Source organism: Barbus barbus (genome assembly GCF_936440315.1).
Source record: "Barbus barbus genome assembly, chromosome: 45".
Classification (NCBI taxonomy): domain Eukaryota; kingdom Metazoa; phylum Chordata; class Actinopteri; order Cypriniformes; family Cyprinidae; genus Barbus; species Barbus barbus.
The window spans coordinates 2580105-2641954 of NC_136723.1; the positions used below are offsets into that span (position 1 = coordinate 2580105).

General features: G+C 37.6%; 3 protein-coding genes across 7 annotated transcripts in view; 1 reads left to right on the plus strand and 2 right to left on the minus strand.

Annotated features, from left to right (window-relative positions):
* The window catches only part of LOC306863731 (SH2 domain-containing protein 4A-like), a 19225-nt gene extending 15606 nt beyond the window's left edge, over positions 1-3619 (plus strand). For both annotated transcript variants that reach the window (XM_079407250.1, XM_079407251.1), the window contains exon 9: positions 2179-3619. In XM_079407250.1, coding sequence (XP_079263376.1) covers positions 2179-2274 — 96 coding nt within the window. In that variant the 3' untranslated portion in view covers positions 2275-3619. The remainder of the gene's footprint in view (positions 1-2178) is intronic.
* LOC306863730 (neutral amino acid transporter 9-like) lies at positions 2639-20725 on the minus strand. The gene is made up of 15 exons (XM_079407249.1): positions 20587-20725; positions 19002-19115; positions 17441-17570; positions 16336-16454; positions 12864-12927; positions 12688-12781; positions 11969-12139; positions 11792-11848; positions 9975-10169; positions 9739-9846; positions 9186-9292; positions 8363-8476; positions 8116-8264; positions 4469-4558; positions 2639-4234 (listed from the first exon to the last, which is right to left on the minus strand). The coding sequence occupies exons 2-15, from the start codon at positions 19082-19084 to the stop codon at positions 4069-4071; spliced, it is 1647 nt and encodes a 548-aa protein (XP_079263375.1). The 5' UTR covers positions 19085-19115; positions 20587-20725; the 3' UTR covers positions 2639-4068.
* Positions 20726-22821: 2096 nt separating this feature from the next.
* Positions 22822-59568, minus strand: LOC306864158 (ATP-dependent RNA helicase DDX4-like). Of its 4 annotated transcripts, XM_079407908.1 has the most exons (24): positions 59327-59568; positions 58847-58902; positions 58358-58388; positions 45537-45569; positions 42589-42642; positions 41857-41913; positions 39949-39975; positions 39788-39859; positions 39526-39564; positions 39415-39441; positions 39273-39335; positions 39027-39071; positions 38888-38923; positions 38748-38792; positions 35860-36002; positions 32401-32553; positions 32118-32272; positions 31176-31305; positions 30933-31099; positions 26824-26969; positions 25757-25856; positions 25334-25604; positions 23923-24030; positions 22823-23820 (listed from the first exon to the last, which is right to left on the minus strand). In XM_079407908.1, the coding sequence occupies exons 2-24, from the start codon at positions 58871-58873 to the stop codon at positions 23737-23739; spliced, it is 2013 nt and encodes a 670-aa protein (XP_079264034.1). In that variant the 5' UTR covers positions 58874-58902; positions 59327-59568; the 3' UTR covers positions 22823-23736. The 4 variants fall into 4 exon arrangements, with proteins under 4 accessions (XP_079264035.1, XP_079264034.1, XP_079264036.1 ...); XM_079407909.1 differs by lacking the exon at positions 45537-45569 and having other exon boundaries at positions 22822-23820; positions 59327-59424; XM_079407910.1 differs by lacking the exon at positions 38888-38923 and having other exon boundaries at positions 59327-59395.
* Between the last annotated feature and the right edge of the window lie 2282 nt (positions 59569-61850).

Here is a 61850-nt window from a genome sequence, read left to right on the forward strand (position 1 = left end):
GCACAGATTTTTAGGCAGGCTGGTGACACACCATCTGGACCAGGTGCTTTCCTTCTTTTGTTTTTCCTGAAGACCTGGCACACATCGTCTTCGCTGATTTGAATTGTAGGTGTGGGGGAGAGAGGGGTTGCTGGAGGTGTGAATGGTTGTGTGGAGGGGTGTTCTGGGCGGGTGTGGGGTGATCGTTCAAAACGACAAAAGAACTCGTTTAAGTCGTCTGCCAGGTGTTGATTCTCCAGAGTGCTGGGGGGTGGTGTTTTGTAGCTGGTGATGTCCTTTAATCCTAGCCACACTGAAGCCGGATCGCTGGAAGAGAATTTGTTCCTGAGCTTGTCAGAATAATTCCTCTTTGCCACTCTGATCTCCTTTTCCAGTGTGTATTTGGCCTGTTTGTACAAGACTTTATCCCCCTTTCTGTGAGCATCTTCTTTGGCCTGACGGAGCTGTCTGAGTTTGGCAGTGAACCATGGTTTGTCATTGTTGTAGAATAGATGAGTCCTGGTAGGAATGCACATGTCCTCACAGAAACTGATATAAGATGTTACAGTCTCTGTGAGCTCGTCCAGGTCATTTGCCGCAGCTTCAAAAACAGTCCAATCAGTCAGGTCGAAACAGGCTTGTAAATCCCGCTCTGTTTCGTTAGTCCATCTTTTAACAGATCTTAATACAGGCTTCGCAGACTTAAGTTTCTGCCTGTAGGATGGAATAAGATGAACCAAACAGTGATCAGAGAGTCCTAAAGCTGCTCGTGGAACCGAGTGATATGCGTCCTTTATTGTTGTGTAACAGTGATCCAATATATTACTGTCTCTGGTGGGACATGTAACATGCTGTCTGTATTTTGGCAGTTCACGGGAGAGATTTGCTTTATTAAAGTCCCCGAGAATGATTAAAACAGAGTCCGGGTGTTGTTGTTCACTCTCTGTGATCAGATCAGCGAGTTTCTGTAGAGCTGTGCTCACGTGCGCTTGCGGTGGAATGTAAACACTCACGAGAATGAATGAACAGAACTCCCGCGGCGAATAGAACGGCTTGCAGTTAATGAAGAGCGTTTCTAGATCTGAACAGCACATCTTCTTTAACAAAGTTACATCTGTACACCACCTCTCATTGATGTAAAAGCATGTCCCGCCGCCGCGCGATTTCCCCGTTGATTCTGTGTCCCGATCTGCTCTTATCAGCTGGTAATTAGGCAGATGGATCGCGCTGTCCGGTATGTCGCCATTCAACCAGGTTTCCGTGAAACATAGAGCAGCAGAGTTAGAAAAGTCCTTGTTTGTCCGGGAGAGCAGAAGGAGTTCGTCCGTTTTGTTGGGTAGAGAGCGGAGATTCGCCAGATGGATGCTAGGTAACGCCGTTCTAAATCCGCGCTGACGAAGTTTCACGAGCGCGCCGGCTCGCTTTCCCCGTCTGCGCCTCCTGTAGCGTTTGACCAGAGCTATGGCTCCGCCAACTACAATGTCCAGCAAAACGTCCGAAAAATCAAAAACCGGTAGAAGATTTTGTGGTGTGTTCTGCCGAATGTTCAGCAGATCATCCCTGGTAAAGCTGATCTTATTTGAAAAACAAAAAACAGGAAAAACAAACAAAAACAATACAAACACGGAGGAGCAACGCACAATAGCTGCCATCAGCGGCGCCATTTTTTCGGCAGTTTATTAATTAGCAGTTTATTGAGGCAAAAGCCATAGTTACTGGTTTGTTAATTGCGAGAACTGAACCTTAAAATAAAGTGTTTACTGGAATGTTTCTAAAGCAGATAAATACAATTTTTATTGTCTGTCATGACAGAAATCATTAAATGGTCCAGTTAATTAACATTTTCGATTAAGGCAACGTATTGGGGCTACTGCAGATTTATGATATTTACTGCTGCAGAAATAATAGAGATTGTTGTGGTTCACAGTCTGTTGAAGGATGAAGTAGATTAATGTCACCTCATTGTACCCAGTTTTTGAAAATGATGATTATTGCGTTCACACAGGGAAATATTAACTGATTCTATACAGTTTAACAGAGGTTACTCCCATAATTTAGGCAAAGCATCATGGGGCATAGGAAAAAGGTGAATATGTGTAATTATACCAGTCTTCACACAGTATATTGGTTTTAAAGTTGGATTGATGTGTGTCTGTGCTCTACTGCCCCCATGTTTAACTCTATATTGTCTGGCCCCAGGTGGAGCCGCTGAGCTCGTCTGGAGAGGAGGAGTATCTGCGGAGCGCGTGTGGACAGAGAGCGGCCGCAGCTGATTACATAGATCTCTTCACCTGAACGCAACAAACACAAGAGAGGAGAACCTGTGCCTTCACACCGTCATCAGCACTGCAAACACACTGGGCCCGGTTTCATAGACAGGGCTTAAACTAAGCCAGGATTAGGCCATAGTTCAATTAGGATATTAAGTAATTTTTATAAACGTACTGGTGTGCATCGTAAAGGCAAAACAAAGGCACTGATATATTTTAAGATCAGTCAGAGCAAGTGTCTTTCAGTTGAAACAGCTCAGACTTAGATTTTAGTCTAGGACTAGGCTTAAGCCTTGTCTGTGAAACCCAGGGTAACATTCATAACCACATATCTGCCATGACACAATTCTGTTTATAGGCATCGTCACACTTCATAATCACCCTTTTTTAAAAGTATTGAATTTATTAAGTTTAAATCAAACATTAGCCACAATTTTCCATCCCAAAACATGACACTGTTCCTTTGTGTAACAGAACAGATGAAACTCAGAAAAGATGAAGTGAAACTGAAAAGTCTATTTTTATAAGACATTTCAGGAATTGATACAATTATCTTTTTCTTCTGTATACGAACTAGCTGGTCAGTTTAAAACAAACCATCACAGATGGTACCGGAAATTATTATTGATGTACAAAGCAAAAATTCCAAGTGTTTATTCTTTTTAATTACAACATAAGTTTAAAACCATGTAGTTTTGTTCCTCTTTTATAATAAAATGCTTGCCTGTGATATGAAAACGTACTCGTATGATTGACATTTTCCTTAAAAACATTCAGCACTTTTTAAATGAATGGAAACCATTATGAAGGAAACGCCCTCTGTTGACAACACAATATTGGATTTTTATAGGTTTTAACAGAGCTGGGTTCAATTTGCACTTTGCACAATTTGCAAAAAAAACTAAACATCCAATACAGAGAGGTCAGAATTTAATTTCAATTTCATTCAAGACAGAAACTTACGTAAATGTACATTTACAAACACTCCAAAGTGACTTAAGCTTTGGAATCTCACAAAAGTGAGCAAATTTAAGCTTCCCTTATCGATATGCACCTATTTCATAAAGTGACAAACTCACACAGTCAGTACACTCAGATTCAGTTTTCCAGAACATTTAGCTTGAAACAAATCTAGAGACTTTTGTTTCCCTTTATGTATCCATTAATTACCGTATGCAGGTTACATTTCACAACATTTATACAACACTGTCACAGTATGGCCTGGGTTCAGACTGCATTTCTGTTGCACACTGACTATATCTGCATCTGCTTTCTTTAGCAACATCCTAATATTTTGAGAACTTGATTTTGGATGTGAATAATTGAAAAGTTAGTTTATGCAGAATTCACTGGTGTTCAGTACATTAAGTAATAAAAAAAAAAAAAAAAATTGTAAAAACCCTGCTCATTTCATGTAACAAGTGTCTTCACTCTGCATTCAGTAATGTTTCAACTTCAGAGCGAGGAAGCAAATCTTGATGTAAGATGATGATTAGCGATTCTTAAGAAAACTGAAATACATTTAAAAACAATTAAACGATCGAATTCCTGCTGAAATAGCTTTTTAAGCTGTAAAAAGCAATATGATAAAGGCATAGCTTTAATTAAACCCTTTTAAAAATGTAAAAAATAAGACGTTTTGTGCCTTTGAGTGAGTTTTTGTAATGAAATCCGTAGGTACTTGATTAGTATTGTTTGTACTTCCAGTCCTACAACTTCATTCCTGTGAGAAGCACCCAAGGAACCGTTCCCAACTCGCCGAGTTCCTCTTCCATCAGGTAAACGCAGACGACGTGCGGGTCATTTAAGGCACAGCGTGCTACATGAAGAACTGGCCGAACAGATTGGCCACCCCGAGCAGCATGAGGAAGCCGTGGAAGACGGCAGAGGGCCAGCGTAACTCACCTCTGCGCTTCAGCGAGATCATGTGGATCAGAGAGGGAAGCACAAACACCAGAGCCAAGCCACATATGGCCCCCGAATACCTGCGAGGAAACCAACATTTACAAAGCCACTTTATACAATACAGACTGTGTCAAAGCAGCTCCACAGAGATAAACAGGACAAAACTGAATGTGGAAACTCAACTATGGAGACAGTAGTATCATTACTGAAGTCTGGCAGAGAAGAGAGAGTTCAATGCAAATCATTCACAGCACTGCTGGATACACACAGGCTCTGTCCAGACGCCAGGTTCCTGTTTTAAAACAGTCACTTACCTGATGATGGAGCCGATGTTGGGGTAAAACCTGGCCATTAGGACTCCAGCTCCCACAACAAGGATGTTCAGAATAAACACATGAAGGAAACTAGGAATGGAAAGACGAGGCATCAATAATGTCAATACATTTTACACAGACAAACCTGAGATCATCCTTTAAATATACAGGGCACGTCAGTGTTCTGCTCATACTATATGATTTACAAGCACTGTTTCCAACTCCAATGCATAGCAATCTGAGAAATGGTTATATATAATGGTTAGTATAAGCATTTTCATGGGGTTTTGTAATGTTTTGTAAAAACAATACCGATATATCGGCAAAAATCCAATATCGGTCATCCCTAACTGAAATTATGTGCGAATGTGTAATTTGAATACATTTGAAATATTTCACAAATATAAGTACCGTCGTTTGAAGGGTTAACACACCCAATATAAAGATGAATAGTGTACAGAGTCAGACTGAATCTCAAACAGACCTTTCATCAACGCACTTGAGCATTTTAAATGCCACATGATGTTATGAATAACTATGAAAAAGCACCTTCTAAAAAGGACAAGGCCACTTACTCTTACATTAATAATATAATTTTCCTCTTTTGTTCCATAATGTGCAACGCACATATCAAAAATGCATTTTAGTGAAGGACAAAAACATGGGTGCAGTGATCATTTTCTCTCAGCTATTTGTTAAAATGTGCTTTACTATTCAAAAGTGATGACAATAATTCAGTCTCTTGCGTTTCATTTCAACCAAACAGTCAGTCGTTACAGCCAAGAAGACTTAAAGATTCAGTTCTCATTTGTTTCAGTGAATGTGTCAAAGCTATAGAGACCGTGCACATTTTGATAGTTTGTTTTTCAGTTTGAAATGAAGAAGGTCGTTTTTTCATTTGTTAAAAAAAAAAATGAAAATTTGATTTTGGCTCGATTTTCGTTTTTTTGTTTCACGGGTAGAAAATGGATAAACGACTTCAAAATTTGTTTTCCTCTTGTGGGCGGTCGTGACACGCCCCTTTCCGCCGATTGGCCAACCAAATCTGAGCCCGTGACGTCGTCATCAGTTCGTTCAGCAAAATAATAGTCCTCTGCTTAAAAAAATAAACTTACTGGAGGGTATCACTGTCAAATTCAGTAGCAACTGATTTGATTCTATTCAATCTTCATTTACTAGTGAACATTCCAGTCGGAGCAATGGTGCCAGCTGTCCCTTTGTGCCACCAGGTGGAGACTTCACTAATGAGTTTGAATGACTGCATGCATACATCAAACAATGTCTTGCACGATCATTTGGATTCATTTTTGACATTTTGGGTAGTTCTGATGCCATGCGCCAGTTTTGATGACTTTGCAATAATCCTAAATATAGACTAATAATTAATGATCAGGTATAATTACAGACTTGTCACAGGACTCATAAACCACTTTGGATAAAAGCATCTGCTAAATGATTAAATGTAAATGTGTAAAATGTTTTAAAAAATTAATAATGAAAAATGAGTGCACTTTTAAAATATTTGTAGGTAAGATACAAAAGCTCCGACAAGGAGTGGATAAATATAGTAGAAAGATAGAAAAAGAGAAAATTACCTATCAAAAAAAGTCAGTTATAAGATTTCTCTTGCCGACAAAACAGCCCCTAAATGAGGTCATGCGCTTAGCAGTCTATAGAGATGTTGTAGAAGAGATATTTACATTTTGACAGCCTAAAAACAGACTTCGTTCACATGAATGACAGTAAATAATTAACGAAATGGATCGTATCCTAACTGCCGGAGCTTAATCAGATTTGTCACAGTTATTTTTTACTAAAAAAATATCTGGGGGACCCCTTTAATTGTTTTTATTTTTAATCTTCTCATCCATTCTGCGCCGTTTATGGGTAGCGCTGCTTCACCATACAGATTTAACTCTGCGCACAGCTAAATAAAACAGGCTGGGTGCTGATTAACCTTTCTGAAGTTAATATTTCTGTGAAATGCATTAGATTACACAGGAAAGCCCGATCGGAACCTGCCCCATACAGCAGCAGAGGACTATTATTTTATTTTTATTTTTTAAGCAGAGGACTATTATTTTGTTTTTATTTTTTAAGCAGAGGACTATTATTTTGCTGAATGAACGTCACAGGCTCAGATTTGGTTGGCCAATCAGCGGAAAGGGGCGTGTCACGACTGCCCACAAGAGGAAAACTAATTTTGAAGTCGTTTATCCGTTTTCTACCCGTGAACAAATGAAATAAATAGTTTCATTTAACAAATGAAAAAAAATTTTTTTTAAATTTCATTTCAAATTGAAAAACAAACTATCAAAACGTGCACGGACCAGACAGGAGAAGCAAAACACTGAATCCTTTTGAAGCAACTGATAGTCTACTCGCTGAGGACATCTGCTGGTTAAAGCCATGTAAATGCAGTAAGAATACAGCCAACATATTGACATGTTCCGGCAAGTCCTGTCTTTAAAGTGTAATCTATAATCAGTAAATACCATTAAATATAGCATTTTTTGTAAGTGCCACAAACAGACCTGCAACACTTTTACAAGCAGAATTCCACTGAAATGATAAAAACTGACCTTCAAACTGTTTTAATACTGGTTTAAGGTTTCAACTGAGATAAACTCCCTCAACATTAAACTGCTGACATTTGAAAATAACAGTATGAAGTAACTAAGCCTTGTTTGAAAAAAAAAAGAAAAATAAATTTGGTAACAAAGCACTGATTTGAAACAAAAGATTTGCAGGTGTGTCAAATGCGCCTTTCACTTCATTGCTCATTATACACAACCAGGGGTTAAATTGGGCACATAGGCTTACCTTGGTAACTCAGAGGACTTTCCTCGTACATTATCAACATTATAACCTAGGCTACAGTTTTAAACACTTTTTTTAGTTTTGAGAAGTGATGTGACATGTAGCCTATCGCTGAAAGGAACCGAGTGTCTTCAGAAAAGTTTCGATTGCATTTTTAAACTTATCTGATAAAGTAGTGTTCATGAGTTCACTGCTTTGTTTACAGACGTCTCTGGGTAAACCTTTATATTTTGACGTTCCAGGCACAGAATCAAATTGGATTTTCAATGAGCCTGTCTGCTGTTTCCCGCCATCATATAACCCTGTTTTAAATTAATATAATAATTTATACTTCTCACTCATCTCTTTTCTTAAAAAATGGTTTAAAGTCTGAAATGTGAGGTTTATCATTTTAGATATATTTTTTGTTTTTGTGAAAACCTGTATCTGACCTGTAATTAAATCATGTTTTTACAGTCATTTTACAGTTTAATATGTTACCATAGACATTGCCCTACCCTGCTCATATGGTAACATTTTTATTTTGAAATACATTTTTGCAGGCCTAAAAAAAAGGTCTTACATTTGATTTAAAAAATCCTGCAGACAGATGTAGCTTTGCACACTGCCAGCTTCTAGAATGATTTGGATCAGCATTTTAGTGTTCATAACAGAGGGCTTTCTCAACTTGTTATACTTTACAGTTTGTCAATTGATATAATTGTTAATTGTTTGTTAATTGATTTTGTAGGCTTTGCATACATATGTGCACCCCTCAAAAGCCAGAAACCACAGAGCCCCCCACATAACAAATCCCAATTTAACCCCTGTACACAACTATTGCTCACCCTGGATAATGGTCCCCAAAGATCTGCCCCATAAGCTGCACTCGCACCAGGTACCCCAGCAGAGGATACACCGTGGTCATCTGGAACAGAAGACAAGTCCTCGCTACAAACACCAGGACATCGCTGCTGGGGAAGTTATCCAGAAAGTTCTATAACAGAAGAGACCATGTCAATATGAATGAATGCACCTCAAACAGCTTATTTTGAAAATGTTGATATTAGAGCTGCAGGGAATGCTCAGTCTTACTGGTTCGATGCAGTCTTTAGACAGCGGTGGTGATGGGAAAGCAGCAAAGATCAGCACGCCCACATAGAGGTATGTTAACCCCACCAGCAGGTACGCCAACGACAGATCCCGCACCTGCCAACAGTGCCTAGATTTAAACTGCTGATTTTGTCTGGCCAGAGGAGAATAACACTATTTCGACAAACTAATTCCCTGTCTAAATACTGTAAAGCTGATATAAAGCCACCCAGCTTTATATGAAGCCGATGTAAAGCTGCTTTGACACAATTTGCATTGTTAAAAGCGCTATACAAATAATATTGACTTGACACAGACAGACACACAGACAGACAGACAGGCACACACACAGTCAGACAGACACACACACACACACACACACACACACAAACACACAGACAGTCAGACAGACACACACACACACAGTCAGTCAGTCAGACACACACACACAGTCAGACAGACACACACACACACACACACAGTCAGACAGACACACACACACACACACACACACACACAGACAGACAGTCAGTCAGACACACACAGACAGTCAGTCAGACAGACACACACACACACACACACAGACAGTCAGTCAGACACACACACACAGTCAGACAGACACACACAGTCAGTCAGTCAGACAGACACACACAGTCAGTCAGTCAGACAGACACACACACACGATGTGTCTTGACCACGATGACTCATCTCCATTTTCCCTTTGTACAAAGTAAAACACTGTCTTTTGAAACTAATCCCACGAGGACAGAAATGATGTTTTGAGTCAGTAATAATACAGTGATGTGGACAGGCTGAGAACACTCACGTTGTTTTCCTGATGTCTGTTGTTCTTCATAAGCGTGATGATGCAGTTGTGAATGAAAAAAGCAAGCGTGAGAACCCCACTCAGCTGAGGAAACAGCGATCTGAACTCTAAATCAGAGATCATCCACAAGCACACGTTACACAGAGAACAGTAAGTGCTAATTCACAACAAGAGAAACGACGTTTGCAAAATGCCTGATTTTGCACTGGTAATGGCCATTTAATCATTTAAAATGCCATACAATTTATTAAATCAATCATTGGATAATTTTTTTTTTCTTAAAGTCAGTCGCAAACGGGGTGAAAGTTAAAAATAGGTTTTTGAATCTTTTACAACATTTACATTCATCTTTTTTTATTTTATGGATGAACAACACTTCCTCTACACAACACTGTAGATGGGTTACGATGTGGCAGGACATTTAGCTTTGTAAAGTTCACTGCAGTTTGTAAGTTATGTGAAGATAAATCAAGAACCATAACTATCCCTTTAAAATGAGTTTACAGGTGATTTCATGACATTGCATGATTAAAAAGAAAAAAGATTCCCTTACCTGGAACAAAAAAAGTTGATGAATCAAACCAGTGGAACTCCAGGTGAAAGCCCAGTCGAATGGCTTTATATGTGACCAAAAAGATGAGATAAACCACTGACAAGGTGCCTGTGAAAACCAATGAAAGCCTCTTACACAGCAGGACCATGGTAGAAGACACTGATCAAAACAAGCTGCTGTTCATCCCAGTCAAAGCAGAAATATTACCACTCTAGCTGGGAAAATAAAGGCCATACCTAGGAAGGTGAACCTGGCGAAGAAGGAAGCGGAGCGGAAATTGAGCAGCGGCAGCAGCAGAACGATGAGGTAAAACGGGATGGTGTTGGTTTTACTCCACCAGCGATCAAACATCTGTCCTGTGCTGTTCTCACTCACATAGTATTGGAGAGTACGGTTCCCATCTGGATCCAAATTTGGATATGGACATATCACTAGTGAAAGAGACCAGAGAAACACACGCTGTCATACTGAACTGAAATAATGAACACTTTAAAGGGTCGAGCACATGAAATGCAGCTTCAACAGCTAAAATAAAAATAAAAATCAATTGATTCCAATACTGGACTAGTATTACAAACTGACATTTTAGGCAAATCAGTTCAAAAGTTATGAGTATATATTTAACCAAATTTAACTTTTTTTCTTACACTTGAAGTTATTTCAATAAGCAGAAGCATTACCAAGATACAGACTGACCAAGTTTCATTAAAAACAAAAAAATGTAGCATTTTGTGAAAAAAATTCAAACCATTGGATACCACTGGACATGAGACCAGGCTCATGACTTCAGAGCAATTAGTCTTAATAATAATAATAATTATTTAGCCTTACGCAATGCCCATCATACGTGTAATCTTCCATCTTAACATGAAACATTATGTAAGCAAAGAGATCGTCAGCGGTGCCTGTGTCACTCAATACAGTCATGAAATAAATTAAAAGTATAGAGGAGAATCTGCCCATGCATATACATACACACACACACACACGCATATTATATATTAGTGCTGTCAAATGATTAATCGCGATTAATCACATCAAAATAAAAGTTTGTTTGCATAATATACATGTGTGTTCTGTGTATATTTATTATGTATATATAAATACACAGATACAGTATATATTTTAAATAAATGAATATATTTAATATATAAACAACATATTTTTCTGAAATATATACATCCATGAGTGTATTTATATATACATAATAAATATCAAAGTCTTTGATAAATATACACAGTACACACATTATGCAAACAAAAACTTATTTTGGATGCGATTAATCGTTTGACAGCACTAATATATAAATATATGTGTGTGTGTGTGTATATATATATATATATATATATATATATATATATATATACACACACAGTTTTAATTTTATTTTTAATATTATTGTTTTTATTATTAAATTTATTGTGATTAATCTCTAATCTCGTCTACAATATAATGCTATCCAATCAATGCACTCAAACCCAGAGGATATTACACAATTAAGATGATAAAAACAGATATTTTTGAATAATCGAATCTGGCCTGAAAATATTAATTTATTAATTTAACAACCTCAACTTGAACTAACATGTGATGACTGTATTGGGAAGTAAAGTAAGTGCATGAAAGCAATGCTATCATTATTCCTTTTGAATTTGTACTTCATTACGATTTGTCTTCACGCGTAATGTTTTATGAGAAGTATAACCTCATCCAATTTTATTGCTCCTTAACACAATATGTTGTTTGTTTGCTATTCTTGCATTTCTTTAATAAAAAGCTGATTCAACTCTGAAGTATCGTGTATACACATACAGCATGTCTTGAGCGCTTCCATTTAAATCATGACATATCATCATACACAACTGATTGAAACCTGTGCTTGATGTGTTGTGATGAAACATCTGATGGATCATACATCAGTAAATCACAATAACCCTGTGCTGTGGACATTGTCATCTGTTGAGTTATTTTACACTACTATATGAAGCTTTACTTTTCTAATGCAGAAGTGTGAAAAAGCCTACAATATTAATGGATCCTTGTGTCCACTCACCTCTGTCTGTCCCATTCGTGCCAAAACCATCTGATGTGCTGACATTGTGAACATAGTCTGTGGATGTGAAATATACAAGCAGTTACGTATACACAGACATACCCAGAAAACATCAACAGTCCATCATTTAATGGACAGCAGAACAAATGAGGAATGGTGAGGAGAACAAACACTTACTGTAAATGAATTTTCCTGTATTGAACAGGAAGTTGGACATGAGGACCCAGTAGATCACCATAGCACCAATCAGTGACACCAGTGAGAAAACAAGACTCGACCACTTTCCAAATCCCCCAAAGTAATATTTACACACATCAGGAAACTCCCAGTCTGAAGTGTCTACATACGCTGCAAAGACAGAGCTGCGGGTTACACAGGACTCACGTTAAACACCTGCTGCTGTGGTGCAATAGTGGAAATATCATAGAACGCAGGGGTACACAAATCAACATCCCATTCATTTGCTCCATAGAGATTTTTTAGCAATATTGTAGGAACATGCATATAAAAACAGATCTAGCAGCAACTCCTGAGGTTGTCTTCACAAATAAAGAAACAAAAAGATTTCTAACATTTAAGCAAGACCAGCTTATGTGAAAATGAATATAGGAACTGTATTAATCAGGATCTGAACTCTTGCGTATCAAACAAACTTACTAGCCCTGGATTATCCTGTCTGTCACAAAAAGAAGTACCAAAACTGTCATTAGGTGCATAACGCCCCTCGTTGCACATTAAACTGAGAATGGTATAAAGATCTATTTAACCAAATAATGCATGTCTAAAAGCTACACTGAGTCACTGTATCTCTCATAACTTGAGCCTTTTGTATTGGAGCTGTAAAAAAATGTGAATGAATGACGGTTTATTTGAGAGCGGTCATGTGGTTGGCTTACGAATGGACTTTGTGGACTTTAATACTCTGTAGCAGCAGTAGAGCGTCAGCAGGCCCATAAGAACAATAATGATGATGCCCAGAGTGAAACCAGCCTATAAACAGAGCAAAAAATTATTTGTCTTCATAACAGCCTGCAGTGAGGAAAGGAAATTCACAAGAACAACGTAAACTTACTTGTTTTATGCCCCATGGCATACTTAATATAGATGTTCCCATCATGGTGTTCCATATGGCGAAGCTGCACACACACACACACATATATAAATCAAAAGGTGTTTTCAATAACTGCTTGTACATTTCTGGAAATATGACCATGTAAATCTTAACTCCACTAAAACTAATTGAAAAAAAATTACACTCTCTCCATTTAACACGTTTGCAAGTAACTGTGCTGTTTAAGGCAATCATTGATTGGTTTTCTGATTAGTCACATTCTAGCTCTGTATCTTTTTTACACTCTATAGCACTGTAATTCAGAATCAGAATGAGCTTTATTGGCCAGGTACGTTTACACATACGAGGACTTTGTTGTAGTGACAGAAGCTCTACAGTGCAACAGAAAGACAGCAACAGGACAGGACACAGGTAATAATATATAGAATAATATACAAATATACAAACAGGCAATGTACAAAACAGCAAAAACACAATATATAACATAGACAATTGTGTGTGTACAGGTCTGATGTGTGCAAATTTTAAATGAAAAAGTATGTGTGGTGAATAAATAATATATAATAGTGTTATGTGTTCCATGTTTAATGTCAAGTGTTCATGCGATGGATTGCCTGAGGGAAGAAACTGTTCCTGTGTCTGGTCGTTCTGGTGCTCAGAGCTCTGTAGCGTCGACCAGACGGTAACAGTTCAAAGAGGAAGTGTGCTGGATGTGAGGGGTCCAGAGTGATTTTACCAGCCCTTTTGCTCACTCTGGATAAGTACAGTTCTTGGAGAGTGGGGAGGGCTGTACCAATGATTCGCTCAGCAGTCCGGACTACCCTCCGTAGTCTTCTGAGGTCAGATTTGGTAGCTGAGCTGAACCAGACAGTTATTGAAGTGCAGAGGACGGATTCAATGATGGCAGAGTAGAACTGTTTCAGCAGTTCCTGTGGCAGGTTGAACTTCCTCAGCTGGCGAAGGAAGTACAACCTCTGCTGGGCCTTTTTCACAATGGACTCAATGTGATTGTCCTACTTCAGGTCCTGAGAAATTGTGGTGCCCAGGAATCTGAATGACTCCACACAGTGCTGCTCATGATGGTGAGTGGGGGGAGAGCAGGGGGTTTCTCCTGAAGTCCACGATCATCTCCACAGTTGAGCGTGTTCAGCTCCAGGTTGTTAAGACTGCACCAGACAGCCAGCTCCTTAACCTCCTGTCTGTAAGCAGACTCGTCACCGTCCTGGATGAGGCCGATCAGTGTGGTGTCATCTGCAAACTTCAGGAGCTTGACAGAGGGGTCTTTAGATGTGCAGTCGTTGGTGTAGAGGGAGATGAGCAGTGGGGAGAGAACGCAGCCCTGAGGAGCTCCAGTGCTGATGGTGCGGGTGCTGGATGAGAATTTTCCCAGCCTCACTAGCTGCTGCCTGTCTGTCAGGAAGCTGTTGATCCACTGACAAACGGAGGTGGGGACGGAGAGCTGTGTCAGTTTATTCTGAAGGGTGTCTGGGATTTTTGTCCGGGATGATGGTGTTAAAAGCGGAGCTGAGGTCTACAAACAGTATCCTCGCATAAGTCCCTGGTCTGTCCAGATGCTGCAGGATGACGTGCTGTCCTATGTTGACTGCATCATCCACAGACCTGTTTGCTCTGTAGGCAAACTGCAGGGGCTCCAGTAAGGGTCCTTCAGATGAGCCAAAACCAGTCTTTCAAATGATTTCATGGCCACAGAAGTTAGAGCCACAGTTCTGTAGTCATTAAGTCCAGTAATTATGTGTTTCTTTGGGACGGGGATGATGGTGGAGCATTTGAAGCATGAGGGGACTTCACACAGCTCCAGTGATCTGTTGAAGATCTGCGTGAAGATGGGGGCCAGCTGATCAGCACAGATTTTTAGGCAGGCTGGTGACACACCATCTGGACCAGGTGCTTTCCTTCTTTTGGTCTTCCTGAGGACCTGGCGTCATCTTCACTGATCTGAATTGTAGGTGTGGGGGAGACAGGGGTTACTGGAGGTGTGAATGGTTGTGTGGAGAGGAGTTCAGGGCGGGTGTGGGGTGTTTTTTCAAACCTGCAGTAGAACTCATTCAGATCATCTGCCAGTTGTTGATTCTCCAAAGCGCTGGGGGATGGTGTCTTGTAATTGGTGATATCTTTCATACCTTTCCACACTGAAACAGAATCACTAGAAGAGAATTTGTTCCTTAGCTTTCCAGAATAATTCCTCTTTGCCACTCTGATCTCCTTTTCCAGTGTGTATTTGGCCTGTTTATACAAGACTTTATCCGCCTTTCTATAAGCATCTTCTTTGGCCAGACGGAGCTGTCTGAGTTTGGCAGTGAACCATGGTTTGTCATTGTTGTAAGTTTCTAGTAACTCTGTTTCATTAGTCCATCTTTTATCAGTTCTTAATACAGGTTTTGTAGATTTAAGTTTCTGCCTGTAGGTCGGTATGAGATGAACCAAACAGTGATCAGAGAGTCCTAAAGCTGCTTGTGGAACAGAGTGATATGCATCCTTTATCGCTGTGTAACAGTGATCCAATATATTACTGTCTCTGGAGGGACATGTGATGTGCTGTTTGTATTTTGGCAGTTCGCGGGAGAGATTTGCTTTATTAAAGTGCCCGAGAATTATTAAAACAGAGTCCGGGTGTTTTTGTTCTGTGTCTGTGATCAGATCAGCGAGTTTCTATAAAGCTGAGCTCACGAGCGCTTGCGGTGGAATGTAGACACTCACGAGAATGAACGAACAGAACTCCCGCATCGATTAGAACGACTTGGTTAATGAAGAGCATTTCTAGATCTGAACAGCACATCTTCTTTAACACAGTTACTGTACACAACCTCTCATTGATGTAAAAGCACATCCCGCTACCGCGCGATTTCCCCGTTGATTCCGCATCGCGATCTGCTCTGATCAGCTGGAAGTTAGCCAGATGTAGCACGCTGTCCGGTATATCGCCATTCAGCCAGGTTTCCGTGAAACACAGAGCAGCAGAGTTAGAAAAATCCTTGTTTGTCCGGGAGAGCAGAAGGAGTTCGTCCGTTTTGTTGGGTAGAGAGCAGAGATTCGCCAGATGTATGTTTGGCAACGCCGTTCTAAATCCACGCTGACGAAGCTTCACAAGCTTGCCGGCTCGCTTCCCCGTCTGCGCCTCCTGTAGCATTTGACCAGAGCTACGGCTCCGTCAACTACAATGTCCAACAAAACATCTGACTAATCAAAATCCGGTAAAAGATTTTGTGGTGTGTTCTGCCGAATGTTCAGCAGGTCATCCCTGGTAAAACTGATCGTGTTTGAGAAACAAAAAACAGGAAAGAAAAAAAAACAAAAAACAAAAAAACAACAGTACAAACACTGAAGAGCAAAGCACTGTAGCTGCCATCTGCGGCACCATCTTAGATCTAAGATCTAGATTCACAGGTAAACCTGCTCTGTGGCAGGTCTTCATAAAGCAATGCATTAAAAGCCTTTTTGAAGGTTGTCTTACATTGTGACAATGCTGGGGTTTTTGGCAGTACTGTCGCCCCCTTGCACTTTGAACGCTGTTCCCAGTGGACTGTAGATATAGATTTCCTCAGGAGAAGGAATCACATGATCTGGAGGTACCTGATGAAGATAAGGCACATAAACAAATGCATTACATCACAGTGGCTTTCATGTTATACAAGACAAGATTGCAACTTCAGGAGTCCCCAAACAAATGATGCATTGTCCTGAAATACTGGTGGAAAGCAGAATTTGTGGTTGAAGACTTTAGTTAGTCTTAGTCAGATTTTGTGTTAGTCTGTATTTAGAGATGCATCCTCCACAAACCAAATCAGCTAAAACAGAAAAAGGAAATCAAAGCCATGGGCTAATTCAATTATACACAGACACAAAACAACAGACCGCTCACAAATATCTGTGAAATAAAGCAGCATAAAGAGGTTTCACACACATACAAAGAGCCGGATGATCTCACAATCATGAAATTTTGGCTTGAGACTAATTGGAATATAAATATGTGCACGGTTTAAGTCACAGTTTAAGCTAATGGATAAAATATTTAATTCTGTTATTGTTTGCTCACTCTCATGTCATTCCAAAGCTGTGTTTTGTTTCACAGAAAAATGACATTTCTACAAGTTATGAAAGACATGAGAGTGGATTTTTGGGTGAACTATTGCTTTAAGGCTTTGTAAACCTACATTGGACAGGTGTAGAATGAATGTTATGAATGAATGAATCATTTTGAATATTAAAAATTCTGATTCACAATTCTTCATTGTCATGTGTCATTTTAAGGTCTGACTAAAACAAAAAGCCTTAAATACACACAAAGGAAGACCACTGAGTTAGTGGGAGTATTTGACAAAAGTAATATATTTTCCATTCTAAATGTGCGGCCACATTTACCGTTGATCTGTATCATTTGTATATCCACTTAAATTTCTCAGATTTTTCTGTAAATATGCAATTTGAAGCAAATAATCGCAACAGGCCTTATAAACCACCTATAGATATTTAGATGTTTGTCCGCCCAGACACAGTGCAGCAGATCTGAAGCATGCAGTGGTATTTGTAGTGAAATGTAATGAAGAGAGCGGACACACCAGCAGTCGGTCTGAAGAGGCTGTCAGACGGCCGTAGTAATGAACTCTGCTGCTCAGCGCCGCAGCTTCAGCGGACACCCGCTCCTGAGCATCATCGCCCACTATGTTTCTGGGCTCCACATGGAACGGCCTGAAAGACAGAGAAAGCTGATCCAAGACATGTTCTTTACAAGATGTTTGGCAATTTCAAATCAGCACAAGACTAACAAGAACTATTATTGTATACATTAACGGGGTCATCGGATGCCCATTTTTTACAAGTTGATATGATTCTTAAGGGTCTTATTGAAAAGTCTGTAACATAGTTTGGTTAAAATTTCTCAATGGTAGTGTAAAACAACACCGTTTTTACCCTGTCAAAAACAGCTCTGTCTACAGCACGTTGTTTTATTGCATGTCGCTTTAAAAGCAAATGAGCTCTGCTGACCCCGCCCCTCTGAGAGACAGTAAAACTTTAGCCACATTCATTGTGAAACTGGCTAATTAGCACATTAATAGGAAAGGCGATTTGCAAAAATTCATTAAAATTATTCATATTATTAAATCATTCTTCTGTAGGTGAGGCTGGATCATGAATGATTTGCGTGAACAAATGCATTTAGGTAGATCGGGGGCACATTACCTTTAAAAACAAAGCTAATCCACTGCGTCTTCAGCGGCTCAGATGTCCGGAGTAAATTACGACTGCTATATTCATTATTACATCCAACAACAAAACACCTCAAATCGCTTGATCGGAGACATTCTTGTCTTTCCCTGCACCGGAGTCGACACAATGGCGGACTGATGAGAGCCCACTCAGGGCGGGTCTAAGGTAAAACGCTACTGTCAATCAACAATCGTGGGAGGGGCCTGGGTCTGTGTGAGGTCACACAGCCAAGAATCTGAGAACGGCTTGATTTGAGAAAGGGGAAATTATTTAACAAGATTAAAAAAAAAAACACTGTGTGGATCTTTATTATTATAGGGTGGTTGTGTACACACACTGCCTACACACATTTAAATTCAAACAACTTGTAAAAGTGCATGTCACATCCGAGGACCCCTTTAAGTATAGGGATGCTCCAACCCTAATCAAACACACCTACAGCTAATCAAGATCTCCAGCATCACTTGATAGAGGTTGGTGATCTGGACATGAACTCTGCAGGGAGCTAGAGCTCCAAAAACAAGATTGGGCACCGCTGCATGTGTTTTGTAATATTGTGCACATGGAGGTAATGGAGGGTTTTTGTTTTGAAGCACACTGCACACAGCGCTACATCTTAGACAGTACTTGTGAAATACCAGCCTGCGTTAATTCAATCTGGCCAGTGATGCTAATTATTCCTGGAAGGAAACCAGTGACTATGTTGACAAAAACAAATGTTCGAGTAATTGTTAGAGTAAATTTCAAATTCAAAAATTCATTGTATGTGTTGCTCAAAAAATTAAAAATGAAAAGCAATACTTCAAAAGATGAAAACATTCTATGCATCTTTACCATTCCTGACTATATCTGAAATTTCACCCAAAATATTGGTATTAAGATGTTAAACTAAAGCCAGCAGAAAAACAGTACCTTCTTTGCTTGGGGTCCAATGAATCGGTGTAGTACTCCCCAGCTCGCACTGATCCTAATAACGGTTTACTGTCCTCATCCATGATGCTTGTGCCTTGTTTAAACCATCATCACCTGTAAAGACAAACAAATACAGAAGAATACTGCACCGGATCAGAGAAGATATCCTCCTCAAAATCAGCACACTTACAGCAAAACTACTTTTTTAAACTTCTATACACATTTTTCCTGTGGAAAAAATATCTATTTGTAGTAACACTTTATACCCTGCATAAGGATATTAAGACATGATGAGACATGTCACACACAGACTCTAAAGCATCACCAAAAAACAGCACAGAGATGCCTGTCCTGTGAGTAATGTGGGAACGCTTACACTCCAGATCAACACAACTCCCGCCATCAGCTGATACATGCATTAGTTATTGATTGATTGAAGGTATTACAAGGAGAAGGTGATTTATGAGGATATCTCCTCATGCCCCCATTTTTCAAAAGGCTTATAAATCATACAGAGTGAGTTTTTTTGAGAAAGCAAAAATGCATTAAGTTTCCTGTAAGGGGTAGGTTTAGGTGTAGGGCAACAGAAAACACGATTTGTACAGTATAAAAACCATTATGCCTATGGAATGTGCCCACAATTCACAAAAACAAACGTGTGTGTTTCATATCAACTGAATTAGAGCAGCAAAACAATTAACTGCAATTAATTGCATTCAAAGTAAAAAATGTTTACATATTACATGTGTGTGTACTGTGTATATTTATTATGCATTTATAAATGCACACACATACATGTCTATATTAAAGAAAAATGTTTTATACATAATATAGGGTATATACAAGGAATATTGAATTATATAAATATATGTATGGATTTATATATACACAGTACACACACATTTTATTTTGAATGTGATTAATGGTTTTGCAGCCCTAAACTGAATAGATTTTAAATAAATAGCCTATGTTAAATCAGTATCAAATTAATTATTACCATTACAATGATCATCATCTATATCTTTCAGCACGCAGAAGCAAAGCCATTCAGAAACAGAAAATCTAATCAACACTGACTAAGAGGAAAGGAGTTCATGTAGATTAGCTTTCCTGTTGTTTGGACTCTTAACAAACAAAACCTGCTTTGAGAACAGAGCATTAATACTCATTCTTGTACTTCTGAATATATCATATTCAGTGTTTGAAGGCACTTCTGGAAGTCATATGACATCAGGTGTCATTATATGAGCCCTGACAGCACAGCTTCATATGCAGTGTGCCAATAATAACATCTGCTCTCTTAAATCAGACGAGCATCTGCAGTTTATGCAATGCACATGACAACAAACACAGGAGGAATCACTGTAAAGTATTCATTTAGACTTTAACCAATAAACGAAAGAACCAGAACACGTACTTTATGCGATCATTACACTAAATCGACTCAAAAGCCCTCACATCAGCTCTAAGTGTAGAGTTAGTACATTTATGCTTTTACCTGCACAGGTAAGTTAAGTTAGCCATACGCTTCACATTGAGATTTAGATGAAAGCTCGTAAACAGGAAGCTTGAATTATAAACTTACCAAAGCCGACAATCCGCTGAGACAAACAAATGTTTTGAAAAGGAAACTCGGTATTTAAACGGCACATGCTTTTCTAATGTCGCATGGGATTAGTAGTGCAGATTTCACCGCTGCGCAACAGAAGGAACGCGCGGAAGCCGTCAAACAACTACATTACCCAGAAATCCAGAGCAGGTGACGCAATGCACGCTGTTCTGAGAACAGACCCTTATGAACAAATGCGGATGTTTACAAAATTTATTAAAGAGAACAAAATGTTTTATATCGAATTATTTTTATTTTAATGTTGTTGCGTTGTGATTTTAGAGTTCATTTTAATGGAAGACAGAGGTTCTTAAGCAGGGGAGCTCAGCAAACTTATAAGGCTAAGGATAATTTAAATATAAATAAGACAAAACGTTTTGTGTTTTTTAAATGAAAAAGTAATTTCTAAGTTTGGAAAGAAAAATAATCTATAAAATAGTATAATTCCTTGAGTATTACTATACATCTTATGAATATACATTTTGTGGTTATGCCAAGCTCTAACATATTTTATTAGGTATACATAAATATTTAATAAACACGTAAAATATTTTTAAAATCCCTTTAAGTAAAACACAAACTGGAAAAATCACAAATGTTGTGGAAAATGGGGACCTTGAAAGGTTGTGAAGCAATACCCTAGGGCCAGTGTTTGTATTGATATTGGAAATTAAACATATAGTTGTGCTCAAAATTATTCATACCCTTGGTAAATATAATAACAGTCTGCGAAAATAATCTGCATTGTTTATCCATTTGATATTTCATTCAAAAAAGTAAAATAAATATACATATATATATATATATATATATATATATATATATATATATATATATATATATGAGGGAACACAAAGGCCAAATTCCCTAGTCATTGATCACAAAGCCACTTCGCAAACTAGAAAGTGTCTGTAAGAAGAGCTAGAGCAGTGAAAATTCCCGTTTCCACCATCAAAAATGAAGAAGTTCCAATCAACAGAAAATGTTATGAAACCGCCTGGAAGAGGACGTGTGTCTATATCATGTTATAAGCTTATTTTTCTGCCAGAGATCCTGGATATCTTGTTCAGATAGATCATGGATTCTATTAAATACATTAATATTAAAATTACCTTACCTTAAATACTAAATACCCATCTTCCAACAAGACAATGATCCAAAACAAACATCAAAATCAAAACAAAACAAAAATGGGTCACTGAGCAAAATATTACTGCTTATTTTTAAGGCCCTAAATGGTTTAGCTCCTGTGTTCCTAACTAGTCTTCTATCACGCTACAATCCATCTCGCTCCCCAAGGCCGCAAACCTGGACACAACAAAAACTCTTTGTAGCTCCTAGGATAGCAAAGTCCACTAAAGGAGGTAGAGCTTTTTCACATTTGGCTCCCAAACTCCCATCAGACTTCTCGATAACGTTCAGTGTTTAGACGCAAATGATGCTATAAGTTTGATCGCAATATATAATCATTGCTGTTAATAGTGTTCACCGTCTGTTTGATTACGTCATTAACTGCTTGATTTTTACCATGCATTTCTGCCATATGGACATCAACTTGAGATAGTCACCACTGATAAGCTATTACTAAATATAATGTAGAAGCTTTAATTTTCTGTAAAGCTGCTTTGCAACAATTTGCATCATGAAAAGTGCTATACAAATAAAGTTAAATTGAGCACAAAATGAAGCTCCTGCCATGGCGTCCCAGTCCTCTGACCTGAACCCTAGATAACGAGTGAGGTGACCTGAAGAGAAGCATCTGTGCATCTGAAGGGTCTGGAGTGATTCTGTGAATGCTCTCTGACCTCTTCAGATGTTCTTCAAACTTAAGCATATGTGAAGACTCAGAGCGGTAAAACTGGCAAATTGAGGTTGCAAAAAGTATTGAATGATTAATTGTGGCCAATGTGTTTTAGAGGAATAACTTATTTCATTAGATTTCCTCCCCATTTTAAACTTATTCAACAAAATGTTAGATTTTTGTAAGTCTTTTAAATATCAAAATGATTAATACTTCTAACACGATGCTACGGTTAAAGCTTCCGGTGTGAGACACCCCATCTTATTTTTGTCACAGCTCCACTAAAATGCAGAAGTGACCATGTCCAGATTCTGCATTTGTGACTGACCCCAAACACAGATCGTCATTGAAGGAGATACAACAGCAACCTCCTATTCAGTGACGGCATATCACTCAATCGCTTTGTGTTTAAGTTACGAACACCATACAATTTAAAAAGTGAACAAATACAATATAAACTTTACAAAATAAAAAGTGTAGCTATACTCAAACACACAAAGCTTCTTATTTACAGAAAACTGAAAGACCAATACAGGACTCAAATGATTCATTTCTTTTCACAGTTAATGATCAAGAGATGTGGCACGTTTTCCCCCTCCACTCTTCAGCTGTTCCTTGTTCATTTCTACCAGACAAAACATATTTAGGAAAAAAGACTGAAGTTTAGAAGTCAACACTTAAATCAAATTCATTTTTGAGAAATCAAAGTCAACTTCCATCTTTATTTTTAGCCATTTTAACAAGTGGAGAAGAGCTGCTCTGTGGTACAGCAGTCGCAAGAAATATTGAAGTGAAATTTTAGCAAGATTACATTTTTAAAACTAAGTCGTCTGGTACCTTCATCTGTCAAGGTACATTAGCAAAACAAGCTTCTTTACTTGTATACTTTGGCTTTAAGACAAAAAGGTCAAGAAAAACAACCTACAAACGGTCACATTTAACAACAGAACTGATAGATATGGTACAACTGTAGGAAAGACCTTCAGGTGAAGGCTGACAAAACACAATACGCTCTTAGCAAAGTGTTAATGTGACAAAACAAATCCACTCATCCAGTTGTGCTCTTCAGTCAAAACAAGTGATACAAAAAATCTGATTATTAATTCAAACCAAAACGCTAAAAGGTATTATGTCTTGATTAATACTCTGTCCTTCAGATCAAACCTACAGTTTTCAGAATGTGACTTTTTTTTTTATATAAATGCAACAGCTTTACCGTAATGCCATCTTAATCAATCAACATTTTAACAAAAATGCTGGAGAAATTAAACTCACAAAAAAAATTAAAATAAATCTACATAATAGAACGCAAGGCGTAAGAGTAGTTATTCCCATTCCTCATCATCTGCAGCAGCTGCTGGGCTCGAGATGGATGCTTGAGGCGGCTCATCCGTCTTGAAGGACCCTCCCTAAAAACAAAAGCCATTATTAAAGAGACATGCACAAAATCACTACAACTGTAGTTCAAAACTGGGGTTCAGGCAAGTCACATGAGAAGCGATGAGCTGTACCTTCCGAGTGTCTGTAGATGCAAACACTTTTCCACGTGGGTTGAATCCTGTTGTCCCATGAGCACTGAAAGCAATTTCCTCCAGCCATTTGGGAACTTCCTGTTGGGCCTGTGAGATAGAGGTTTATGAAGTTATTGAGATTTGTGTGTACTGTATGCAGTTGATAGCCTGTTTACAACCCAACACAGAATATGAAACATTTATCATTAAAATATTCCATTAGTTTAAGCACATAAACATGGTAAACCAATGTTTTTTGTTGAGCGTCAAGAAAGCACATTTGAGAGTTGACCGTATTTGATGTGCTGCTTTAGCAATGATCAATAATTATGTGGATGAAAGCCTAAATTTAAAGCTGTTGTTCATATAAAGCGACTTCATAAGCACAATAAGGCTGTCAAAATGGCTAAAAAACTCTATTTGAATTTTGTACTTCGATATCTATATTAGAATTTAAAAGGCATAATTTCAGTTAGGGGGAAAAAAGCTTTTGCTACAAGAGGCGCAAGCAGCTAAATATTACTAATGCACGTTTATTCAAAGCAATGAAATAAGACCATCTTTGAATAAAGTGCATAATGTTTAAATTAATGTTTATAAACCATATATAATTAAGTTACTTAAACAATTAGAAACAAAACAGCATCATGTGCCTGTATAGTTTAATACAAAAGGACCCAAAACCAAAGAGTACTTTTCCATTTAAAAACATGCAGAAAAAACACATTAAAGTCAAGACATGTTTTTTTTTTAAGTTGAACTTGCATTAATTTCACAGGACTCTCTTGTGCGAGACGCGAGAGCAACGTTGATAGAGGTCTCTCTAGAACAGGGGTCCTCAAATCTGGACCATTCCTGCAGAGTTTAGCTCTAACCCTAATCAAACCCACCTGAGCATGCTAATCAGAGTCTTCAAGATCATTAGAAAATCACAGGTAGATGAGTTTGATCAGGGTTGGAGCTAAACTCTGCAGCAGATTGGACCTCCAGGGAAAGATTTGAGGAACACTGCTCTAGAAAATGCAATAAATGTGTTCTGTGTGAACAACTTAGTTTCAGTTTTAACGTAAATAACATCTCCGCATTGAGGTTGCCTTTTTCTGCCATATTTTGAATGAATAACGTAGCAGCGGTGGTTTCAACTGGATGGGCTAAGAAAAGCATTAAAATGCTTAAATCGTCATCGCATCTTGTGCAGCCACTGATAAGGCGCCTGATGCACACCTAAAATTCAAATGCAACGTTTTTGCATTCGAATGTGGATTTTTATTTTAAATTCGATGAATATTCTAAATTAGATTTTTTTTTGACAGCCCTAAAAGCACAATATGAACATTCACAACTAAAGATAGATTTCACTCCTGGTGCAAACACTGCTAAGGATCTTGGATGCAATATGAAAAGTACAAACCCCTGACAGAACTTTGACCAGAGAGCGAGCTAATGGAGTGTCAGACTCTGGGTTAAAAAAGGACACGGCCCGACCGATGTTCCCACAGCGTCCGGTTCTTCCGATGCGATGGACGTATTCATCGATGCTGCTGGGCAGGTCGAAATTCACAACATGCTGGACCTGCTCAATGTCCAGGCCTCTGGCAGCGACAGACGTGGCCACCAGCACCGGACACTGGCCTGCGCGAAAATCACTGAGAGCCTTCTCTCGCTCTCGCTGCTCCCGATCACTATTCAGAAAGGACATCAAATTAAATTAAAAACTTTGGTCAGAGAGGATATGTAATAACATGCATCTATAACTGCCTTGTTTTCTTCAACACATATCAGCATGAACACGTTATTGGAGAGAAAACAAATTAGAGGGACAGGAAAAAAATACCCATGGATGCTTGTAGTAGAGATTTTCTCCTGACAGAGAAATGTAGCTATGAAATCAGCACTTCTTTTGGTTTCAACAAAGACCATCGTGCGCTCATTCCCTGTAATTGCAAACAAAGTGCCATGAAACTTAGTTTCTTTTAGGATATGAACATTGAAGTTGTCAACATTAAACTCTTTACAACCCATTTACATTTTGTGTGTATAAAACTGACGCAAAACTGGAGTTCAACAAAAATAAATAACTGAATAAACATGAATGTTTCACATAATTGGTTACTGGAGATAATTGGTCCCCAACTATTGGAAAATCAGTACCAAACTGGATACAAGCAGTACCAAACTATATGTACTGCATTACATACAGTAGTAGCCTAAAGCAGTCCAATTAATTTATACTGTTTCTCAAACAGATTCTCAACCCTACAAAGATACACATTGCAGTGGAAAAATGTCAAAATATAAACCTCTTACTGCTACAATTGATGAAATCTGTTACAAGTGTGTGAACTTTCTTAAAGTTTCAGAACTCAACACTTACCCGTTAGTCTAAACGCAGCTTATACTGAAGACAATCTGCCAAAACAGCAGCTTGTGGAGTGTTCTACACTATGATGTAACAGTGTGGCTAAGCACCGCCTCCGCAGAGAAAGATCAACGCCTGCTTCTACGTCACTGCCTGTTTAGCCCCGCCCACCAATTCTACATCACTGCCTTTTTAGCCCCGCCCACCGATTCATGCACAGTGCAACCACAGATCTATGCAGAAATCAAACAATAAAGATGCTCTGAAGACAAGACGCTGTGCAGTGCCAAGTTGTGGAAAAAACTTTACATTGCTTTCCTTCTGATCCTAACATTAGGAAAGCGTAGATGAAGCTTCATTTTAATAAAGTTCCAGGCCGCATCAGTAAGAGCTCTGCTGTAAAATTAAGTTAACAAAAGACAGATTCGTTCACAAACAGCACAATTTGTTATCAAATTTAGTTATCAAATGGCTTCTGACTTTTAAAAGCAACATGTTTATGCTTCAATAAGTAAACTGCATTTGGATGCTTGTGAATGTACCTGTAGCTCTGAGCACTTCAAGCAGCTGGTCTCTCTTGGAGTACTGGTCCACCTGAACAATAGTTTGCTCCACATCACTGCATGCTCCACCAACCACACCAACAGCAAGGAAAATGTAGTCCACTTTCAAAAAATCTGCAGCCATCCTATCATACAACAAATGAAGCATCACTCTCACTGAATAACATGTGCAAAACATTTTAAAAAATCACCTAGGTGTGTGGAAGACTAGGTGTGCAATTAATCTGGTTTTAGATTTATTTGACCTCAGTCAGACAAGTTTTTAAGGGGGTGTTTACATTAGACTCACTCTAGTAGCTAGATGGAGTGCAATGAAACAACAGAAGCACAGTCTCCAAGCCATTTTTATTGAGATCCAAGAACTGGCTTGCACGCATCTATTCTGATGGGTTTTGTTCTTTTTGAAACTCTTTCCCCCGGTTTCACAGATAAGGCTTAAGCCTAGTCCTAGACTAAAATGTAAGTCTTAACTGTTTCAACCGAAATAAACTTGTACTGACTGATCTTAAAATATATCAATGCCTTCGTTTTGTCTCAAGATGCACACCAGTAATGTTTTTTTGTAAGCATGTTTATAAAAATTACTTAAATGTCCTAATTGAATTATGGCCTAATCCTGATTTAGTCTAAGACCCGTCTATGAAACCGGGCCTTTGAAACTTTGTAACCTTCTACACTAGTTGCAAAAAGCTCGAACATTTAACATTGTGTTCCAAAGAACACAGAGAAAGGTTTGCAGGGCTTGATATTAAGCACTCTCATGCGGTTGTCCTTCGGACAAGTACATTTGTCATTTACTTGTCAGAGTATAAATGTTACTTGCCCAGAGAGACAATTTTATATAAAATATATTTATTGTAGTTATACAAAACACACTTAATTTATTTAGATTTTTCTTTTTAAATAAATTGAAAAAAGTTAGATAATACTATTATATTTTAAAATAAAAAGGAGTATTAATTACAAATACAATTATTTTATATTAAACTTAAAATATAATGCTTTTAAGTTACTTCTCTCCACCTAGTGGCGAATTAATGCAATCGACAAACGTTATTTGAAGCGCCAGTTAACTTTCAAAAGGTCTATTTTGATCGCTACCATAAACATGCGTTTATATCTGAACTATTAACTTATGAATGACTGTAATACAGAAATAATACTGTGTTTGTGAAGCTGTTACCCAAACATGGTAACTCTTGTGTCAGCAGCTGCGTGAACAGATGTGAATGTTCCGGGAAGACTTTTTTTTAAAGGTTTATTAGACACGGGCGAAGCTCTAGTGCAAATATATCAGTATTTATTTAGTATCATTTAGTATCAGTGCACTTTTATATATTAGGACGCTGTTCAGTGAGTGCAGCTAATAAACCGCAGCAGATCTGACTGAATATGAATGTCTAGAATATCAATGCGATCACGTCGACTAAGTTTAGGTTAACTCTACTAAGATTAAGTTAACTCTACTAAGATTAAGTTAACTCTACTCAATATTTTAACTTTCCACATCCACCCCAACCCGTTTACCTTAGTTGTAAGTACTGTGTGTACTGTCCTCTTCTAAGAAATCAGACGGCGGGAGTAAAAAAGGTACGAGACCGAGCGGGATTTTGTTTTGCTGTCTCCTTTTAACCTGTTAACGTTCACCAGAGCGACCTCGCACTGAACGATCTTTGTTTGCATGTGTCATTGTTTTCTAATAGAATAAATGAAACGGGACAAAGTTAATCTTGTCAAACTATATATCATTCTGAGGGTCTAAGCCTCAAGCATCGACGACAGATCGCTGTTTTTCGATGGAAAGCTTATAAGGAATGAGTGGCACAAATTTGCTACATTTGTGTAAGCAGTACACATCCAAACATGCAGAGTAAAAAAGCCGTACGTACCTTTATCATTGTAATAACGAGCCACAAACGCGTCCACTGCTGAAATCCCAGTTTAGTTAGAGAGGTAAGGGTCCACAGAAAAACATCCCAGCGAGCACTTTTAGTCCAGCGAAACAGTAACGTTGTAATAAGGATGAATATTCCTTTGTTTACGTTTCATTTCTTCAGAGAGTTATTGTTCGCGTCCGTTATGGAATAAATTACGCTCAAAAACAGCGTCTTGGTGGTAAAAAAACAAAACGATGTTACAGCATACGGTTTTACAAAAATAATGAGACCGTCTACGGAAAAAAAAGTCTCAGAAAAGCGGAATATAGATTATTTGAATTTGGCGCTCCCTCCTGCGAGCTCTGACGCGGGCTATGACGCTTCTGTCATCTGAGCGGGGCGTAACTTGGCGATCTGCTTTATCCATAAAAAAACTGTTTTTTTTTTTTCTTCTACATTTTTTATATGTGTGTGTGTGTATTGTGTGGGGAATGTGGCCGTGTCTGCATGATTATAATCTGTATGGACGGACATCAGCGTGTTTATTAGCGACTCTATGACGGCTAGCATTGTGATTCATTGATCAGCTATTATTGATTATATGGCCCATCTGTTTGATTATAATCTGAATGGAAGCACATCAGCGTGTGTTTACTGACTCTATGACCATGTCTGGCAATATCACTTCATGTCTGGCAGTGATATTTATCATTGTAATAACGAATAACGAAGAATACTTCAGTATACATACTATATACAAAGCATTTTTTTTCTATTTTTTTTCCTTTTTATTACTCAAATAATTATTTTTGTATTTTTTAGTGCTCAAATAAATCTGTCTATTATTTTATAACTGAAAAACTATGCAGGAACATGTATAATGACTAAAATAGCTTGTATAATTCTGCAATCCATTTGGTGGTTATTTTTCCTCAAACAGGGGGGAGGGGGGGACTATAAATAGTTTCAGAAAATATTGCAGGAATCTCATTTTTCATGGTATCTTCTTCAAATTTGAAATATGAACTCATGAGACCAGTGGCTTTCGATCCATTACTTTTCTGGATTGCTCCAGGACTTATTTCATGTATTTGTATATGAAATAAAAAAAACATTCAGTGTGGAAAAATATTTTTCAAGGCACGTCAGTGCCTATAACTTTTTATCTTTTTGAGCATTATCAACTCTGGATGATAGATAGTAAAGCCCAGAGTCTCTTCTTTCCAAAGATACCTAATTTTTTTTGTGTAAGCACACTTTGTCACAAACTGTTACCATTTTAATTTAGGTAGGTTATTTTCACCTGCGAGGCCACAAATGGCAGTGAAGGTTAACAGGTTAATGATAGGTCTACGCATTTGTCAATCATCCCACTTGCTAGATGGGGAATGAACCCAGCGCTTCTGATTGGTCGAAGTGCTCTTTCTTTGCTGTTGCTTGATTGCTTTGTGCTGCACAAAGGCGTCACCAGGTTTTGCGTAGTTTAAAGTGACAAATCGTGCCTGCGTACTTTGAGGTCAAAATGTGTGCCCGCTACGCAAAAAGCGTACAGGTTGGCAGGTCTGTAAACGGTTGATTCATTCAGGAACGAAACACCGTCATGTTGCTCAGAGATGCAAAACAGTGCTGTGGCGGTGTTTGGAGTTATTTTTGTTGGTGAAAGAGCAAAAACAGGAAACATGGTGTCTAAAACTTAAGTCTCTTAATGTTAACTTCTTGTTTATTGAACTGTAATAAAATCATTTGTAATAAATGGATAAATGAAAAAAAAAAAAAAAAAAAAAAAAAAAAAAAGGCGTGTGTGATTTTGTGATTGTTAAACTATATGAAATTATATAATTTTCTGCCCCCATATCTTGAATTTTCTGATTATTCTTCATGCATTGTAATACTGAATCATGCAGTGAAAGAATGCAAATTTCTCTTTCACTTGCCCGTCCAAAACATTAACGCTTGTCCGAGACAAGTGAATGTCGAGCCCTGGTTTGGAACATTCAGTTTCTGAAAGAATAATTCTTTGAAGGAAATTCACGTTGCACCGACAGACGCAGACCAATGGCGACAGCAGAGTACAACACTTCACTTTTTCACACATTCTGACAAATGTCAACAGACACAGGGTAACACCAATCAGACAAAACCTGACGAATGTGTCTGTTGATGTTTGTCGGTGCAACGTGAATTGGCCTTTAAAGTGTGTCAGAGTCAGACCTTTGAATATCTTCAGGGTAGGTGGCACTGAACATGAGGGTTTGCCGATCCTCTTTTGAAGGCATTCCTGGAGATCCCACCAGCTTACGCATATCCGGCTCGAAGCCCATATCCAGCATTCTGTCTGCTTCATCCAGAACCAAATACCGCAGCTTACTCAGGCCAACCTGACAGAGAAAAGTAAAACAACATTATATATTCCATCATTTATTAAAAACTATAGCTCATGGGGGGGGTCATTACCTTTCCACGACCAATGATGTCAAGCAATCGTCCTGGGGTCCCACACAAAACATTGCAGCCCTTTAACACCTCTCGGATAGTGTATCCAGTATTTATACCACCATAAACCACCACAGGACGCACACAGGTCCTACACAAGATACATTTTATATTTTAATTGACAGTCTTTAACCTGGAAGTTACAAGCGATATAGAAATACATGAGGGATAGTGTGGACTAAACTAATAAGGAGTTGTCAATTGGAATCATGTCTTGTATAAAGAACTATATAAAAGAAGGTGACTCAAAATCTCTATCAATACATGTGCATGGTAATGTTTTGCATGCTTACACATTACAATTTTTAGTTTTATAAACCCATTTCCTTTGTGCATCACTGCCATCTTACTATGAATAAAACGAGAACATGGATGCACATGAATTGACAGATCTACCAGCTCAAAATGTTGCTTTTCTTATGGTAGTACCTCTAATATCAAGGCCTGATGTCTAATTTAACATCCTCTGTGGCAGCAGAGAAACCATGACACGAAATGGGCTGATGGCATAACATTTTCCAAGTTCAAGTGTCTATAAAAAGACTGGTACTGTAAAAAAAGTGTTTAAGATTTGGCTTTCATTGGGGCCGTATACCATATTTCAAGACCTTAGGTAACGCATACTCTGTGGTGGCCAAGAAACCACACCGCGAAAAGGGCTGACGGCACAACAGGTGGCTCAGTGTGCATGGTCCTATATACTACATTGAATGGTTCATTGTGCACACACAAGTCTGTATATTTTTAATTTTTGCAAAGGTCCTTGGTTATGTTAAAATTTGAATGACTCCAAAGTTAAAAAAATTTAAGTCAGTGTATCCAGAATTTTTGGTTTCAGCCAGGAAAATTATAAATTAAAATTACATAAATGTATAAATTAGCTGAAAATTCTAAAATGTGTACCCATATGCAAACTTCCTGGCCTCCAGATAGATCTGATTGATGAGCTCTCTGGTGGGGGCCACAATAATGGCCTCGGGCTCCTGCACCTCACTGAACTTGCTGGCTGCCACTCCATCAGCCATCAGCCGCTGTAGGATGGGCAGCAGGAAGGCCGCCTGAGTGATGACACAGTCAATTATATAAGTAATTACCATCACTGATGAACCACAACAGAATCACAAATTGGCAGTTGATAAGAAATGGCATTTAATAAGAACAGCATGTCATAGAAGGTTGCTCTTGCCGTTTTTCCTGATCCGGTCTGGGCACAAGCCATTAGATCTCGTCCAGCAGAAATTATGGGAATTCCATGTTTCTGGACAGGAGTAGGCTTCACATATCCAGACTTCGTTACATTCTTTCTCAGTGATTCACAAAGTCCTGCTTCATCAAAAGTCTGTAAGAGAGCAAGCACAGGAGGGACTTTTATTTTGAGGTATTGTTGAATTTGTAGCCATTTTGCCCTATTTTCACAACTTCTGAACGTGCTATGTACACAAAACAGCTCTCGTGGAAATGAGCCTGTGTGTAGACACAATGAAGAATTTTTTCCCTCTATCAAGGTCTTGTAAAATCTGAGCTACTGAGATCATTCACAAACACACAGGCATCATTTGATTGTGTTCCAGATTATGACACTTTAAACTGGGAAGTAGGGCTGAACGATTTTGGAAAATCTAATTGCGATTTTAACCAATATTGCGATTTAATATGCAATAATTTTTTTAAGCTTTTTATATTCTGTATTATTCAACAAAGACAAGTAATAAATCATTGTATAGTATGTAGTGTTGGGCACGTTACTTTAAAAAATTAATTAGTTACTGTTTGTGAGCAGTAACTAGTAATATAACTGAGTTACATCATTATAAAAGAAACTAATTACCAGCTATTTTTAGCTGTACAAAACTGCTCGTTGTGCTGCTTGATATTACAAATGTGTCTTACCATAATATTTTAATGTATTATCTTAGTTAGGAACACAGGTTTGCAGTGCAAACAGTTTTATCATTTACTGTAGGGCTGTCAAAATGGCTGAAAAACTAAATTCGAATTTTGTACCTAAATATCAAAATTCGAATTATATTCGAATTTAAAAGGCATAATTTCAGATAGAGGAAAAACCTTTTGGCTTCTCTCCTGATGCCACAAGAGGGCGCATCGAGCTAAAATATTACTAATCCACGGTTCTTCAAAGTATAAAATAAATGATTATGTTTGAAAAATTAGCATAATGTTTAAAATAATGTTTAACCATATATAAAATTAAGTTGCTTAAACAATTAGAAACAAAAAACAGCATCTATACACAGCTTAATACAAAAGCACAGAAAACCAATCACAAAGAATAATGTTAATTTTTCATTTAAAAACATGAGATGCAGTGGAATGGGGAGAGACCCGTCCCTCCATAAAGTTGAGACATGTTTTTTCAAAGTTGAACTTACAATAATTTTAAATGGCTTTCTAAATATCCGACTCTTTTGCGAGACGCGAGAGCAACGGTGATAGATGTCCCTCTAGAAAATGTTCTGTGTGAACGGCTTTGTTCCAGTTTTGACGTAAACATCTCCGCATTGATGTTCTCTTTTTCCACAGTATTTTGAATGAACATCGTATCCAGTGGGTTCAACTGGATAGGTTAAAAAAAAAACTAAATTAAAATGCAATGACACCTACCTACATCATCGCATCTCGTGCGCCACTGATAAGGCTGCCTGACGCACACCTAAAATTCAAACGCAACGTTTTGCATTCGAATGTGGATTTGACAAATATGCAAAATAAATGTTTTTATTGACAGCCCTAGTTTACTGCACGTTGTTATTCTTCTTGTTAATTCCCTATAGTGGCTAATGAAATAGAAGTCTCGCCCATAGACCTATCGATACGGTTTTTATGTGCACCTGAATGTTGGTGTGAGCGAAGCACCAACTCCAGTCTCTGCGTCTGCGTGTTTGCGACAAATAACGTCAGAGAAACGGCAGTAGGCTATAATCGATTAATGGTCTATTACTGCATCGATCATAGAAAGGATTCATTTCAACAACCCTATGGGAAACACTGAACTGATGCCATGCATCACAAAAATGGCAACATGATCGATTTAGTACAAACAAATTGCACTTATGCTACAACTAATAGAAAGTTAAATGGCTTACTAAAAAAAAAATACACGGGTACATCTCATATCGTGAAAAAGGTCAGTATTTTTTGTCACTCATTTCAGAAAGTGAAACCCATATACTGTATTATATAGATTCATTACACAGTGAAATATTTCAAGCCTTTATTTCTTGAAATTGATGATGACTTACAGATTATGAAAATCCAAAACTCAGTGTCTCAGAAAATTAGAATATTACATAAGATCAAAAAAAAGAAAAAAAGAAAAAGATTTTAAACAAAAGCCTTGTCAGGCTTCTGAAAAGTATGTTCATTTATATGCACTCAATACTTGGTTGGGCCTCGTTTTGCATGAATTACTGCATCAATGCGGCGTGGCATGGAGGCAATCAGTCTGTGGCACTGCTCAGGTGGTATGGAAGCCCAGGTTGCTTTGATGGCAGCCTTCAGGTCATCTGCATTGTTGGGTCTGGTGTCATCTTCATTTTGACAATACCCCATAGATTCTCTATTGGGTTCAGGTCAGGCGAGTTTGCTGGCCAATCAAGCTTTTGGTACCTTTGGCAGTGTGGGCAGGTGCCAAGTCCTGCTGGAAAATCAAATCAGCATCTCCATAAAGCTTGTCAGCAGAAGGAAGCATGAAGTGCTCTAAAATTTCCTGGTAGATGGCTGCATTGACTGTGGACTTCAGAAAACACAGTGGACCAACACCAGCAGATGACATGGCAGCCCAAATCGTCACTGACTGTGGAAACTTCACACTGGACTTCAAGAAACATGGATTCTGTGCCTCTCCACTCTTCCTCCAGACTCTGGGACCTTGATTTACAAATGAAATGCAAAATTTACTTTCATCTGAAAAGAGGACTTTGGAGCACTGAGCAACAGTCCAGTTCTTTTTCTCCGTAGCCCAGGTAAGACGCTTCTGACGTTGTCTCTGGTTCAGAAGTGGCTTGGTAGCTCTTTTCCTGAAGACGTCTGAGCGTGGAGACTCTTGATGCACTGACTCCAGCTTCAGTCCACTCCTTGTGAAGCTCTCCCAAGTGTTTGAATCAGCTTTGCTTGACAGTATTCTCAAGCTTGTGGTCATCGCTGTTGCTAGTGCACCTTTTCCTACCCAAATTCTTCCTTCCAGTCAACTTTGCATTTAATATGCTTTGATACAGCACTCTGTAAACAGCCACAGCTTTCAGTAATGACCCTCTGTGACTTATCCTCTTTGTGGAGGGCGTCAATGTTCTTCTGGATCATTGCCAAGCCAGCAGTGTTCTCCATTATTGTGGTTTCAAAGAATAAGAGATACCCAGAATTTATACTGTAGAGATGGTCATTAATTGAAACTCAATGTAAATATTCTAATATTTTGAGATACTGATTTTTGACTTTCATGAGCTGTAAGCTATAATCATCCAAATTAAAACAAACTTTTGAAATGTTTTACTTTACATGTAATGAATCCAAAATATATGAAAGTTTCACTTTTTGAAATGTTACAAGAAAAAAAAAAAAAAAAAAAAAACTTTCACGATATTTAATTTTTGAGATGTACTTGTATATATTTGCACTAATAACTTACCATAATAGCCTTTGGAGGATTGCTGCCACTCACATCCACAAGGATATCATCATATTTGTCAAAATTAATGCCTGTGGCATAATGGGAAAATATGGAACTCTCCTCTTCTGGAGGAGGGGGTGGCACATAGACAACCTTGGGTCCTACAAGAAAGACAAACACAAGGTTAGTTTATTCTGGATATAAAACAAAGTCAACTATAACTCTTGCACTGGCTAAAGCAGGGGTCAACAAGTTCAGTCCTGGAGGGCCGGCGTCCTGCGGAGTTTAGCTCCAACCCTAATCAAACACACCTGAAGCAGCTAATCAAGGTCTTGCTCGGTACAGGGTTGTCACGATACCATAAAAATGCCTTACGATAATATACCAGCTGAAGTATCATGATACCAAGTAGTATCACGATACCATGTATTGTCAATTTAAAATTCAATTCTACAAAATTAATCAACTTCATAAATAGATGTAAATGAAAACAGACAATATTTTTCTCTGAATAATTAATGTGAATAATGACTGGCTATTGTTATCCATGAAATGATCTAAACAAAACTCATCTTAGCACTGCACAGAAGCTGCATGAAGTGACATTTAGATGTGGCATTTATACATTTAGACTATTTATAATTGCATAAATGTTATCAGATTAATGTTTTATATACTAAGTTCTGAATAGAAATATGTTGGAAAATAATGGAATATGCCTACTTTTAGATGGGAAACTTAAAACGGCCAGCAGGTGGCAGAAGTTTGTGATTGAATCACTGAGTCATTCAAACAATTCTTTCAAAACAGAAGCTAATCAAATTACTTTTTATGAATGGCTTAGTGAATTAGTGATTCGCCCAAGACAATGCAGATTTGGATTCAAACACAGAAACTAATCAAAAACAGCACTCTTGCTCCTGTCATATTGCCGAAGTGTCAGGAGCATTTTTTTTGCTCTCATATCTTGACATTTCCAAGTTAGCAACATAACATTATAAATGAATTAAAAAAAAAATAAAATAAAATATATATATATATATATATAAGAACCAAGTGCAAAGCCGCTATGTTGATGAATGGAATTGCATTCGTGGTCGCAAACATGCTTCCAGAAACCAACTATTACACCTCTTCTAGTAGTGCTCAAATGAATAAAACTGCGAGAATACTTTCTTGTAAGATATTATGTTGAATAAGTGATGCTTGAGCTGCCGTTTTTTTAAATATAACATCAGACGATCTGAATCAGACCCTTACTTCTGATAAACTGCAGCATTAACAACAACAACGTGCAAGTGCAACTTGCTGAACTAAACTGGAGCGTCGGGAAACAATACCATATAAAGCGTAGCCTATACTACACAGAGCACAGCAGAAAGACATTTGGCAATCAACTTTTAATGTTTCTGCTGGCATGCATGTTGAATTGAACGATTTAAACTGTTACTGCCATGCATACAACATCTTACGGTACTACCGAATGGGTGTTACTACCATTGTAAAAAAATGCAATGGCACCGCGGGTATTTTTAAGCGTAGTACCGGTGTATCGTGCAACCCTAGCTAGTAGGGCTGCACAATTAATCGGAATTTCTAATCACGATTACGATTATGGATGCCACGACTACAAAAATAAACAATTCAAAATTCCCACTTGCATTATTCTGTGTGCTTAAGAGGTGTTTGCAGCACGGGGTTTAACAAACTCAAACACACTGGATAAGACATTGTCTAATTGATAGTCGTTGTCACTCTGTTGTGCGTGATGATAGATATGTTAAACGCCAAACGTGTCAAAAGCAGAACAAAATAGCGGTACTCGTTTGAGCTGCGTGCCATACAGACCTTTTATCCACGTCGCCTCAAAAGAAAACAGCGCAGCGCGAGCTTAGAGCGAATCACGCGCTAAACAATGCTGTGAAATCCAGTAAGAAGCACTAGTTCAGCGCAGAGTTCTCCAGTACAAATCCCATCTCTTTAATTTAAACTAGTTTAAAGCCAAATAAATCGGAGATGTTATTCTCATCAACAGTGCAACGATCCAATTAGAAGACGTTTCAATCCACAAATCACCCACATTTACCATAGTTTTACTGTAACACTAACAGTAAAAATGGCACGGTGGCAGAAAAGGATATTATTATACTAAATATGTTAAAGGAATAATGGAATATAATTACATTATTTTGTTAATTATTCTATCAGTTGATGTGGATTTGTAATTGAATGTCTTTAGGCTACTTTACCATGATAATGAGATGCTGTACTTTTGGTTATGTATAAAATGCTGTTATAGTTTTCACAATGGTACTGTCAGATATACATCTACATCCCAACTCAAGCTCTTCTTCTAATGTGCATTTCTAAGAGACAAAACTTGTAATATTACATGTTCGGTGCTGGTGCCACTGCTCTCCAATGTTAGTCTGGAGCCCTGATAATATAAATTGTACTGTAAATGTAATATATAGCTTTAGTAGACCATTTTTTCTTTTAGTATAACATTATACCATTCATAATTTTACCTTTTTTTTGTTTAAAGAAACCAAACCAATGTATAGTTGATATTTGAGGCTCAATGCTATAGAAAAGCAATAAAAGTTCAGGAAGAATGTTTTCAGCCTTTTTTAAAATATATTTTATATAAAAAATATGGCATGCAGCTTCAAACAGTGGCATAAATCTGTTCAAAATAATCACAATTACAATCTCAAGGGAATAATAGACAATTATGATTTTTGTCATAATCGTGCAGCCCTACTAGCTAGGTATACTTGAAACTTCCAGGCAGGTGTGTTGAGGCAAGTTGGAGCTAAACTTTGCAGGATACCGGCCCTCCAGGATAAAGTTTGATGACCCCTGGGCTAAAGCAATGACTTGCATTGAAGGAAAATATGACCCACCTGCATTTTCCCCTGCTTCTTGATCTGGCTTGTCTGCTGTTGAGGCTGGACAATCAGGGGAAAAAAAGATAACCAAGCAAATTAAAAAAAGCATAAAAAGCACTAGTTTATTACTAGTTACTATAAATGCAGTAAATTACCCTTGGAAAACACTTCCTCATTCCGGCCTCTGAAACCTACACAGCGTCATTGAAAAGAGTTCAATTGAACCCATAAGATAAATTACTCATGAACTACTTACTAAAAAAAAAAAAAAAATCTGGAATATTAAAATGTCACCTCCTCTTCCAAAGCCTCTTTTTCCGGTCTCTTCATCACCTCCACCTTAAAAGCAGGACATAAATATTGAAATGACATGATTCAGTTGTGATTGGTCTAAGGCAGCTGTGGTCAAACATGTACTGTATAAAACCGAAACTGTATAATTCACCATTGCCCCAGGCAACTAACTTTCTACAAAGCTGTGCTAGATTCGCGCTTCATGTCTCCCAGCCACCATCACATCCCATTATAATTACAACTAACCATCACGGAAACCACCACGGAAGCTTCCGCGACCTCTTCCGCGGCCTTCACCTCCTTTCCAACCTGCAACAAACAGATGGGCTCCGTGAAACATCACGAGTCATTAATAAAAGGTCCATTATTCGCAAGAAAAACACATTACCCTCATCTGTGCCATTTTCGTCATTTTCTGGAAGATAAACGAGAACAATTTATGTAAAAAAAATCATTTAAAAAAAAAAATTGTACACGGATGAAAACTAAAAGTCATCACCTCTTCCAAAGCCTCTTCTCCCAGTCTCTTCATTACCACCTTAAAAACAGGCAATGAATATTAAAATGAAACAAGTCATGACACAACTTTACTATGATTGGTCAAAGGTAACGTTGTGTGGTTGAATGCATGTTTAATGAGCACTAAACTACATATTTCACCATTGCACCCAACTTCATACATAGCAGAAAGAGATGACAAGAAACGTGCATGGCTTTTTTTCTCACATAAATTACAAATTAAATTTATTCCAAAAACCAACCATCACGGAAACCACCACGAGAACCACCACGGAAACCACCGCGACCTCTCCCTTGACCTTCATCTTTCCAACCTGCAACATAGACAGGGTCCATGAAACAATGGAGCGTAAGGGTCATACAAACATGTCTCGTAAAAAAAAAAAAAAAAAAAAACCATTACCCTCATCGTTGCCATTTTCATCAGTTTCTGAAAAATAAGAACATGTAATAATTCTTATTAAATGCATACATGCAAGAATGCACAATAACAGTTAAACTGATAACCGTAATTATTTTGCTCAATTTGTGTCAATTATTGTCAGGAATTTCAGTAAGCTATACTGCTTTTTAAATGCACCTTCTGATGTTCATTTTGTGCTATAACTAATGGAGTCGCCACCCTGGGTCACATTATCATTATCACAGATGGGTGTGCGATATGACGATTTTTGATCATGGATCTGCTTTTGAATAAATATGGTAGTATCGTGATACAGCGCACATTATGTCAAATACAGTTCTGGCGCCTCCGTCTCTATATACTGTACAACACGACATACAGCAGTAGAGTTACTCTGACAGGACACTGCACTTATTCACGATCGCAAAAAAAGTACATTATTTGCACACAAGCCTTGCTGGTTAAATGTTTCATTCGTGCGCTGGTCTGACGTGTGCTTTTTCTGAGTGCATACACCTGAAGCACGCGCACTAAAAACCCTGTCAAACAGCGCCTGATTACTCAACTAACTCATAATACTGTCAAAACACAAGGTTTACATACAGACGCAGTTGGTTATCTCTAAAATGAAAGTAAATAGTTAAGAGAGAAACGGATGCGTGCCTGTATATTAGATGCGTGCAGCTCTTAAAGGGACAGGACACTAAACATGCTGTCGACTTTCATTAAAGGGATGCGTCACCCTAAAATTTTATTTCTGTCATTATTTACTCACTCACGTTGTCCCAAACCTCTATTAATTTCTTGTGCTGAACCCAAAAGAAGATATTTTGAAGAATGAGGGTAACCAAACAGTTGCTGGTCGACATTGACTTTGATAGCAGGAAAGAACAATCCTATGGAAGTCACTGAGGACCAGCAACTGTTTGGTTTTCCACCTTCAAAATAGCATTTATGTTCAGCAGAAGAAAGAAACTCATTCAGGTTTAAAACAACTTTTGAGTAAATGATGGTATAAAAATAAAACATGACGACAGAATTGACACAGATGACAGAATATTTATTTTTGGGGGAACTGTTCATTTAACGTTAACAAAACGCAAAGAGAAAAATCACTCACTATTCTTGACTGAAAAACTTTAATACAGTTGCTTTAGGAATCAGTCTATCTAGTGTTTTATTTTTATATTTGTTCATTCAATTTCATTGAATGCTCCTGCTAAATACACCTATTGTACCTGAAAATAAAGCACCGTTTGTTTTATTTGTATATTGTGTGTATTTGTAATGTGTATCTTTGTTTTTATTTTTTTAATAAGAAAGATAAAATAATGACAGATTTTTATCTTCCCCCACTTTGGCCTAAATATCTGCCATGTCTTTTTTTGTTATCTTGAAAGGCTTTGTCTTTCTAGTTTCGCTGTAATGCTCAGACAACTTGTAAAACCAAAATAGTAAAACCAACATGACAAAGAATCGTGATAAAATTGTGATTTCTCCCAAAAAAAAAAATCGTGATGATATTTTTCCATATCTCCCACCCCTAATGTGATGGTCACTTCAAGGAAGTAATTTACCATGTATCGTTCTCTAACAGCCTTGTAGAAAGGGAATTCATCCGAAACAACCTCTGGTGTGGCAACCCATCCCACAGTACCCTTCAAGGGCGCAACAATGCCATTCAGAGAGATTTAGTCTCACACTCATGTCTTTTACAGTGAAATAATTTCACCCAGAAAAATTTGGAAGATGTATAAAAAAAAAAAAACCCCACTGCAATGAGTGAAAAAAGCTTTCAAATTACATCAGCATTATTTGAGGCAGCTTATGTTTTTTTTTTGGTATATCATCAAAATTGACTGAAACCAGACTTCTGCTGAGGGGAATGAAGGATGAATGTAACATCACCTGATTTAAAGGTATTTCTGAAGCCGCCTCTTCCTCCTCGTGATCCTCCCCTGCCTCCTAAAAACATATCATAAGCAATGCTGGTCTGACACGATGTACATAAGCTTACAGCAGTTGCACACAAACAACCTTGGACTCAGATTTACAAAGTTTAAATCTAGTTCTGTCGTTTACGCAACCCCCTGAAAAGACTATTTTAAAAATATGTAGTTCTGCACCTCCCTAATCAGGGATGCTGTACAGTCGATGATTCTCATTCATTAATAACTGGTTAAATTGTTCATATTTATACGCACATCCAAATTTCTCACAAAAACTTTCCGTGTAACTAACATGGGTTTCTAAACCTCGTTTTAACGTGAATTTCTTCTTTTACCTTCCATCACTCAAACAAACATTTTCTTCAATAATTTTAATTAATTTTAGTGTGAAAGTGGTTTTGGTTAATCATGTTTTGTTTGTAAACATTCATATGCAGTTTTCACACAAATTTTGCATAAAATGGCCATTTGAAAAGAAATGTGGTCCACATCCACAAGTTAATTCAACTTCACTACAAATTTGTAACAAATTTTAAGCTACAGCACTCTCGAGTCCTTGTTTCTGATCGACTAAAGCAGCTATCCCACCCATCCCCCCCAAAAAACTGCACTTAGGTGTTGATGAAACGCTGTCTGTGAGAACACTGATGTAGTTATGCTTTATAATTATTTAATAAGTTCATCTACTCACCTCTGCCCCTGAATCCATCACCAGCAGTCGTCTTCCATGAGCTGCCATCAACATCTTCAAACACAAGGACACACTTTAGATCTGATTTAGAGCTGTATCCTTACATTAGCTTTCAGGAATCATAGTTTCCAAGTAGGGATGGGCGATATATTATCGCTTGCAATATACCGGTAAAGATTCTCCCCACGATAAGAATTAAGTTTTCCCGCGATAACAATAAAGCCTAGTTGTTGACATTTCTGTGTGCGACCGTGCGGAGCAACATGGCGGAAGGAGGACGTGAAATTGAGGAATACATTGCTAAAAGAGGAGCTTCTTCAACAGCCTGGAACTGGTTTGGTCAGGGCTGTACAGTGCAACAAAAATCTGTCTTGAGTCTTGAATAAATGTAGCACAGTTTTGCATGTGTATGAGCCCGTTTACAAACCTGTTGTCCAACAAACATTTCTTGACATGCTTTTTCTCCAAATTAACTTCATAACATCAGTCGAGCATTTGAAATGACTTTGATCAGACGTGGTTTCACATCACAGAATGAGGCAAAAATCACACTATTCTATAGTATTATATACCGTGATAAAGACCATGTCGACTAGCATTGCATTATAAATAGACCTCACCCTAATAAAAATACCCAAGATTGCTTGAACACAGAAAAACCATATATTGTCGCAATTCTATGTTTATGGTCTTCAAGTTTCCCCAGTTAAAATTTCTCTCTATCTGCAATTTATTCAGCGATAACTGGATGTCTTTGTCCATATTAGGGATTTCCTGGAGCATCATCAGTGCAATTACTTCTGGAATGCATATGTGGAGTTTCTGCGCAAGAGCACCCTCCGGTTTCCAGTATGAATTAAATATTCATTCCATTACCTGTGTATTCAGTAATGCTCACATCACCAGGGTACAAATAGGAAAGATAATACTTTTCTCTAAAGACACAGGATTTTTTGATTTTTTTGTCTCTTAGTGGATGCATAAGTGGATTCCTTGAATTATCGTCATTGATGTTATCGCAATAAATACCAGAAATTATCGTGGTATATTTTTAAGCCCATATCGCCCATCTCTATTCCAAATCACACTAGAATCTGATATATACCATTTTAAACTTGTTAATAACGTGAATTGCTTAATCAAGTAATAGTTTCTAATAAACATGTGACAACCAACAAAGGGCTCCAGACCACTGACTCCCAAAAACATTATTAGGAGCTGAAAGATTGACAAAGTACAGAATTGCTCAGTGGTTTAGAAGAGCTTTGTTATATAAATTGTGTTTGTTTGTATAAATTAGATTGAATTTGAAACTCATTCTAATTGATTCTGATTAGTGCTGGGCGGTATACTGGTTCATACCAAATTCCGGTGTTCTTTTTTCTTATATGAATTTTTTAAATACCACAATACTATAATGGTTATATAAATACAAAATGTGTCGTTTAAACAATGTTCGGAACGCGACACCGTTTGAGAGGGTCTCTTTTCACTGTTGCACTGTGGCGAGTACACGGCTGTACACGCGACGCGACAGGATTCCAGCGAAATGCAGTGTGGCGGTCCACACTACATGCGACAGAATCAATCAAATATCACAGCCAATCAGAGGCGTGTGTGGGCGGGCTTTTAACATGGAAAAGATACCTTTTAATCGCGTGTAGTTAGGACACAGTGCAAGCGTGAAAGTTCTTAAACTGAAGCTGTAGAACGTGAACTCCGCCACAAATATCCACCACCCGCTGCCATTAGCTCCCACGTCTCACACACACACACACGAGTGTGACTTCAGCATTATATTTAGCAACTTTCACTTTTTAGCGGCTTTTAAAAAGGTACATACTGACAAACCTATTGACATTTTTGGATAAACCTTAGCTATGGTCCCGCAAGCACGAGATCTGACTCTCTCGGCGTCTGTTCTGTGCAGTGAGCGGCAGAGCAGCAGTGCATTCAGCTGGCTGTACCGCAGCAGACTCATCAGTAAATGAGTACAAAACTGCATTTCCATGCACCTGTCGCTAACTGACTGTATGGAACTATAAATATGAGCATAGCTCACCTGTTAATATGCGCTATTTGTTTGTTGTTTTTTTTATTTTATTTAATTTGTTAAATTTAACTGAAAATTGAGTGTTTAATCTTATTTTTATACATTACTGACACTCTATCCTCCAATTTGATACTGTTAAGTGCTTTGACACAATCTGTATTGTTGAAAGCGCTATATAAAGGTGACTTGACTTTTTTTTACTCAGACGCAGGCAGTGCGCTGCATGACACAAAAAATAATAGCCAAAACCACCACATAGCCGCTCTTTAAATGATGCATGTTGATTTTATCAGACGATGTCACGATTATAAATGAGAGTGTCTCCTGGTTAACATGTATTAATGGGTCATGTTTAGTCACTATTAATGTGGAATTTTTCTACAATATTCACTCATGACATTCTAAGTCAGTCTACTGCAGTTTTTCCTCTCAATCAGTAGAAAATGTGGTTAACACTCGGTCATGCATGAAAAAAATTAATACCGTCATAGACCGCGAAACTGGTATAATTTGGAAAAATGCCACGATTAAAATTTTTGGTCATACCGCCCAGCACTAATTCTGATTATATTTGCATTTAGATAGGAATACCAGGAGATGGTCCGTTACATGAGGACAGGACCGGAGAAGGGCAACAACCCAGCAGCAGGGCCAGTTTCTACACAATACACTTGATTAATTGTGATCACAGAAATCTGTGCAATTAATTCATTTGTTTAAAATTAGCTGGCAGTCCTAGTAAATTTTAAAAGAACATTTGTAGCACATTTTTGTTGCATTTGCGACGATTTTAGTTGTGTTCTGGAGCCTTGCAACACAGAAATTCCCTTCAGGATTGCATAAATTCATAAAAACTAAAAAAATAAAAAAATTTAATTAAAAAAAATGAACAAACCTTCATTGTTTGCCTTCCCGTTTCCTGTACCTCCTACAAATAAAAAGCACTTTGTGAATTGCTACTCGCACACAATTTACACAGCGCAACTAAACTCAGTTGCCACTCCTCTACTGAATGATTAACCACATTCTGTGCACATCCTTCAGTAATTTACAGAAGTGCAAAATGCATTTTGTTACTGGATTTACTCTAGGTAGTGGAATTTAGAGAGAGAATCTGCATGTGTTAGGATTGAACTGAGAGAATAAAGCAGGCTGTCTAAAAGCAGCTGCTAATGAGCATAAAATAAAAAAAAACGTTAGCATCTAATATTTCTAGTCCATAGCTGCAAAACAATCCTGCTGCTGGAAAGCGATCGTCCTGCAGATTTCATCTCCAACCTCAAACACACATGAACCAGCTAGTCTAGGCATTCAGGATTACTTGATAACCACAGACAGTGTGTTGGAGCAGCGTTGGAAATGAAGTCTGCAGGACATTAGGGATTGCTGTGCTATAGGCATCGCTGTAAAAGTCAGTCAATATTTGTATTTGCTTTTGTCTGAAAAAAAGGAGCTACAAATGACTGCATGTACAAAACGGGAGAGTGAACCTGTATAGAAGCTCTTGAATCCTCCGTCTGCACCTCTAGAGCTCAGGCCTGCAAGTAAAACAACAGTGCATTTGAAATTTAACATTCATTTGAGTGTACATTCAAGTCCTTTAAATATGCAGATATTTTGAAAAAATATTCATCAAGCCGGAATTGTGCACACAAAAAAAATAAAAATAAATAAAGAGCCAATGAGTGCTCAGGTGCATAGAAGGAAAAAAAAGAAAAAAAAGAAAAAAAAAAAAAGTATAGTCAACCAGGTAGCCAAAGTTTTCTGAACTCTGGAAAAATGCAAGCAAACCAAAAAAGGTCCATCAAAAGTATATTTTATTTTTCACATGCAAAAGTGAAAAAAAGTCAGAAGTGCACTGGCTGAAAAAAGAAAGCATGGGCTGAAACATCTGCTCTTTAGCCTGTTTTTAAGACACCTTGCACTTTTGAAAAAGTATATTACATTAGTGAGGCAGTTATATAGATCTGTAGCAGTGAAGAATTTAGCTGTTTGGTATCTGCCATTTTTTGGCTAAAGACTTTGCGTTTTATGCTCAGGAGGCTGCTTTAGAGAGCGCCTCTTGCAGTGTGTTTCCATGTCCTCATATTTACAAGCACTTTTAGGCACGTTGTCTGGTCTTAGCTCATAAAGATAGGCACTTTATGGAGTTAAAGTGAAAATAAAGTGGTCTGTTGCGGATATGAGATGATTTTTTTGGTGTTAGAAAACAGCATTTGGGTGTTTGTGTTTTTCGTGCTTGCCTATTGTTGTTTTTCTATGAAGATCTGGCAACACTGACACTACCGCAGGGCTCGTGAGCGCACCTAGCCTCGTGTCAAAATGTGCTTTTCACTGTTATTTTCTTGCATCTCACATACCGAAGAAACATTTCTGATGCACATTCAAATACGTCATTAACAACTAGTTGTTCAGTTCAGTACACACTGCGTAGAGTTTCTGTAAATGCGGTTGCCACTACCTGTATTTTTCGGGAGTTAATACAGTTATCACTCCCATATTGTTGTGAATTATGTTCAGAATTTAATTTCTGTCATTATTTACTCGCTCACGTTGTCCCAAACCTATATTAATTTCTTTCTAGTGCTGAATACAAAAGATGATATTTTGAAGAACGTGGTTAACCAAACAGTTGCTGGTCCACACTGACTTTGATAGAGAAAAAAAAAATCGGTGCATTCTCGTAAAGTGACAGCACTTAATATTAATTTTAAAATTAAAAAATAATTACAAGCTTATTTGTATTTTTACTCTATTGTATATGTGCTGTTGCTTGTAGTTAGATAGATTATTCTTATTTTCTTTATTTTTATTTGACAGTATAGTTTTTCCCTAAACGTAGCACATACCAAACCGTACCGAAACCGTGACTCTAAAGCCGTAATGCAAACCGAACCGAGTGCAAGTTGAACCGTTCCACCCCTACTGTATATGCATGTGCTCTCATTTGTTTTCAATGCAGCTGACCTCACATCGCTTCATGTTATCTTCCCACTTATTAAACCATGACAGGTCCTTTACTGCAAAAAGACGGTCACTGCGACACTCTAAAGTGATGAAACTATGGCGCTATGTGCTCTTTTAAGCCATTTTCATTGGTTTCACATTAAAATATGTAAATGCACATGCTCGGTAGCTGCAGCTGTATCCCTTCTAGCCTTAACCAATGGTGTGTTCTGCGGCTGAAAAAATATTCATGTTCATTTCGTGCTTTTCGTAAATATGAAAAGATTGGTTCACGTGTTTGAACTGAGGCAATAAAGTCGATCTGTCATGACACATTAAAGAGCCACAAAACGGTATTTATTGTTTGAATTACTTGACCAAACAAAAAACAAAATTTGAAAGCTGAGAGTCCTGAGACCTTGTTTCATTCCAGAAGTAACCTGCTCTGTCTTGTCAGCAGAGCAAAGAGGAAACTGACAACTTGCAGACTTATTTTTTTCTGTGTGAGAACATGGTGTAGTGCGAGTAGGGATGCAACGATACCATTTTTTCAGATACCGATCCAATCCGATACCAGCTGTTTTTTTTAATCAATGTAGCCTAGAATTTCTATACTTCTCTGTGTTGACCTGATCATCACGCTTGTGTGTTAAACAATCTACATATAGCCTAGATAACTTCATTTTAAATGAAAAAAAAAAAAAAAAAAATATATATATATATATATATATATATATATATATATATATATATATATATATATATATATATATATATATATATATATATATATATATATATATATATATATATATATATATATATATATATATATATATATATAAGTGGTGTCAAAGTTAGCGCGTTAACGCATGCTATTAATTATTTTCAGATTAACGCGATAAAAATATTTAATGCAATTAACGCAGGGGCGGGGCTAGGGTTGGCCACCCCATTTGCAACTGCTGCCTCTGTCTCTTTTTTTCTTGCAAAGGATTGCGTTTATTTAGATGCAGAATGTCTTTATGACCACATCAAACGGGAGAAGTTTCAGACACGTGCTCTATACGTCAAACAAGCGCGTAAAAGATACTGTGCTCGTAGCGCGCACTCTTCAAATACACGCACAAAGGTGCCGGTGCGCGCTGTAGCCTATATCATTTCATATCATACAGCGAAAGAAACTACGTGCATGCAATGTCGTAGTTATGCCGTCAGTTCAGGCATGAAGTTTCCAAAAAGGCGATTAAAGCTGCCTTAAACTGTGTGCATGCATGCAATAGCCTATGTTATATATGCGTCACATTTAAGTACATGTCTCTGAAATGGTTTTAAAAACTGTCCCGAGGCACCCTAGCACTGTCTCCCTCGTCTAAAATACCCAATTCAACTCATCCGCTCATTAGTTGAGACTTTCAGACCTGAAGTGAGTCAGAAAATGTAAAGAGATTTGTGAGAAAATAAGATACATGTCAGATCCCCATCACCTTCAGCAGCAGCAGCTTTTAAAGCAATAGCAGGCAAATAAGATAATAACCAGCTGCTGTGATGTCTATTACTCCAAGAACAAAAGAAAAAAAAAGCAAATCAATAACTTTTATAGTTTTAAGGGGTTCATCTATATTTAATTTAGAATTTAGTGTTTGGTAAGTATTCATTTTCTGTATATTTCTGCTGTAGGGCACAGCTAGCTAAATATGTCATTTATTATAATGGGTTCATGTGAAGATTGTTTTAAGTTCACTTAAATTAGACGTTAAGTCTAATAAATGTTAAAAGTGATCGCTCTCAATTATACTGTAATGCTGAATGGCTACAGTCAATGGTTAAATATTCAGGGGGCAAAAATTTTTTATAGAGACATCAGTAGTATTGATATCAGTGATGCTGGCCTTCAATCATAAAAAAGATACCATTAAAGAAATATTAAAAATATACTGTCTTTATGTTGTTTGTACATTGTACATTTGAAGATTGTTTATTTAAAAACTTGAATGTTAGGTGGAGTTAAGCGTGATTAATCACGATTCATTTTAGAAAAATGTGTGATTAATTAGTTAATTTTTTTAATCGATCGACAGCACTAATATATATATACATATATATATATATATATATATAAAATCATAATCTATGACAAAAATACTATTTATAAACTAGGTTAGTGGATAATTCAGCAGCAAAAGATACTCTAGAAAAATCATGGGTGCACAATTTTAGCCCTCCGAGTCTGCACAGAAAAGTTCAAAGTACAAAGGGAAAAGATATTGATGCGTAGCAGGGCTCCAAACTGCGACTAAAATGGTCCAAAAATATTAATTTGCGAGTGAAGTTTTTGCTGAGGTCGCCACTGGCGACTATATATAATTTGCATGAAAGGACTTTTTTCCCGATTGTTTTGCGCTCACATCTTTTGTTATGTTCACGTATTAAACTTACATAAGACGATGCGCATCAAAGTTTTACTGAAAAGAGTTTCAAACAGTCCTCGTCTCTGCCGCACACAGTCTGCTGAACGCAGTGAGAGAGACCTGAAAGGGCCTGTTTACACCTGCTCACTTCATGCATTTTCTCTGATCGGATATCTATATGATTTGTTAAAACGTTTCCCCATTTACACTTGGCCACATAAATGTGTCTTCGCAAAACGGATATAAATCCGTTCTTCAATTCCCGCTTCATATGCAAATATAACGGAGTTCACGTCAATGAAAGCAACGGATAATTTTATTAATTATCAGCTAATTTCAATATCAAGAGAGCGCGGCATCAGCACTGGAAAGATAGGCTGGTCTCGCTACTTTTAATGAAGAAGATTGTGTGTTGAGCATCTGCGGCTTACTTTCAGGTTCATTCAGTTTGCGCGTCGCTTGCTGAAGAAATACTCCGCTACTCATCCGCGGTGATGCTTGTTGCATTGCGCTGTCATATCTGACTATAACATGCCATATAGCCTATAAAACGCTCTCACACGTCTATTATTTTAATATTATGGGAGGAGTAAAATTACCATATGTGGTTTCAACAACCAGATGCATTTACACTTGTCCGGTCGATCTTCTTATCGAGATCTTAGTCTATATGCTGTGTTCTGTTAATGCATGGACTTCCTGTTATTTGAAGCGCACTTGCCATCCAGTAATCGCAAAAAGCTTTGTGCTGTCTTACTTTTTAATAAACAAAGTATCAGCTTTAAAATGCTACGAAATTCAAATGATGCGGTTTGGGTGCTCTTTAATGCGGACGACAAGCGCACACTTTGGGTAATATAAACACCAGTACCCCGCGTCCACACGGTCCGTGTATGCGTCCGGATCGCGCGAGCGGAGAGTATCGCACTTAATGCTCAGGCGCGATCTCTTTAGCACCTCAGTTAAAGCAGCAAGTGAACCCATTATATATTTCGATTTACTACTATAGTATGAAATGAACATGATCAAAAGGTAGGCAATAAGAAAGCCTATAGTACAACTTACTGAAATGTTTTATGTAAAAGCTCATTGTTTCAAACCGAGGAAATGTATAAAGCTTGTAAACATTGCATTGTAATACATTTACCTCAGAATAACCACTCAGTGTCCATAAACTCATCAGTCAGCTAGAAAAATAACTATAAAGAGGAGCGTTTTGCTATATTCATGCGCTGTTGCATATTAATATTTTTACTTATTGTGTTGTACATAGGGTGACCAGATGAGATTGGTTGAAATTCGGGACGGGGGGGGACGGGGGGGTAATGAATAATGAATAATAAAGATAATGAATTTCAAACGAAAGTGACTGAACCAATCATGTTTTTATGAATATAAGTAGCCTACATATACATATAATTTTATATAATATAGAAGTAACGTTAGGCTATTTTTATACTTCAAACTGAAGTTAATGAACCAAAAAAAAAAAACAAGGATGACTCAACCTCGCTCCACGGACAGTTTTTTATGTTTTATCAGACAATAACTATTTAAGATTTTGCTTCAGTATAATTTTCGGGACAATTAGAGCGGGATTCGGGATTCGGGACAGCAGCTTAGATTTCGGGACTGTCCCGAATTTTTCGGGACGTCTGGTCACCCTAGTTGTACATGATTCAACTCCTCCTATAAAATTGCATTTTACTAATGAAGAAAAACAGACTGAATGTGTGAAAGACGTGACAACATTTATAGGATGCACTGCACTCAGTTGCCAAGTGATGCTTATGGTCCATGATATTGGTACAGATTCTGTGTAACGAACAATTCTTTGTGACTGTATATTTCAAGCTGTAAAAGACACTTAATTCACACTTTAAGTGAACCTTAGTCCCCCGGTCGACCTGATCATCTACAAGATGGATTAAAATGCTGATAAAGCCTAGAAAAGATAAGACATAAACACATGACAAAATGATTGAAATGTTAAAATAGGGGGGAAAAATAAAATGATAATAATAAAATAAACCACTTTTATTCTGTGGCACCTAAAAAAACAATTTGGCACCTAAGTTTTTCTTTTATAGGAGCCAATGGCTCCTTACTCGATTTTTTTGTCTGGAGCCCTGCGTAGTGTATTAAATCTGTGCGTTAGTTTATTGATCCTTTAAACCTCAGCTACTGTGCCGCTGTTGAAGAGAGTTTGACTGTATTAACCGAAGGTGACACGCAGTTTGATTGCTGAATGGAGGATGACAGACAGCCGCAGCAGAGAGAAGAGTTTACCTGAACTTGAATTTAACAACTTAAATATTCGTCTGTACCTCACATTAAACTATGGAACAGCTTCAGAACACTTGAAATATAGTGCACGAAAACTTTATGGTGCTTTAAAATATTTTTTGTGCCTTTCGTGGGGCTCAACAATAACACAATAGTATACGCACAATATCGGATTTGGATCGGTCTCGTCTGACCGATACCCGATCCGCAGGAAATGACCGTATCGGATCCGATACCGATCCCGAGTATCGGATCGATGCATCCCTAAGTGTGAGAGTGGCATTGTTTGTCGGGGATAGCAACAGTAACTAAGGAGGGCGGGTCTTTGCGAACGGTCAATTGTATCGCGATTTGTTTAGCATCTCAACCAATTTGAATTGTCACATATTTGAACCGATTTTCAACCGGCTCGCAGTGCATCATTACCTCCCTACCAGCTACTGCACAAGCATGTAATATGCAAACTATTCAAGTGCAAAGTAAAGACTATTATAGTGACATACAGGACTCGTACATTAGGCACACAAATCATATTAACAGCCTATGTGCACACTCTCTGTGCACTGATCTTTATAACATTTTTGCATGAACACTGATATATTCACATAGTTGTCCAAATTAATATCCTGTGTGTGTTTTTGTACATATGGGCACCAAACATTGTTTTGCTGGAGGAACTGTTTACTGATGATGTTAAGCCACCTTCAGATCAGTTTCCACACATTCAGAAAGTTTTTGTTTTTCAAATAACTTTATTTCGGAGAGCATCACGACGCATGCGCACGCTCCCCTCTGAATGTTAACAAGGCGCAGCACGAGTGTTCTACGTCAGCAGTGTCACGCGCATGCGCGGTTTACATGCAGGAAAAGCACGTTCATTCGTTGCCCACTTTTGCATATTATAACATGGAACTTGGATGTGGGAAATAATTACATTAGATCCAAAAGATAGTTTTAGCAACACAGCGCAGATGCTCCAGAACAGTGGTTCCCAACCTGGGGGTCCCGACCCCCACTAGGGGTCGTTAAAGATTTACAAGGGGTCGCCAAGCTCACTCTAGTTTGACCACAAGATGAAATTCCCGACAGTTAGTGCCTACCGTTTAATATTCTGTATTGTGATTAAAACCATTTGGATTATAAAAACTCACCTAAATACTGTCCAACATTAAGCAAAGGTAGTAACAATCTCACACAGTCGCAGCATGCAGCGTAGGTTTCGTTTTGTTTGAAAATATGGCGGAAAGCAGTGAAAGGTTTTACAGAGGGAAATTATATTAATTAAAATGAATGAATTAGGGGTGTGCAATATGACGATTTTTGATCGTGAACTATAAAATCTCTCCAGGATCTGCTTTTGAAGGAATATCATAGTATCGTGCGACAGAAAACATTCCATCAAATACAGTTCTGGCGCCTCCGTCTCTATATACTGTACAACACAACATACAGCAGTAGAGTTACTCTTACAGGACACTGCACTTATTTGCACAAGTACATTATTTGCATACAAGCCTTGCCGGTTAAACGTTTCATTCGCGCTGGTCTGACGTGCGCTTTTTCTGAGCGCATACACCTGAAGCACGCGCACTAAAACCCTTTCAAACAGCGCCTGATTACTGAACCAAGTTATCTTTTGCGCTAATGCTGTCAAAACACACAAGGTTTACATATAGACTCGGTTAGGTCTAAAATGAAAGTAAACCGTTGAGAGAAAAATGGATAGATGCGTGCAGGTCTTAAAGGGACAGGACACGAAACATGCTGCCGACTGTCATTAAAGAGAGTTCACCCTACAATTTAATTTCTGTTATTATTTACTCACATGTTGTCCCAAACCTGTATTAATTTCTTTCTTGTGCTGAACACAAAACATGATATTTTGAAGAATGAGGGTAACCAAACAGTTGCTGGTCCACATTGACTTTGATAGTAGGAAAAAATCCTATGGAAGTCACTGTGGACCAGCAACTGTTTGGTTTTCCACGTTCTTCACAATAGCATTTATGTTCAGCAGAAGAAAGAAACACTCAGGTTTAAAACAACTTTTGAGCAAATGATGGTATAAAAATAAAACATGACAATTGACAGACAGATGACTTATTTTTGGGGGAACTATTCATTTAACATTAATAAAACAGCAAAACGCAAAGAGAAAAATCACTCACTATTCTTGACTGAAAAACTTGAATACAGTTGCTTCAGGAATCAGTCTATCTAGTTTGTTTATATTTGTTCATTCAATTTCTTGAATGCTCCTGCTAAATACACCTAGTGTACCTGGAAATAAAGCACTGTTTGTTTGTTTTATTTATATATTATATGTATTTGTAATGTGTATCTTTGTTCTTAGTTTTTAATAAGAAAGATTTTTATCGTCGCCCACTTTGGCCTGTCTCGCATTATTGTTCAAATCAACGCAAAAACCAGAACAAATTTTATGCACAGTTGTAATATAATCAACTATAATCATTCATCATTTTGACTCATCTCTTTTCTTATAAATGGTTTTAAGTATGAAATGTAAGGTTTATCATTTTAAAACTCTGTCAAAGCTTTATTTTAATATGTCATCCAACCAATATTTTTTGTTTATTTAATGATGTATATGTATGATATATTTATTTAATTTTTTTTGTGGGGGGTCAGTGAAAAAATTAAATGTTAAAATAGGGGTCCCCTGAAAAAAAGGTTGGGAACCACTGCTCCAGAACACAGTTAGCTGACTAGCTGTATAAGATTGTGAGCTACGCTAATATATTACTTCACAGGCATTACTGGCTTGTACTTTTACATCCATAATATTATAAATTGACAGTTTATTGCTGGTCTGTCGTTTCACAGTGCTGTAATTTTTAAAGACTTCATATTACGGTGAGCTTAAAGGGTACACTACTTTGAAAAAAATAACACAGCTTCAGTGTGACATTAATAAGAAAAAGAATAATTTCATTGATAGTTAATAATAGTTGTTCATAAAATATGTATGAACTTAAAACATTACCTAGATTATTTATTTTGCAAAATCTTGTCATTTTAATATTACATGAAATTGATAAAAACTTGTTGCTGCTCCAATTAAGCTCAGTGTGCTCTCTTTAAGCTCTTCCACATTGAACCTCTGTGTAAATACTTCAGAAACAGACTACATATTAACTGATGGTTGTCACTTTAAGTTAATCGATTTTCTTTGGATTCTGTCGACTCAAATCTGCAGACTGGCTCTGATCTTTGTAGGGCTGTAATCAACCAAAGAAAATCTTGGTCGACTGAAGTCCTGAAACTTTCGACTAAAAATCGACTAAAAATGACGTTGTGGAGAGAAAAAAAACGTATGTTACATTAATTAGATACGCACTGTGCTCAGTACTTGGTAGCCTTGTTGTCTGCCTAAATTAATTATAAATAAACATAAAAAACTAATAGGCTATTTGCAGTATATTAAATCGTTTTTGACCTAATTATTTTGCACTGAAATGAGTCTGACACACGAGTCTGTCGTCTCTGACAGCGGTGCATCACGTGCACCTGCGCAATATCATAGCCTGTGATTTCTGAAAACAGTACTATGTTGTCAACTAGTGATATCACAAGAACTTTTGAGGAATGTGCAACATAATTTAGAAAATTATTTTTGTCATATGTTATAAGTATAACTGTCAGACACTATCATTTCAGCCGCTCTGCGCAGCTCGCACAGAGCGAGGCTGAAGATAAGAGCTCAGCTTCGCGGCTGAGACACGAATAGGCTTAAAGCTTTTACTCTTAATAAACACAAAAGGCGCGTCCACTTTAATAAAAAAATAATATTTATTAAACAAACAAGAGCAGAAACCAAATAAAGTGCATAACTGAAAAATAAAGCATCTTAGGCTCAAAACTAACACAAACAGTGGGCACAGCGCAATTGCGCAATATTGTGAGAACTGAGAACAGATCGCGCGCTGTGTGAGAACTGAGAAAGTGGAGCACTTCTATCCTATTCCGCCTATCGCGCCTTCACTAACTTTAAGTTAATCAACAACGAATTGTGACTCCTGGGAAAAACGGGATGTCTGGTCACCCTATCCCTATAACCATTCAGTTGCTGAGGCCATTGTTTCAGATCGCTAGTTTGCGTTTTGGTAGCGTATCCGCCCACTGCGGCTGCCATACTGTGAGATATACAAACGCCCCTCATCTGATTGCGATCCAGTGACAGGGACGCACATTTTAAAAGACAAGACAGTCAACTTAGCCTATAGGATGCATTTTGAATGTCCGGTAGTCCTCAAATAACATTTTAGTCCCGTCTCGTCTCGTTAACGAAGACGCGCATACATTTCGTCATAGTTTTTATCATCAGATATTAATTTTATCTCGTCAACTTCTCGTCTTAGTCACAGAAAAAAGGTTCGTTAACGAATATTTTTCGTCGTCCTCTTCGTTAACGAAATTAACACTGGTTCTTTGGAAGGAGACAGCTTCTTGTTTTTACACTAGCTTATTATTAAATAAATAATATTCAGCATCAAACCTTCTAAAGCCTACTTATCTGTCTCTCTTCTCCTGTGGGTTGGGCTAATCCAAAAAAAATGAAAACAATGGGGGTGTTCTGAAAACAGACTGTTACCTGTGAAACAGGGGTGCTCTGAAAACACCCCTATTAGCAATTAGTGCTTTCCACCTGATGAAATGAGCGCGGCAAAAAATCGACCAATCAGATTTTTGGTCGAACCAGACCATATCGACCAATTAATCGACTAATCGACTGGGACGTTACAGCCCTAGATCTTTGCCAACTAGCATCAACTTCTCCAGACTGTAAACCTGTGGAAAATCGGGCAAAAATCGTGTAGTTTATTCCAGCCTTAAGAGACTATAGATAAGTTAACATCCATTTAAAAAGAGGCTTCATAACGAGGCTAGTTTCGGTGTTCATCCCCATGAATTAAATGTTTTATTGGTTTGTTTTATTTGATTTTTGAATGGGTTACTTAGCTGAACGTGGATGACACTTCACTATGAATATATAACTGATCAAATTGAATGCCTTGTTGCTTGATTTTAGTTTTTGTGCTTGACTTTTTGTACCTTCAAAAAATTTTATTTTTCAGTTATTCATTAAAAAGGTTGTTTAAAATAAACAAATTTAATAAAACATGTGAGCTTAATGGGAACAGGATTGTGCTTAATGGGTACAAAAATGTACACAGCCAGACTTTTGTCATTTAATGATGTATATCTTAATTGAAATGCTTTTGCCATTTAAAATAAAATAAAATATTTTTGTGTGAGAGATGAATATATTTTAATGTCTCAATGTAGATTAGTCTCACAAATTAATGTGGGAAGCTGTGTGTGTATATTTATCCTCCTGAGACCCAGCTATGGAGTTGTTGCCTCTGTAGTGGACATTATATTTGAGTGTATTTCTCTGAGACCTCACACGTCACAGTTATAAGTCTGGATGTCCTGTACAGAGCACATTCAGGGCTTTATAGAGATACTAAATGATTGGACGTTTCACCATGACCACACCCTCTCCTCGGTCTTTAAAGATGGCTAAATTTAATTTAGTGAAACATTTTACATCCTTATGGAAATTAATGTCATTTAAATCTGAATAATTTTCTAATCGTTTGTCATAAAGCAACATCTCAGGAAAATGTTATGGGTTTTCAAATTCAAATATCACTTCCTGTTATGAAACAGGACATCATTTCATACATGTCCACTGTGGAGGACACCAGGACTAAAAGGATTTTTGGGAGACATGACAATTGAATAGGAAAATAAATTACACATCTATTTTATGAAATATTAGATATTATGAAAATCTGGCCAATTATTACTCCCATTATGAACAATTCTTTTTTCAACATGCTGTCCCAACAGCAATGCATTAATATGCAAATTAGATACATTAGTAAATTACTTTTGCCCCTTCACCGTCACTCACAGACGTTTGCACGAGATGAAACGGCTTAGTCGACCATCGATAGCTTTTATCGATTACATCGCTTATCTACAATTAATCGATCGCCGATTAATCGTTGACATCCCTAATATATACATATATATAACGACTTACCAAAACCTGAACTGCAGGATACAACAGGTCCCTGTAAAAGGAAGAACACATTCAGTTAATAACATTACTCGTATGTAATAATATTCTATTTGGTTTAATTTCAGCTCAAACTTGTAAAGCAGTGGTTTTCAACCCTGGTTCTGGATCAGATCCAGTACACATTTTGGATGTTTCTCTTATCTGACATACATTTTAGGCTCTGAAGTCTGTACTAAGAAATGAATCAGGTTTGATTCCTATCACAGAACACTTAATGTACCTGTTAGCCAAAAAACCCCAGTCATAGGAGTTTATCAACCGATACAAGCGCCTACCAAATGCAAACCTTCTGCCAAACTCACTGTAACATAATTAACTCACGTTTCAAACAACATACAAGTCGAAACAGAAATAACAGTGACTAAAATTCCCAATTCTATTGAAGCAAACCCCCATCTGCGTTCGTGCAGTGAATGTGAGCGCATTAGAGGATGAGTGCTGGGCCTTTACCTGATCTTCCTCCCAGTCATCCATCATGAGATGATTCAGCTCAATCTTCCAGAACTCTGCCAGAAAACAACACAATGCCGATCATGTCCTACATCAGAATCATTCGCTTATCGGGTAACTTCATGGATTTAAATTCAGTTTTAATCGGTCATTATAGTTTCTGCACGAGGTTAACCCTCTTTCGACGACAACCTCATATAACGTTACGTTAAAACACCGTGATATCTAACAAAGGCAGCAGATAACGTCCTTTCTGTTATTATAATAATACACCTTAATTTAAATACAAATAATTAAACCAAGGGAAGTACTAACACCAAAAACGGCTAATTGGGCCGCAGCAGTAAATGGCCTCTTAGCAATTATCGCCTAAATACTTGACACTAACCAGTAGCTAAACTTTCGTGTCTTTCATTCGCATTACTAAAGACCGAGTAATTAAATCATATTAGTATATATTATAAAGATAAAAAAGCATACGTTTAGCAGAAGTTGACGGCGTGAAGAAACCGAGCAGAAATGAGGCAATTATTCTGCGTGTGGGCGGGAAAATCTGCGCGAGGTCCGATTCGCGCTTTCGAACCAATTCTTTTTAATGAATCAGACACGATTCAACGATTCACGAATCCGTTTGAATCTTTTCTTCTATAATTTGGAGTTATTGGACTGAATCGATTGGGCGAATTACTGAAGTCATGACTCTTTCGGTCATGTTTAAATCTAAACGAGTGAATTAATGAACCGATCCCATAATCACACGTGGTGTTTGATGACGATTTAAGTAAAATAACTAGGTAGAAAAAATGTATAAGAAATTAAGGAAATGCATATTTAAGAGAAATTGATTATGTTGTTGTTGCTATTGTCACCTGTCCATGTTTGGTACATTGTTTTTTTGGGATTGGTCCGAATTAAAGCTGCTTAAAACTTTTTTGTGTTCATAATTCACAACATTTAAATAATAAGTGAGTACATGATGAATCCATTTTCCAAACTGTGTTTTTGGCTTATCCCGAATCACTACGGTACACCTCTAATAAGTGTATATATTCGGACTATTTTAGACTGGTTGTGGTAGGAACCGCTGCGGAGTAGCCCAGTACCTGTGACTCACCCGAGAGAAGTAGTTCCGGCTTCTTCTGCAAGACGCATGCAGTTCTGCTTATTATCCGCCAGAGGAGCGCAAATAGGTTAGGACTACAGCTTTAAAGGAATAGCTCATCCAAAATTAAAACTTGCTGACAATTGCCTTCACCATTTATTTAAAAATGAGTGAGTAAACAGCTCCCAACAGCACTTGTGGTGTTTAATGAGGATTTTGTGTATTAAAATAAATAGGATAGAAAAAAGTATATGCATATTTAAAAGTAAAATGCATATTTTTAAAGAGCAGTTGATGATGTGGCTGTTGTCACCTGTCCAGATGTTTGGTCACCAGTAGATCCTATGAAGTGAAAAGCTGTGTGTTGTAAAAAACATCCATTATTAAGGCATTTTAACTTTTGGCCAAAAAAACAATCCATAATAACTTCTTCCTGATTTGTGAGCCCATGTGTTGTGAATCATGGCTCTACACCTCTCCGGCTGACGGGACAGTTTTATGGTATTGTTGTCACGGTCCTGTCGCTCCTGTGAGTTTCTTTCTAGTGCTGGCTGACAGAATCGTGACACGCTTGGGTCTGAGCACATGCTGAACTCCTGGGCATGTGTTGTGCTGTGGGGGTAGTTGTTATCATTGTTGTTTTTATTTTTGGACTTTCAGTAAAACCCGTCTAACCCTGCACTCGAGTCCTCGACTGTCCCCGTGACGGTTGTTCTTTTGTCCTCTATGAGCTGACTTCCCAGTGTTGGCTAAATAAGGTTTAGGATACGGTGGTTAAACACTGAAGACGTGTGTTGTGACTCCTGTGACTGTCTCTCCAAACACTCTTTATACCCCTAGAAGAGTGAATGGTGTTCCACCAACAAGAAGTTCTGTTTAATAAATATAGCTTTACAAGCTTTTGCATGAAGATGCATGATTTAGTAAAACATGAATTTTTCAGTGTCTAATCAGGTAGGGGGAAATGTGTTTGATAAGGTATGGTGGACTGTGGATCTTGAAGAATATTTGACACCAGAGGAGCTTGTTTTCCCTCCAAAGACTGCCTGTTATATTCTGTTATATTTGGAGAGGTTTGAATGACTTTGGTGACGAACCACGACATGACATCGTGTTTTTGTTTCAGTGGAGAGACATTTGCACACTTCATGATATTTCTAAAGTATTCACAAGATGTTCAGGTCATTTAAGAACGGGTACGGCAATCACAAGGAGCAAAATGCAGGCAATAGTTTGTCTTTAAAAATATCCATCTGGCTTAAAGTTAAAAAATCTTAAAAAATGTGAATTACTAATTAATTCATAACTTTCCTCTGTCAGCCGTTTACAATATTAAAGACACTATTTAGGTTAAGGATAATACTTCATTTAATAATCTCGACATCTGGAATACTTTAGATAAGTGTAAGGCTTATTTAAACTCATGGTTTCAAAGAGACATTTCTATTATTGGCAGAATTTTTCTTACAAGAATGAATGCATTTCTCGACTCATTTACCCAGCCTACTCAATCTCTTTTCCTAAAAATGCAATAAACCAAGCTAACTTTAATTTGATCTGGAAAAGAAAAACACACTACATTAAAAAAGGAATGTGGGTCAAAGAATATGAAGAAGGAAGACTAAAAGCCCTTGACATTGATTGTATTAATGGTACGATTAAAACAAACCCTTTTTGAAAAATTAAAATAGTTTTTGGTTTCATAACCCCAGCCAAATATTTATGAAATTAGGAGGTATCCATTTATTTCCTTAGATGTGATTATGACCTTAAAAAACTCCCTGTTAAGTCAACAGGTTTTACTTGATTGGAAAATGATCTATAAGCATAATTTCAGTCCCCATTATGTCCCAGTGTGGAACTATTTAGGAACAAATATTTATTCTACAAGAACTGTTGGGG

Bases quoted from the DNA above. Each gene is read 5' to 3' on its own strand.
- LOC306864158 (XM_079407908.1), bottom strand. From the start codon at position 58,873: ATGATGGATGACTGGGAGGAAGATCAG. The intron at 58,389-58,846 runs GTAAAGGCCCAG...TTCCTTTTACAG, and splicing joins ATGACTGGGAGGAAGATCAG to GGACCTGTTGTATCCTGCAG. The intron at 23,821-23,922 runs GTACAGCTCATC...TTTTGTTTTTAG, and splicing joins CATCTACAGACACTCGGAAG to GGAGGGTCCTTCAAGACGGA.
- LOC306863730 (XM_079407249.1), bottom strand. From the start codon at position 19,084: ATGGATGAGGACAGTAAACCGTTATTAGGATCAGTGCGAGCTGGGGAG. The intron at 11,849-11,968 runs GTAAGTGTTTGT...TCACATCCACAG, and splicing joins TACAGGAAAATTCATTTACA to ACTATGTTCACAATGTCAGC. The intron at 4,559-8,115 runs GTGAGCAATAGT...TTCCATTCCTAG, and splicing joins TTTGGGGACCATTATCCAGG to TTTCCTTCATGTGTTTATTC.